The 65,405-nt window shown below is 32.3% G+C and overlaps 7 protein-coding genes and 3 pseudogenes across 14 annotated transcripts in view; 5 read left to right on the top strand and 5 right to left on the bottom strand.

The window, feature by feature from the left end:
- LOC129892822 (ribokinase) overlaps positions 1-1,005 on the top strand; it is a 4,452-nt gene extending 3,447 nt beyond the window's left edge. The window contains exons 5-6 of one of the 2 annotated variants that reach the window (XM_055968364.1): positions 486-535; positions 632-1,005. The gene's annotated coding sequence lies outside the window, so the exon portion shown is untranslated. Of the gene's footprint in view, positions 1-437; positions 536-631 lie in introns of both variants that reach the window. The other variant, XM_055968365.1, reaches the window with a different exon arrangement.
- Positions 1,006-11,125: 10,120 nt separating this feature from the next.
- Positions 11,126-16,471, top strand: LOC129891728 (mitogen-activated protein kinase 19-like). The gene is made up of 10 exons (XM_055967184.1): positions 11,126-11,632; positions 12,542-12,950; positions 13,059-13,186; positions 13,349-13,408; positions 14,138-14,287; positions 14,373-14,528; positions 14,644-14,855; positions 14,956-15,057; positions 15,232-15,374; positions 15,763-16,471. Exons 1-10 carry the CDS (start codon positions 11,609-11,611, stop codon positions 16,188-16,190), a joined length of 1,812 nt encoding a protein of 603 aa, XP_055823159.1. The 5' UTR covers positions 11,126-11,608; the 3' UTR covers positions 16,191-16,471.
- Positions 16,472-17,150: 679 nt separating this feature from the next.
- On the bottom strand, positions 17,151-18,326 carry LOC129891835 (uncharacterized; annotated as a pseudogene).
- Positions 18,327-18,380: 54 nt separating this feature from the next.
- Positions 18,381-19,115, top strand: LOC129891834 (BTB/POZ domain-containing protein At1g55760-like; annotated as a pseudogene).
- Positions 19,116-20,061: 946 nt separating this feature from the next.
- On the bottom strand, positions 20,062-21,950 carry LOC129892186 (uncharacterized). The gene is made up of 2 exons (XM_055967744.1): positions 20,916-21,950; positions 20,062-20,387 (listed from the first exon to the last, which is right to left on the bottom strand). The coding sequence occupies exons 1-2, from the start codon at positions 21,756-21,758 to the stop codon at positions 20,334-20,336; spliced, it is 897 nt and encodes a 298-aa protein (XP_055823719.1). The 5' UTR covers positions 21,759-21,950; the 3' UTR covers positions 20,062-20,333.
- A 1,352-nt stretch (positions 21,951-23,302) lies between these two features.
- LOC129892052 (protein FLX-like 1) lies at positions 23,303-30,091 on the bottom strand. Of its 3 annotated transcripts, none has more exons than XM_055967589.1 (7): positions 29,964-30,091; positions 28,675-29,295; positions 28,434-28,597; positions 27,723-27,823; positions 27,429-27,562; positions 24,619-24,674; positions 23,303-23,474 (listed from the first exon to the last, which is right to left on the bottom strand). In XM_055967589.1, the coding sequence occupies exons 2-5, from the start codon at positions 29,274-29,276 to the stop codon at positions 27,476-27,478; spliced, it is 954 nt and encodes a 317-aa protein (XP_055823564.1). In that variant the 5' UTR covers positions 29,277-29,295; positions 29,964-30,091; the 3' UTR covers positions 23,303-23,474; positions 24,619-24,674; positions 27,429-27,475. The 3 variants fall into 3 exon arrangements, with proteins under 3 accessions (XP_055823564.1, XP_055823562.1, XP_055823563.1); XM_055967587.1 differs by having other exon boundaries at positions 23,303-23,471; XM_055967588.1 differs by having other exon boundaries at positions 23,303-23,471; positions 28,675-29,290.
- Positions 30,092-37,713: 7,622 nt separating this feature from the next.
- LOC129892159 (uncharacterized) lies at positions 37,714-38,862 on the top strand. The gene has a single exon (XM_055967713.1). It carries the CDS (start codon positions 37,714-37,716, stop codon positions 38,245-38,247), a length of 534 nt encoding a protein of 177 aa, XP_055823688.1. The 3' UTR covers positions 38,248-38,862.
- On the bottom strand, positions 38,076-41,247 carry LOC129891833 (bidirectional sugar transporter SWEET2-like; annotated as a pseudogene).
- Positions 41,248-54,836: 13,589 nt separating this feature from the next.
- Positions 54,837-58,251, top strand: LOC129893336 (trifunctional UDP-glucose 4,6-dehydratase/UDP-4-keto-6-deoxy-D-glucose 3,5-epimerase/UDP-4-keto-L-rhamnose-reductase RHM1). Its single transcript, XM_055968846.1, has 3 exons — positions 54,837-55,056; positions 55,797-57,420; positions 57,502-58,251. The coding sequence occupies exons 2-3, from the start codon at positions 55,846-55,848 to the stop codon at positions 57,949-57,951; spliced, it is 2,025 nt and encodes a 674-aa protein (XP_055824821.1). The 5' UTR covers positions 54,837-55,056; positions 55,797-55,845; the 3' UTR covers positions 57,952-58,251.
- A 420-nt stretch (positions 58,252-58,671) lies between these two features.
- The window catches only part of LOC129893334 (alpha,alpha-trehalose-phosphate synthase [UDP-forming] 1), a 15,804-nt gene continuing 9,070 nt past the window's right edge, over positions 58,672-65,405 (bottom strand). For all 5 annotated transcript variants that reach the window (XM_055968843.1, XM_055968844.1, XM_055968840.1 and 2 more), the window contains 10 exons: positions 65,387-65,405; positions 64,284-64,384; positions 61,670-61,857; positions 61,136-61,253; positions 60,379-60,558; positions 60,177-60,299; positions 60,013-60,100; positions 59,701-59,831; positions 59,531-59,629; positions 58,672-59,240 (listed from right to left, as the gene is read on the bottom strand). The exon at positions 65,387-65,405 is cut by the window's right edge and continues 30 nt beyond it. In XM_055968843.1, the coding sequence (XP_055824818.1) occupies positions 58,860-59,240; positions 59,531-59,629; positions 59,701-59,831; positions 60,013-60,100; positions 60,177-60,299; positions 60,379-60,558; positions 61,136-61,253; positions 61,670-61,857; positions 64,284-64,384; positions 65,387-65,405 (1,428 nt within the window). In that variant the 3' untranslated portion in view covers positions 58,672-58,859. The remainder of the gene's footprint in view (positions 59,241-59,530; positions 59,630-59,700; positions 59,832-60,012; positions 60,101-60,176; positions 60,300-60,378; positions 60,559-61,135; positions 61,254-61,669; positions 61,858-64,283; positions 64,385-65,386) is intronic.

Below are 65,405 nucleotides of genomic sequence, written 5' to 3'. Positions count from 1 at the left end.
TTGTCTTACTTTACTTTTTAAGCCGTTTAAAAAAAATGACACTTTCTTGTTTTGGCAACTCTTTAATAACTTTCCACTTAGCATATTTAAGACCACAAGATTAAAGGACATTTCGGTAAATTCAACATATCTTTAATTTAAGACAAAAGTCTTATTAACTTTCTTAAACTCGGTATCAAGTCAAAACCAACCAAACAAATTGGAATGGACGGAGTAACTAATAAGATAATATGGTCTTCACTATGTCAGCTTATACATCAGTTGCCCAAGTATGTTGAAACCGAAAATTAGAATTTAGATGAAAGATGAACAACAAACCAAATCCGAATTGGTTATAAACTGTGATAGTAATGAAATTTGAAGGTCCCATTTCCGTCATGTATGCCTCTGTTGTATGTGGTTCAATCACAAGTTCCCATTTCTGCTTTTTGAAACAGTATTGCTTCACATTGGTGAAAAGACTTTCTTTATTTCTTGACATGAAGGTTCTCAGGTTGATGAGTTGAAGTTCCGCACTCTTGATTTTCATGAAGAGGTGAGCAATTACTATCTATTTGCTCTTTTCTTTTGGTAAACTTCTTCCACTTTCCTTCTTCTAAACCACCACACATGTGCATCTGATATAATTCAGGACTGCTGTGGAGCACTGGCTAACTTCAGGTAGCACTAATCTGCATATTTTGCAGCTGATGTGTTCCGCTAGTTAATATTTGGGATTGAAGATACAGCTCTGAAATGCTTACTCTATTTTTTTTTAAAGAGCTGCTGGTGTAGTATATTATTTTTTGTTGCGCTTCTGTCATCTGAGCTGATAAATAACTCCAGGCAGACGGTTAGCATAGCTGGTCCTGTATGCCAGGAAACTAACGATAAAGAGACACAGTATTTTATTCTTGAGCCTTTGTTAATCGTTACTGTTTGTTGCTTAGAATGCCAGCTTTGAAAATCTTGAATGACATTTGACTGTGTTTAAAGTGATCAAATAAGTCTCCTGTTCCTGACTAATTTACTTACTGGTTTTACTAGTATTCATATGCTTTCTTTTTTTTGTTTTGCTGTCTAGTTTTAAGTTTGATTTCATCAGGAGAGTTCAAATAATTTGTATACCTAGAAAAAGGAATATATATCTTCACAACAATTGGTTTGCTCATCTTGAACTTTCAGTCCTACTGATGGATATGTGATACAAGATATCGAGAGTAATCCCACAAATGGGGTTTGGGGAGGATAGAGAGTACACAGATTTGTCCTTACTTCGGAGGTAGGGAGGTTATTTTCAATAGACCGTCGGTTGTTGAGGGATATGTTATATGAGATGAAAAATAGAAGCATGCATAATAGATGTCAAACTATTGGTCATAGGACTCTAAGGTTAATTATGTAACTAAATTGTCTGATATTGTTTGTATTAGGTGCTAGTGAACTGACCAATTTTGCTTGAACCAATAATATATTAACTCCACCAACTCCACTTTGAACCAATAATATATTAACTTTAGCCATCAAAAATTAAAATTAGAAATATATATCACTTAATCACACGATTAAGTGGTTAATATGTATGTGACAAACATATATTGGTACATTCATTATTTTTGTACGGATAAGTTTTTATTGAACATCTTATATATTAATTGACTATGGTTAATTAATGGTTGTGTTAAATACATGTCAATTCTCATCTATTGATTTGACGTGCGGATTAATATTTAGAACATTAGGTGCAGATATTTTAAATTCAAACTATCTATATATCCACACGCTAGATGTACACTTTTTGGGCGTTGCTTCTGTTTTCATGCCATTCCATAGAAGGACAAATGCAAATGATTTGGCTAATAAAACACTTTTGCACAGAGTGAATAACGTCTTTCTTTGGTTTGTTCTCCTTTCTGAAATCCTATTAATGCAGGATGCTTTTTGCATTAAACTGTTTATTTGTTTTTAGTGACGGTGCAAAAAAATTGTTTTTAATGATGATGAAAAAAAAGAAGACAAATTTTAGAATTGGAATTCAACGACAAAAAAGAAAGTCCAAAATATCAGTCCCAAAGCTTTGGGGAAAGTCCAAAACTATAATAACTATTGCAAAGGATGGTGACCTTTTGGTTGGAATTATATGAACACTTATTTGGACTTAATAAACCAAATACGTAACGGGAAAATTCCGTTGAAAATCTCTCCATTTTTTAAATAAAAATTGTATTTTATTTCTCTATCTCATGTCTCTTTTGTTTATAAGAAAAGTTGTGCAAATACATTTTTCAAGTATTTCTGTTGTTCAAAGTAAGACAACTTTAAATCATGATTACAGTTTTAACTTATGTACTCCCTAGTCCTATTATCTTTTATGTGAATGTATTACCCATAAAGATAAAGGATCAAATCTCTATACATTTTATCCTTTTCAGATTTTACGAGATATATTGTTATTATTATTATGAAAGATTATATATTAATAGCACACAATCACATATCAGATGAATAAGTGCAAGAGAAAAATATTAACTAGGTATAACGTCCTCAGAATAAAAGCAGCGAGAATTTGTTCACATAGTTAAAAGGAATTGATATTTATATTCTTGAAGTATTTCTCACTCCTTAGAGAAAGTGATGCTATGATAAAAATTATATTAATTTTGTGTAAAACCATATTTATATTCTTAAAGTATTTCTCACTCCTTATAGAAATTGATGCTATGATAAAAATTATATTAATTTTTTGTAAATAACGAGAGCATGTGAATTTCTATTATTATCCTTTTTACTCAGCAAAATAGAGTTTCACATGCCTTATTCATTATTTCTCTCTCCTGATAAAAGAATGAACTTTTGTATCAAATTGATGCAACAAATCATACTGTTAAAGATTAATTTTATCTGATTAAATGATGATGTTAAGATAAAAAAAATTATTTATTCAATTTTCATAATAAAATACATGTGTGTCTTAAAAGCCTTGCAGTCGACTAGACGACAAAAAAACGCGTTTTTTTTAACAGTAAAGTAGTGGTCATCTTTTAGTCACGTTTTATGCAATTATGTTGTGGTAAATAAAACTAGAAAAAATATATATGCAAAGGCTGGCTACATAACAATGATTGAGTTAAAATCAATTTGCAGTTGAAACAAAAAATCAAGAATATTTAAGTGAATTTATTGATCTCAAAAAGTTGGTGCATAGTGCTTAGTGATATGGATAGTCAATTTATAGTTATTATCTTAGAAAGTTATATTATTTATTAAATAAAATTAAAATTAAAATTAAATTTTTTGAGATAATAACTAATTAAAAAAATTATATGAGAAATCAATTTGTGATGTTCAAGAAAGTCATTTATTATGAATTTCTTTCTTATGTAATGAATTTATGTTGTCAAGACTATAGCGAATGGTATATAAAATTGTTGTTAATGCTATAATAAACTATGTATGTAAAGATATTCTCAATCATTTTAGAATATTCCAAATTAATTATTGTTTGAAGTAAAATTAAACAAGAAAAATAAGTTAATTCAGATCTTATAGATAGAGATAATGAAGTTCTAACTAATAACGAATACCTGAAAGAAAATAAATGTGAACATACTAACAAATTGAAAGCGATTGAAACCTTAGGAAATACCAAAAATAAGGGGGATAACACAATTGAAAAGTTGTTATTGAACATTCCTAATCACACAAAATAACGTCTACAATGTTTAAATGGAAAAAGAAAGGTTTGTCAAGTTATTTTCTATGTGTACAAATAAATTTGAAGAAGCACGAACTGATTTATGAATTTGAAACTTTAACTTAGAAGTAAGTGAAAGGAAATATTTGAACTTTATCTAATAGCGACTTGTGTATTAATCGAGTCCACAAATAATGTTACACTTAATTAGTGGAAATGATCTTATTTATTATTTTTATTATAATACTACCCCCAAAAAAGCAACACCTTAGTATCAAAATGATAATGATTCATAAGGAAAAAAACAAAAAAGGACGGACCACATAGAGTAAGAACTAAATAAAAAGTTGTAATAGTGATAGGAAGCATCCAAGGCCATGCCATTGGAATATAAATAATAAAATTAGATACTCCCCCACAATTGACTCAACAGAAAATAAATAAAAACATATTCTAATTTTATACCTATTTTTTTGTGGTTGGTATAGTTTCTTGCAAGTTGTAACCACCAATGTCTATGAACAAGACTACATAACTAGTTCTTGTTCCTTGTTTTTTTTAATGGCGCATTCAAATTAGCTTACGTCTATTTTTATATTTTTTCAGAAGTAGATTTAAAATTTAATAACATTCAAATTAGCTTGCGTTTATATTCATACTTTTATAAGTGGATTCAAGATATGATGAAGTTTAAATTAGCTTGTGCTTATTTTTATATTCGCAGACGAAGATTCAAGATTTAAAAATTTATCGATTTTCATCAATTTTAATTTTTTTTTAAAAAGAAAAACTTTATTACTTGTGCTCAGAATCAAACCCTCATCATTCATCAAAGAGACAATAACATTAAAGCAAGTTCTATTTCTGCCGCTAAGACAAGAGACTACTTTGTTATTGGGTTCAAGATAAATATTTATTATATATTTAATAAAATTTTCAATATAAATACATGATTTGCACAAAAGCTATTAGGTTCACGAGAATCCGCACCTCACACCCTCTGCATATTTCTTGTTATTTAAAACATTTTTTTTTTTGGAAATTAGTACATTTAGTCCTTCAATATCCATAAATTTTTATTTCGATCCTTGTGATTTATGGTTACGTATATTTGAGCTTCAGTTAATTAATATAGGTAATTTTGATCCTCTGGTTGTGAATATTCACAACTCTAACGAATTATTAAACCATTTACTATCGATGTATTATGTTAAATTGTACGGTTATTTCATATTTGAGGATAATATAATTGTTAAATGTGTTGAACCAAATATTACAAATACTATAACAAGAATTCATCAATAACTTAGGTTTCAAAATAATTATCCAGTATCTTTTTAAATATGTTTCGAAAAAAACGTTGACCCTTTCTATATTTAGAAAATAATTTTATTTTTTTTCGTCTTCCCTTAATGCCGTGTTCCTATAGGCTATAAGAATGAATGTTATATATAATATATTCGGTATATTACTTATTGAATTCAACATGTCAAACGTTTTATTTTTATCTTAAAATAAAATTATGTACTTAGTCACGCACCGTCCAACGAATTCGATGAAATATTAAGGTCAATGAGTAGTAGTGTATTTTAAATACATTTGTGACTTTCTAATTTTTTAAGATGTGATGCAGATGAATCTTGATTAATACTTTAAAGAATTATTGATACTACTTTATATAAATGTAATTTTAAGTATCAACAAATTACATAAAATCTATTAATGTGATTTTGATAGAAGAAATTATATTCTTACCTCCTTAATTAGAGATTTTAATTTCAAATAAAAAAATCTATTTAAAAAAATTATTTTTTAATAAATTTGATACGAATTCGAATTAATAATAATAATAATAAAAAAATCAGATAGAATCGGTTGCAAATTGTTATTAGACACACATGACTTGTCTTTATCGACGTCATTCCCCCACGCCAACCACCCCATATTTCACCAACTTTGGGTAGTCTCTTTCCTACAAAAGAGGTACCATATATTAAAAAATGAACGGAAAAGAGTCAAAAATATTTTTGAATTATAGAAAAAGATTTAAAAATATTATTTATTTATTTATTGGTTTAAAAATATTTTTTTATTCATTTTTTGATCTAAAAATACCATTTTATTTATCTTTTTGGCTCACTATAACTCTTGAAACTAATAACTCTCTCTTTATTTTTTATTTTTTAAAAATATTTATCATATGTCATTTTCTTATTGGATGAAATAAAAATCCATCTCCACTAAAAAAAATTCATAATTTATTTAAGCCAAAAACAATATACCTCTTTAAGACCCCCCCCCCCCCTAATTTTTTGTTTTTTTTAAAAAAGTTATATTGATGAACAAGACTAGAATTTTTTTTATCCGGTTAATTAGAAAAAAAAATTAGATTTTTTTAAGTTCTTGACTTGATTTTTCTTTTCTGTTTAATAATTATTTTTTTTACAATACGTATAAACAAACATAAAAAACTATTTTTTTAAAAAAAAAAACTACAGCAAATAAAAAAGCTTTTTTTAATATTTTCCCTATAATTTATCAAAATCAAAACAATATCCTTGTTTATGATCCCAAAACAAACTTTAAAAAAATAAATTAAAAAGCTACAACAACAAAGAACTATTAGTTTTTTTTAAAAAAAAAGTGGGATCTTGAAGAGGTATATTCTTTTTTGCTTATATAAATTATGAAAAAAAAATTAGTGGAGTTGGAATTTCTATTTTATCCAATAAGAAAATGACATATGATAAATATTTTTTTTTTAAAAAAAAAGTGTTGTTAGTTTCAAGGGTTATAGTGAGCCAAAAAGGTGAATGGAAGGGTATTTTTAGACCAAAAGATGAGTAGAAAGGTATTTTTAGATCGAAAAGGTGAATGAAAGGTATTTTTAAACCTTTTTCTATAGTTCGGGGATATTTTTTGCCCCTTTTCTGAAAAAAGAATATATTATTTCAAATTATTTATTACTACTATTAAGAATATCCTACTTTTCTAAAATTTATTTTATTTTCTTAAATAGTGAAGTATTAAAAAAATATATGATACATCTAATAGGCTTTTTTAGAATTATTGTTACTAGTGCATCAGTTTAGGTAAAGATGTTCGATTAGACACTGAGTTAAGAATAAAAATTGTCTTTTGAAAATATAAAATAAGTTATAAATATTTGTGTGATGGTAAATATTCTCGTCAAGGATAAGATGAAGAGGTTAAAATTAATTTAATTTTAAATATAAAAATGCATCATTTAGTTTGAATTGATTAAAAAATAAAGAGTGTTACACAAATTAGAATAAAAGAAAAATATTAATCACTCTCTCAGCCTCCAAAAAAGTGTCACCTTAGAAAGAAAAAGAGTCTCATAATAAGTATCACCTTAGAAATTCAAAACAAAAATTAGTATTTTTTTTCAACTATACCTGTATACTTCATTTTTCAATTTTCAAGACACATTTATTAAATAAGGAGAATTAATAAGTTATATTTATTAATTTTTAATAGACGTGATTTTTACTAAGTTAATACTATTATTTTGAAAAAGGCGAAGATTATCTCTTTGAAGAGTGTTTACAAAATTGTTTACACCCGATCAATCATTAATCATGATGATTGAGTTAGCTATTAAGGAGTAAATACTTATCTACACCATGTTTAAACCCAATCAAATTCTTTTAACCTTAGTTAAGTAAAAAATAAACTAAGAGCCCGTTTGAATGGGCTTAAAAAAAGTAGTGCTTTTAGAACTTTGAAGCGCTGAAAGTTATTTTTATAAATAAACAGTTGAGTGTTTGGATAAAAGTGCTTATGATGTGAATTTTAGGATTAAAATAATAAAAAAAGGTAATTTGGGAATTTAGTTAAAATATAAGGGATATAAAAATAATTTCTATGGTCAAAGAAAATGACTTTAAGTACTTTGGAAAAAAAAAGTTAGGAATCCTAACTTTTTATTTTTTACTGACTTTAAGAACTTTATGACTTAAAGTCAGCATTAGACAAACACGTCCAAAAGCTAAAAAGGGGCTTTAAGTTGGTTTTGACCAACTTAAAGCCAATCCAAACGGGCTCTAAGTATTACTCTCTCTGATTTTTTTGTCTAATTTTTCTTGTAGTATATTTGAAGAAGAATGTTTTTTCTCTTCTTTTTTTTAACTCCATAATTTCAACTCAAATGTCATATTTAAGACCGCAAATTTAAGAAATTTTTTTACTACATTTCATGTATCTTTAATTTATGATTATAAGATTTAAATATATATTTTTTATTTTTTAAACTTTATATTAAATCAAAACTAGATAAATAAATTAAAACAAAAGAAATACATGCTATTTAATCATGATTATGTGCTATGATTTGTATCTGAAAAATATGTGTCTTGCATCATAAAGATATGACATTTGGGTCAAACTTAATCTCAAAAGATAGTTTATGAGGGAAGGATTGTCCAAGTCCATTTAAGGAGACCAATTTTCATCCCTCTATCAATGTGGATTTCTTAACACTCCCTCACACGTCCAGACCTCAACTTGGGCGTGATACTTATAAATGGGATCCCAACATCGGTGAATAATAAATTGGAATGAGTCTGACTCTGACTTTGATACTTTAAAAAGATATGACACATGAACCTAACTCAACTGCTAAAGTTAGCTCATAAAGACAGATTTGTCCAAGCCCCCATAAAAAGATTTACCAATTTGGGGTTTCTTAACATGCATTAATTGATTGGTTATTAATATTTGATGCAAATAAATTCTTACCATAATAATATTTTCTTGTGTCAAATTTAAAAAATAGGGAAAATAATATTTAATCAAATTGTTCTTTGACACCAACCCTACAACTCTCCCCATGGGTGGTTTGATAGGGCCACCTAACCTCAAGGGACCTCAAAATGTTATAAGCCACGTGATGTTCACTTTTTAATTAAAATTTAAAATATTAGGAAGGGTTTCAATCACCGACAGTCCCTCATCCTTTTTTTTATTCTTTTATTAAAGTTGATTTTTTCAATAGGAAAACAAAATTCATAATAATTGTGATAACACAAATATGGTCAATGAGCGATAAGACAATAACCTTATCTATATTAAAATGTGATAGGTTGTTAGTTTTTTTTTCTTTCTGTTATCTCTATTTTTTCAAGAAACTTTTATATTAATATTCGTCTATCAAAATAATAATATAATCAGTAGAATTTTCAAATATAATTTAGGTGAAAAGTGATATGATTAGCATTCTAAATTTCAAATTCATCATGGGGTTGAATGGTTACAGTTTAATTGACAAAAACAATAAAGCAGCTGGATTAGTTATGTTTTTAAAAATTACTATTAATTAAGAAGGAATTGACTTTCCATAATAGTGACAATTGACTTGCCATAATAGTGACAACACAACAATGATTTACACTATGGACTTGGATAATGCAAATAGTAAAAAAGAAAAAGAAACGGTGGTAAATAAATATTTGGTACTTAATTGGTAAGTGTGTTAATGAACTTGATTTTACTATAATCTTTATAGGATATTCAAAATCGTTATTTTGTGGATCGCAACATAATCTAACTTTTGTCCTTATAATTAGTGTATAAATCTTTATACCTAATTAAAGTTAAAATTCCATTAGTTCTTATGCAATGAAATAATATATTTGATGTAATTTAATAAATAACATTTGAAAAAAAATATGTATGTAGTTTTACTCTTATTTCGTTATTTTGTAAAAATTGATAAATTATTTTTGATATTTTCAATTTAAATAAAATATAAATGTATAACACAATAAAGTAACACTAAATACAAATGATGAGCTAAATATGATCTCATATTACACCAAGATCCGTTATTATCATGAGACCAATAGACGAGCAAAAACAAATCTAAAAATATAATTGACAAAGAAGTCACTTGTCATGAATTAAATTATTTAATAGAACCATTACTAAAGAGATTCAATTTTTTAATTTTTTTTTTTAAAATTAAATGTAATATTAAAATAATGCCTTTAGATTTAATATTTACTGACATTTTAGTGTATTTATGTAATATATAATTTATACTTCATATCGTAAATTATAAATTTTGATGAATCGATAGCCGATAAGTTACATACGTCCTTTCCACTTTCCATATGCCCAGTGTGTACCTACAAAACTCTTAAGGATCGTTTGGTGTAAGAGATAAACATAAATAGTCATAAGATAAAAAAATAATTCGGAAATAAAATTTTGGTAACTTGTTTGGTTTATAAGTTTGAGATAACTTATCCCACTATTTATAGCAAAATGATGAGATAAGTTATTCATATACATGATGGGATAAGTTGTCCCACCTTATTCCAGGATAACTAATCCTGAGACAACTTTTTCTCAACCAAACGACCCCTTAAGTAAATAAAATAAAATATAAAAGATTTTTTTAAACTAAATTCTAATTTGCACTGAATAATTTCATATTGGGAGCAAACAAAGACAATTATATATTATTTTGTTTATATTGAGTTTAATAAAAATTAAATTTGCATCCAATAGTTTTATATTAGGAGCACATTACTTTCCAACAAAGACAATTTTGTATGGAGAACAAAACTTGTATTAGATAATGAAAGGGTACTTATAATTAACTTAAACCCTAAAACGGAGACATTGATACAACAGCCTCGAGCCTCCGGATCCGAAATCTCTTTTAGTTCAAAATACAGCTCTATCATTTTCTTCTATTTATTTTGTAAATGTCCAAAGAAATTTTAATTTTTCGTTGACAAATGCTACATGGTCCAATCAATATTATTACGTTATATTAAAAAAGAAGAAGGAAAAAAAGCACAATATATAAATATGTTTTTTAACTTGACCTTAATTGACATTTATGCAAAATTCAACTTTGGATACGCCTAAATAGACACACACAATTCATACATGTAGAACGCGTGCATCTCACGTAGAAAACATTAGACGCCAAGTAAAATCAATTAAATAACCAATATGTGACATGTTATACTAAAATCAATTTTAATACTCCTTCTATTTCATATTAATTGATTTTTTAGAGTTTTTTTTCATTGTTCAAAATAGTTGAATTGTTCAAAGTTCAAGAGAAATGTTTGAAACTTTTTTTATGTTTATCCGGAGTTTTGTAATTTCCTAAGAGTAAACTACACTACTTACAAAGTTATACTCCAATAAAAAATTACTTATAATTATAATTTTATATTTAATCATCTTTATGATGCTGATTAAATAAAAAGGTAATAGAGAAAAATAAAGTTCAAATTTTATCCTTAAATATTTTCTTTAATATATGTGTATTACCTTAAAAATTCAACTAATATGTAACATAGAGAGTAACATGTCTATGTATTGTAACCGAATAAAACAAAGAAAAGTAATAGAAAAATATTGGAGAAAAACAACCGCAGAAACACGCAAAGCCACAATCTTTTCTTGCCTTTAAAAAGACCCAAAAGCTCAACAGTTTTCCTCTCCTTTCTTCATCCTCTTCAATTGCCCTCCTTGTTGCTCTCTCTCTCTTCGCCATCTTCCAAAACCCGTAAAAGGGTTACTTCTTTCTTGACCCTTCGTTCATATTCCATTTAAATTTTGTAGGATTTTGGGTTCAACTGATAGTATTTTTGTATATGTTAGTGTACAAGAGTCATAGTGGTTTCTTGAGAAGTGGATGAGTAAGTTGTGGTTGTCGGGTTCTGTGTTACTACGTTTGAATACGGTGTTGGCGTCGATGGGGCAAGTGCGGCTGATTTTCTGATTTATTCCATTTGGGGTTATTGAGATTTGTTTTTTCTTTTGGATATTTTGATCTGATCTTGTGTTTAAGATCAGGGGGGCCTAGAGAAGAAAAGGGTACCCTCAGATATCCCTCCTCTTCTTTTTTGAATTTATTCGTTTCCCAGATTGTTTAAAGTCTTCAAAAAGATGCAGCAAGATCAGCGCAAGAAGGTTTCTTTCTTTCTTTCTCTTCCTCTTTGAAATTTTCTACAAAGGGGAGATCTTGATTGAGATTTCTTATTTCTCGCTTTTAAGATTTGAGGGCCTCTGGTAGAGAACCCTAAAAGACGGGTTTTTTGGTAGTTAAGATTATAGACAAAGATGATTGATTGGGTCAGCTGCGAGGATTATATAGCTGTTTGTTTATTTCCGGAAGCATGAACTTGTTGACTAATTTTAGCTGCTATTTAATGTATTTTAGAATATCATTAAACAGAGATGGAGAATTTGCATATGAAGGACTAAAAGTAATTTGATTATCAGAAATTTTAGTAATCTCTAACCATATGAAGTTGTTGACTAATTTTAGCTGCTATGTAATGTATTTAGAAATGTAGGTAACTCATTAAACAGAGAAGATAATTTGCATATGGTGGACTAAGTTATTTTAGTTATCTCTAAGCATATTGCCAATTAACATACTTGTGAAAATGCCCTTATTACTTTTAAATGGTAACTTATTACTTTTCTTTCATAGTTTTGAAATGTTCTTTATTTTCCCTCTGCTTTTCTTCCTTTTCTAGATTCTGGACTTTTACTTCATGCTAACTGCTGTATTAGTTTGAAATGCAATCTGATGTTGTAGTCCTTGGCTTGGCCTCGTTTGTCTCTGAAATAGTATTTTTCATGATTGTCTAGTCCAATTTTCAAATTAGAACACATTGTCTATTCAAGTCACAAATTAATCCTTGTTTCTTTCCTTGTTGCTACAAAAGTCTGCTGATCTGAATATAATTGATATTGCATGAACATATACTTTGAGAATATCAAGTGACGTGCAGATTTTATCTTGTATTTAGATTGCCTATTAGTCAGTAGACTATGGTAAACAAGTCTGATTTTTTGTTACTGATTGTACAGAGTTCCAAAGAAGTGGAGTTCTTCACCGAGTACGGTGATGCTAATAGGTATAAAATTTTGGAAGTTATAGGCAAGGGAAGTTACGGAGTAGTTTGTGCTGCAATTGACACTCATACAGGAGAGAAAGTGGCTATAAAGAAAATAACTGATATTTTCGAGCACATCTCTGATGCAATTCGAATTCTGCGTGAAGTGAAATTGCTTAGACTTCTAAGACATCCCGATATTGTTGAAATTAAGCGAATCATTTTACCACCTTCAAGACGAGAGTTCAGAGATATTTATGTTGTTTTTGAGCTTATGGAGTCTGATCTGCACCATGTTATTAAGGCCAATGATGACTTGACACATGAGCACCACCGTTTTTTCCTCTATCAGATGCTGCGTGCATTGAAGTTCATGCACACAGGTAAAAGTCTTGTGAATTTCAATAACTATTGGTATTATGACATCTGCCATCAACTTCTACTATTTATTTTCAGCCCTATTTTGACTGATATATATATGTTTATTTCAGCTAATGTGTACCATCGAGATCTTAAGCCAAAAAATATATTGGCAAATGCAAATTGTAAACTCAAAATATGTGATTTTGGATTGGCAAGGGTTGCATTCAGTGATACACCAACCACAATATTTTGGACGGTGAGCTTTCATGTTAACGTTATGTCAAATGCCACCTATGAGATTTACTTGGATTTAAATTAAATAATAGAATGCTTTACTAAGATGGCGTTTTCATTCATTTCAATCTTTGATTTTGACCGACATTTTCTTAATTTTGTCTTCTTCTGGTACATCATGCAGGATTATGTTGCTACAAGGTGGTACCGCGCACCAGAGCTATGTGGGTCTTTCTTCTCCAAGGTAATTTATGTGAATAGTGTGCACAGCTTGTTTTGGCTTTCATATGAAAGCTACTTTTTGTTTTGAACCTTATCTATGAGTTCCATTCTAGAACTTCATCTTAGTGGTTCTTTTAACAGATCAAAAATTGTTTTTTGTCAAAAGATATGTCAAACTAGTTCTCAATTTTCCCAACACCCTCCCTTGGGAAGCCGTACCAGAAAAAGGAAAAGAAAAAAACAACTCAGTTGCAAAGGTGGTGTTGTAAATAAATAGGTATTTGACACAATAGTGTTTATGCTCCATTTATCTCTTAAACAAATGTAGGGTCACACATTTACAGTCATCTATTTGTACAGCCACTTTCTTGCTAGCCCATGCGCAGTCACAGAACATCTTCACGCCTGTTTTTTTCTGGATTCAGTTGTTAAGATGCTGTTTTCCGCATTATGTAAAGCCTCCCTTTTCCCATGCTTTAGAAAGGTGAAAAGATACTTGGATACTCTACTGATAGTGTTAAAAGGAAGGGCTTTCTTGTTAGAATAGAAGATTTTTGTTCAGTTCTGAGTGTATTAAATAGTGATGTGTAGGTTAAAATCATTCTTGTTCAGGGAGGACTATTGAATTCTCCTGGAAGTTGATTTTTCTATTCTTCAGGTAACTGTGTTAGGTCTTGCGTCAATTTCTCAGTAAGACCTTACTGAGGTTCTTGCTGATTTGTCTTCTAATTCATGTATGAATTCCCTGCAGTATACACCTGCTATTGATATCTGGAGTATCGGGTGTATTTTTGCGGAGGTTCTGACGGGGAAACCATTATTTCCGGGCAAAAGTGTTGTTCACCAGTTGGATTTGATTACTGATCTTCTGGGGACGCCATCAGTTGATATCGTATCTGGGGTAAGAGCTGTCAGTTGATTTGTTTTTGTTGTTGTTAGCATTGTCTGGCAGCATATTGATAGAAAAGTACTCCTCTTGAGTGCAGGTTCGTAATGAGAAGGCAAGGAAGTATTTGACAGATATGAAGAAAAAGAGCCCAGTTCCTTTTACTGAGAAATTTCGAAAAGCAGATCCTTTGGCACTTCGACTGTTGCAGAGGTTGTTAGCATTTGATCCAAAGGATCGCCCAACTGCTGAAGAGGTACACTCCCTCATATATTCCTGATGCTAAGATTATGTGAATGGCATCTCCACATGCTTGCCCCTTTCTAATTTCATTTTCATTTTTTTTTGTGCTTTTCCTTCTATCTTTTTAGGCTTTGGCTGATCCGTACTTCAAGGGACTGGCCAAGATTGAGAGGGAACCTTCTAGTCAACCAATCTCAAAGCTGGAGTTCGAGTTTGAGCGGCGAAGGGTCACAAAGGATGACATCCGCGAACTAATATTTAGGGAGATACTGGAGTATCATCCTCAACTGCTGAAGGACTACATGGCTGGAAATAGTGGTCCAAATTTTCTCTATCCTAGGTTGTAATATACTTCTCTACTATTTCTTGTCTCTATTTTCTTGTACCACTATATCTTATCTAAATTACTGACTGACAGTGCGACAATCATTGAATTGCAGTGCCATTGGTAATTTCAGAAGGCAATTTGCTTATCTAGAGGAAAATAGTGGTAAAAGTGCCCCAGTAATTCCTCCTAGTCGAAAGCACGTCTCTCTCCCACGGTATGAATCCACGAGTTGTTTGTCTTGTTGGTTGTGTCGATGAATATGTCCTTTTCCTTTTCTTTTGTGCTTCTCTTCACTTTATCTCCCCAAAAAAGCCCCTTTTGCTCTCTCCTCTCCTTTGCAGTCTGTTTATTTTAGGCTTCATCACATATGTCCTTAAATGTGTTGCAGATCTACTGTAAATTCCAGTACCATCCCCCCCAGAACACAGCAGAATCCTATGTTTGATCATAGGCAAGTAACAGAAAAGGCAACTGCTGGCGTCAGAGTCTCAGACCAGAAGGTTTTGCGACCACCACCTCGAGTACCCACAGGTATGGTTAACATTGTCTGTGCTGGCACTCATGGTAATAATGTACCTTTTTGTCTACATCTTCAAAGTGAACTCAAATAGTTTCACCACATGTAATAACATTGAACGAACTGGAACTCAGTACTCAGCTTAGGAGAAGGCAATTTAGGGCATCTTCTTAAGTTATCCCTCCTTGCCAGGGTGGGGAAGTGGGGGTGGAGGGGGAGCAAATAAGGATGAGGAGAGGTCATATTTAAAGGTACCCTAGTGAGTATATACGGAATGCTGAAACTTAAAGAAGTGTTGTATGCTTGTTGGGATCGCTTTTAATGTCCTTGTCAAATATTATTGACGGTGGATTGTGCATGTTTGTTGGATTCTTCTTTAATATTCGTTTCTATCATTTTCAGCCAAACCTGGAAGAGTTTTAGGGCCAGTTTTATCGTATGATGGTGACAGAAGCATCAAAGAAGTCACTGATGGAAGAGTATATCCCCAGAGCTCTGTCGTCCCACCTCATGGCATGTCTCCACATTATCTGTTCAGAAGTAACTCTACACATCTAGAGAAGTGCGGGACAGAAGCAGAGAAAGACTGCTCTCAAGTTAAACCGCAACATGGCCAGTGCATGGTTGCCAAGTCAACTGCTAGTATGAGTTTTGAGATGAACACTAACCCGTATTACCATACACAGGTAAGGGTAGCACAGTTGGGAGGTCAAATCGCCATAGATGCAAAACTACTACAGGCACAAACACAGTTTGGTGCAGTCGGTGCTGCAGCTGTCGCTGTTGCCGCTCACAGAGAGGTTGGCACCGTTCAGTATGGTCTAACCTAGCAGAGACTATCGTTTGATGGTTCCTTGGACACACCCACCTTGTAATTGAGACAGTTCAAGATCTGCATTTTCCTCAAACCAAGCAGCATGGGAAGATTTGAAGGGGGATCTGTTAACCTCGTAGAGAAAACAATTTATTAGTCGTCAGGGTCTCTAAATAGGCATTCTTTTGCTTTAGTTTGCCCTGTTGAGTTAGTATTTATGCCCCTTGTATATATATATATATATAAATATAGGTGCTGCATCATTGATATTAATGAAGAAAAAAATTGTTCTTCCGACTTCCTTTCATTTCATGTGTTCGACTCTTCGTATTTCATGCTTGTATAGATGAAAGATCCTAAAGAGAAAAGGAACTCATTTGACAATGAGCATCAAAAGAGGGCGAGAGATTGGTAATATAAATGAACTACTACTACAACATTGAAGACGGATCAAAAAAGTATATTTGTTTGCTCAAGACAAGATCAACAAAGAATATTTATACCTAAACTGATTGATGATTAATATTTCTTTGCTGGTGTAGAAATATTTGGATTGACAGTGGTGTCTCAGGCAAGTTTACTATGCACCTCGTCTCAATCATAAGCACAGTTAAGGCGTCAAAACGTTCAGGATCACACTGGTTGGTGTAGCTATAGAGATGCCATTCAAAACTACCAAGAATTTGACTCATCTTGCACTTAATGGTTGCTGCCAAGATATTTTTTTCCCCGTCTGTCTGCATATTGATCAAATTACTGGTTCCCCTCTGTCTCTGTGCTGCTCTTTTCTATTTAGGTGACTTAGGGTGTGATGATTAGCCGATGAAAACTCAGAATTTCACCTTTTCATTCATCATTTCTGAGGAAGAATTTTACTGCCTTATAACCTTATCACATAAATTAATGCATAGATGATATGAATCATATGATTGAATATAGTGGAATAAGAACATTTAATCATCAGTTTAGATTTTTTTCAGATTTTGGCACATTTGCTTGATAATTCTGCATGAGAAGTCAGTTTAGATCTGGAGTCAATCTCTTCATAGATGATCAAAGCTTTTGTTGGTACCTGAGTGATATTATGAACATGAATAAAAGAATATCCAAGCCTTGAGAGTTCTACTAATGTTTTAGTATACTCTGTTCCTAACAAAAAGTGAAACTTTTCATCTGTCACAATGATATCAAAGTCATCCTTCAGCAACTTGATTGCTGCTAACATATATCTCAGTTCCCAAATCAATAGATGGCCAATGCCTCTCAACTGGTTTAGTGCCTGGATCCTGCAATATCACCCAAGAAACAACGTTACGATTCATCTAAGGGTTAGTGCATTCTTATTTTTCAGGTAAGTTACGTGTAGTTATCTTTTAGATGATCTAATAGTGTGTGGAGAAGTTAAACACCTCAAAATATAATTAAGTACCTGATAGAAGTAAAGTGATTGTGAGAGTCTCCCAACATCAAGTTCCCAAGTTCTGGGATCACCTATCCATCCTTCCCCTTTCTTAGTTGGATATCCATATTCACCCCAAACAGGGTGAGGTAGAATTTGAAGTATTTCCTGAGCTTGAGGGTTGCTATATTCATCACAGGGATTGAATGGTTCCTCAAGATACTTTCCATTGCTTGGGGAGCAATGCATATGATAAGCATCATAGGGAAATCTTTCCTCATCAGTCCGATGAACACGAGTTCCATTTGCAAAAGTATGGTAAAGTGGTCACACCTTCAAATTCTTCTTGGGGTCGCACCCTGATTCAGTATCAGGATTGATGATCATTTCACTGTATCGTGTTACGTCTGTGGTGACATCCCATCACAAGGCTGACCATTGTTCTTCCAGCAGCTACCTATGTCCATTATATAGAATTGGCTGCTTGGACCACCTCCTTTCCTAACATCTAGTGTGAACCTCATTTTGAAATTTGGTGACTTTGGGACCTAATTCCTATTGTTCCGAGTCTTCACTGTTCTAATATCAGCATCCAATTCCCATTGTCCCATGACCCCCCCCCCCCCTTCAATTAAGCCATTTTTGGATGTTTTCTATGACTGTAATCATGGTATATTCTAGGCATATTCATGCAACCTTTCCCAAAACAGGGAAATCGCGATATTTGCAGAAATGGTTGAGATGGTTTGCCATTTCTGGGACAAATTGCTGCTGTTATGTCCATGTTACCACTCTTGAGCATGATCATTCAAAAATTCCATGGTTTTGGCTCATCTTGAACTTTGCATTTGTATCCTAAGAACAATTCTTTCCAGGCTGCATATGTATTCACATCTAAAACTTCTCTAACCATGTGAAATCTTATGCGTGGAAGATTACCACAGTTTTCCTCATTCATGTTCATTTGTGTTTTATGAGCCTGCAGAGTGGAGAGCTATGCCTAATCTGGGCTGAAGGATTTAGCGAGAAACAATCGAATGCAACTGCTCTGTCGTCACTTGGCCGAATGTTGTCTTACAACATACACACGAATATCATAATCAATGCTTCAAATGGAAGTATTGTGGCGCATTGTGCAGTTCTTGCTGCAAGGTCACCTGTCTTCCTAAGCATGTTCTCCCATGACCTCAAAGAGAGTGAATTATCCGTCATAAACATCTCCGACATGTCAACAGAAGTTTGCCAATGCTTTCTGAATCACATTTACGGGGACATACAAAATGAAGAATTTTTAATCCATCGACTAACTTTGCTTTGACATCTGATAAGTATGACCTCTCAGATTTAAAGGAGTCATTTCATGAAAGTCTAATAAAAAATATTGACGCCAAGAATGTTCTTGAGAGGCTCCAAACTGCTTAGCTTTATCAATTGCCGAAGTTGAAGGCTTGTTGTATGAGGTATCTCGTGAGGTATGGTAAATTATTCGATATAAAAGTAGTCAAAATAAAGTTTAGCATGTTTTCCAAGATGTTTTTATGATCAAAAGTATATTTTGATTGTTGCGATGATTATTAATCACTTTATATTATTTGTTCCATTTTGGAAAAATAGTTTCGACTATGAAGTCTTAATAAGATTTTTATCTTCAAAAAAATATGTGATGAGAATAGTATAAATTTATTTCTTTATAGTTACGGTTACAGTGTGTTTATTTTTACTTTGTTCAAAAGTTGCTACATAATGTGGACAAAACAAATTAATAGACATTTCATTTTTGTAGAATATTGATGTCTTCCACTCTAGAAATTCTGTCTCCAAAGTATATATTTCACTCTTTGATTCTGGCTTTCATTCTTGTCAATTGTCATTAAGTCACAAGATACTGATAAATTTTTCCATCCTATCAATGATGAATTATGGGGATAGCATGACATGCCCAAACTAAATGTTTGTCAAGGCTTTCAATACTACGACACAGTTGCTGAGTAGATTGTCTTTGTTTTATTTAATCCTATCCAGTTCTCAATCAGTAGAGAGTAGATGCACTCAACTAATAATAAGATTAATCATTTGTAATATGAAAACTTAAATGCAGAAAGAATCTGCACTCTTTTTACTGCTTTTTTGTTTTTTATTTAAAAAGTTTTAGTAGTGATAGATTTTATATCGAAATGATATTCCAAAGAACCACAAAAGTCAAAACTAACCACTACAAACGGTTAGTGATGGGCCGTGCTATCACGGAAAAAGACTAACCCCATTTTATATTGTGATTTGGATATGAAGTAAATTTGTAAGAGTGTTTATCCAAATTGAGATTTTGTAAATCTTGTCTTATTATCTCAATGTTAGAATCCTTATAGAGTCAAATATCAGTCTTTCTCTGGTATGAAAAAACCAATTATTAAATACTAGTAATAATAATAAATGGGAAATTTCAAATTATGATAAATACAAAAAAAGAAAATAATCATTGAGTACTATTGTCTATAAATTAGACTTTTTTCCATTCGCATTAGAGCCCTTAACTAAATCTAGATCACGCACGACAAGGCCTATTAAGAGGTAACGATCCTAACAAGATTTTCTCTATATCCAAGAAGAGAAGTAAAGACTTTTAATTAAAAATGAAGCAGTCTCACCACCGAACCAATACCTAGGTGTCCATCAACTACTCTACTAATGCTACTAAAAACTAGGATTCTCATTTATATTATCTGAAACTCTTCTGACTCATAATAATAGATGAGTATCTATCTATCTATCAACTTCTTCTCTTGGCACAATCTTGAACTTCCCAGTTTGTTGTTGCTGCAATACAAACCCAAAAATTATCATCAACACAAAAATTTAACTTCTATGACAATAAAACACGAGTACTAATTTTTAGTACGAGATTACATACATAAGCAGCTCCAAAATTTAAATTCTATGGGTTCAAAAATCAGGTTTCAACTACTTAACATCTTAACCCATCAGTTGTGGATTCATACATAAATATTTTCAGCAATTTCAGTGGATGTCACTCATATAAATACAAATCTAGGCTACATACATAGCAATGAGTTCATCTGAATCCAATATTTTCTGCAAGTAGCAAAAGTTTATGCGGAAAAATACCACTAAAATTGAAACTAGTAGTATATCTACACCTATAACTTTAGAAATATGAAGTTAAATATTGAATCCATGAAATTGCGGATTTAAATTTTGGATCCACCGTTGCACCTAAGATAATTATATGCAACTATAAGTAAAACGTAGACTAATAAAACAAGTTAATGTATATAAGTTGAATCCAAACACAATAAAATTGAAAAAATGTAAAAAGATTCAAACCTTTTTCCATAGTTCAGTATGGCTACTGCAAAAGCCAGCAACAATACCGCCATTTTTCCGTCCTTCTGTGTACTCAATGCAGAGATCATCTTTCAACCCACAGGTAACATGAAAAGACAAAGGACATTTCGGCTCAGAACAATCAATAGCACATCCTTTTTTGGATTTACAAATGTAACACTTTTTTTCCCATCTTCTTTTAGGAACTTTGCTGAAATCAATTCCTTCACGACCTTCTGAATCGACGAAGAAAACTTCTGGAACAAAAAGTGAACAAACAACATGAGCCCATTTACCTTCATTCACAGTGGATTTCAAGGCTCCACCAGATTCAGGACAGAGACAACAAGTGAAGGATTTTTGGTTTGGAGTCTCCGATTTTGAGGCTAAACATTGAGCACAAAACCAATCGCCTTCTGGGATTCCATGCGTAAAAGGATGACCGTAGCAAGTCGTATGAACCATCAAATCACAACCATCACATAAAACGATTGGATCTGATGGATCTCCGTCTGTGCTATTACAAATAACACAAATAATCCCATCATCCTCATCCTCATCCACATCAATATCATCATTTGTTGTTGCGTCACGTAATTTTTCCTCCTTGATGATTGGGTTATATTCCTCATTGAGGTCAAATGGATGAAAAGCCCAAACACGTTTCTTGGCGGGCAAACAGAGAAGAGTAACGGTGTTATTGGTAATAGGTGGGGGAATTTCTGGAGAGAATTTTCTCTTTTTAGCAGGAAGTTGTGACAATGAAGCAGACCCATTTTGATCTTGTTGGTGCATCAACATGAATCTTTTGGCTGGAGGTAAAAACTGAAGTTTGCCACCCATTGGATTATTTTTGTGTGTGGAAATTGAGAAGATTGTGTGAGAATGGGATGTGAAAGAAGTGGGAAAAGGGAAGGATGAAGTAGGGGAAATTGGGAAGAAAAAAACCCGGGAGGATTAGAAGCCAAATTTTTTTGAGTTTTTGTAAATTCTGGATTTCTGCAATTGATTTTGAACTTTTGCAGTTTCAGTTTAGCGGGAAGTTCAAAGGGAGTTGCGCCAAATTCTGCACATGACACGATGTCGTTTTTCTTGTAATTTTTTTGTTTGAATTTTACCAGATGAGTTAAGGTCCCGGGAATCTTACTAGACCTTTTTGAGTTTTTGGCATGAAAATTTGATTCTCCGCCTTATATTTTTTTTTCCTCGTTTCTTGAGAACACGGAAAATTTTAAAAGGTAGTTTGTTTTCAATAAAATTATGTATCTAGTATTTTCTTTATTTCATATTAGATAGACACTTTTAATTATACGTAATAATTAAGAAATTATTAATAAATTGATCAATTTTACTATTTTGCTATTTGTTCATATCAATGCACATAAAAATAATTTAGAAAAAATATATATAGAGTATAGAAATAGTTGGTATTGGGAATTGCTCAAATTCAAAAGGCCATATTAATTGTTGGGTAAAATGAGAAAATTTTAATTAATACTATCATGATTTAGTGAGTGATCAAATAATGTGAGACAACTATTTTTAGTAAGATACCCATTGAATATGGGACGGAAGGAATAGTAATATTAATCGTAGGAGTTATTTGACTAAATTATTTGTACAATTTATGATAAATGATTCATCTCTTTTCAAACTTTACAAAATTAGTTTAAAAAATTAGAAAATTACAGGGATCTAGAAAAAAGAATAATTATTGCCTTTCTGGTTTTCTAAAGTTGAGAACTGAGGGTATTTAAGTTTGTTAAATTTGTAAAAGATTAATAAGATATAGAAATACTGATTGATTAGTACGAAGTCAAACAACAAACATAGAACTGATTGCAAATCCATAGATTTATGTTGTAATGACTTCCACTCTTGCCAATCAAATTCCTAAAATGGAAATATGTAGCAAAAACATCTCAATTTCATTATATTCTTATCCCAATGTAACTTTTAAGTGTAGTGGCAAGAATTTTTTTTGTAACTCCCAGAAAACCCGCCACTGCGCTGTTCGGATGAGCACAACCCACTCTTGTGATACCACTTGTTACACCAACTCAGTCACCCTTACGAGTGACACAAAATTATTAGAACTTGGTTCTAATTACAATCTTGTCCCACAATTTTAAGGTTTCGTCGGAATAAGATCCTAGTGAACAGATAATCATATTCTCATCCCATTCAAGTGCTTTACATTGGATATTTGAAACCATGTTAGGAAAATACCAGCATGCGCATGTTATAGTGTAAATACTATGAAATTTCTTAGTCTAGTTTCATAATACAACACACAAAGAATATCTTGATAATCAGATTTCACTATTTTTGATTGCCAAAGTCAGGGTAGCACAATTAATTTGGGACAAAGGAGCCACAGAATAGCATCAGAATTCACAAGGAAATATAAATATTCCGAGCAATTTGTTCATAAAACTAGTAGTAGAAAATCCACACTGCTATTAACTGCTACACTTTCTAGCACAAGTTGCAAAATAACCGAAATAAATCAGTTGCCGCCAGACTGAATATAAGCAACACTTTAGCCCCTGGATTCTGCTGGTTGCATATAACAAATAAAACTTTATTAGATGATATGCAAAAACAAACAACTCTGTCCTCATGGAGGCGAAGAGTATGATATCTTGGATTCATAAGAAGATGACTCACTTAAAATCATATCGAAGGAAAAAATAAGATCGGAGAGAAGTAGCCTCAATTAACTTTTTTTGCAATACATATGAATCCATACAAAATAACTATATGAGCGACACAACTAGCTAGCATTGACTCAAAATAGTGTTAGTACGCTTACATTACATCCCATGTTTGCCAGGGATTTCTTAGTTTTTTTTTAGATTTGCATGTCAACAGGCATAAGTATGAGATGTTGAGAAACCCCTAGAGTTATAGAATCTCTAATTTTTATCTTAAAAGATAAATCATTGACTATAGGAATGAATGGGCTCAAATATAACGAAATACTAGATAAAGAGGATTCAAACAACCCACTCAAGCCAATTTGTGATAGAAGTTTAGTGTTGTTTTAATGGAAGAAAAATTACTACAACAATATTGATGAAACTTGGCGGTTCGACCAATTTTTTCAAGCTACAATTTTGCAACTGAGGACGAAGTTAGTACGACTTAATACATTCTCCTTCCAAGACACTTTTGTGGGATGTGTATACAAAAGAAAATATTTTCTCAAAGTTATCTTCCAGAGTTGTTGAATGCAAAGGTCACTGAATCACTAGCTCAAAATGATCGTGGGGATATGGCCTCCATAATGATGTTAGTTATGGTCATTTGTAGTAAAGAGTAAAGTAAAAACAATATTTACCCGTTAGGGGATCATTTTATGGAACAGGGGTACTAATATAGAAAGCAAAAATGACTTCCCCTCTTACATGGATCTCTTTCCCACATTTGTTGTCAAACTTTCCCATGAGAAAACCATTACGTAAAGTCCAAGACAACCAAAACTCAGAGTCACTTCTTCAATGAAAACATGTTATCTCAACAAATAGGGCCTAAATATTGCAATTTTCCGGTTGTTATATTAAAGGCTAAAGAGTTCCAAAAGGAAATCACAAAAATAGAGGCAAGAGAAAAGTAGTTTTAGAAAGTTGCCAAATTACTAAATAATCAAGTGGTCACCTGATAAAAGTGCTCATTTGTATTATTTTAAGTAAATACGCACCCGAAAATATCATGCTCATGTGTCATCGATGAACTCATTTAGGCATTGGTTATAACCTGGAAATAAAGAAGAGCATTAGAATATAAATTACAATGCATAGGGTCCTAAAAAGTAGCATATTTCATTATGTGAATCAAAGACACCTTTGGAAACCTAAAAATGAGTACACTGCCTTCAAACCATGAGACCAAATAAACAGTGGCTTGAACTACAAACTAGGTTTCACGGAGCAATAGAACGGAATAACAAATATATCAAGAAGTACTTGTACTACTTGAGCAAGAAAAACAATCTCGTAGCAACACTGCTGGATTATCTCCCAAAATGCAACACCATACAATTCTCCTTCTTTTTAGTTAATTTTTTCCTTTCCAACTCAGTTTAGCTTCAGCTTTCTGGTGTCTTTGTCATTGTTGGTCAGCGTCTTTACCTACTAATTAGGAATGAAAAGAATTCACCTTTGTTGAGCATGTAGATTGTTCAACCTTGTTTTTGAGATGGGGTGCAACAATGGGTTGAGCAGTACGGTTTCTAGGAGGAAAGTTATGGCGGTAAAGCTGCCACCCCAGAGCACACCCTTTGTGCACACATGAGTTTAGATGTACATGGTGTCCTTGGCCTGTGTCCTATAGGATATCACAATGTACCAACAGGTAATAGCACTTCAAATTGTTCACCTTTGCCCCAATTTAAGGTTCATAAGTTAAAACTCCATCTTGGGTTAGTGAATTATCATAAATCTCATATTTCCATCCACAAGTGCACGTTCGTGTAGTTTTTTGAATATCCAAAATGTAATTTTAAAATATTGAATAATTAATCATACAGAAACTGCAACTCCTCCCAACAAATATGAGGGAATGAGAACGGATCACAACAAACGCTACTAGAAAGTTACCATATACTGCATTTGATTGAAGTTATTATGGGCACACAAAGCATAGCAGAATGGAACTCTGTACCTAGTCAACTTTGATACACCAACACAGTACAGGAATAAGTGCTTATTCACAAATTTGCAAACAGACTTTGAGCCAAATACTTGAATGCCCCATTTAAGTCAAAAGCCATCAAGATTTTACGACATAAGAAGGGTAAAAAAGGTAATAAGCTGATAAGATGGTAAAGGTAAAAACTAAAAGGCACATGGAAACTGCAATAAGCTACTGAACTAGCTCTAAGAAAAGTGTCTACCTTACCAGCTAAACTAATTTACCACATCTAATTATAACACATACATATACAGACAAAATCAATATCCTTTTGGCAGAAAGACGAGTATAATTTGTAATCTTTTAACGTCAAACATATCCTACCAGTTTAACACCTCCACCCCTTAATAGCAAGGTGAGATATACTGCGATTAAGTTTGGGATTAAATTTTATAGTTGTTTGGTTGAAGTTATAACTGGGATTTATACCTCAAACATGGTGTTATTTTATCCCACCCGGGGGCTAAATTAGTCCCAAGGTTGTAGGATTATAATCCTGGGATAACTTTGTCTGAGAAGTGCGAACCAAACAACCCCTATGCACAACTACATACTATACTGAGCATTCACATATTCTTTTAACAATGAAAAGAAAAAAAAAAGGAAAAATCACCTAAAAGCTTCCCAGAACTTTTTCTTATGAGGAAAACGTAATGCCTGCCCACTTCTAGGCGTGGTAAATGACCGAATCAATAAATGAACCTTTATACTTGATTACGTGACTTCATTTTCTTTCACGATGAAAGACAACTTTTCTTTACATTTTTTTTATCATCGAAAACAATCAAAAGCTAGAGCAATGGAGAAGCACTTATTAGAGTAAGGGATTTAGGAAGTAGAGTAAGACAAAATACACACATTGTGAGTCTAGCCAGGGAGATAGGAATGAAGTTGAGGTGAAATTAGATGGAACTGAGATACCTAATGTAGAAGGTTTAGAATCCAGTCTCAATATTCCAGAAAAGCAAAATGATAGATGTTACGCCTAGCAATTAGCATTATAGTAGGATGATCGAAATGGAATGGTGCCATAGTTATGTCGTAAGAGGATACCCAGGCAAAGTGAAAATCAAGTTCTACGGTACGACGGGTAAGTTCAGTTAAGCAAGACGAAAATTGAGTATCTAGAGTGCAAGACTCACTAAGTGGTAGCAACATAAGAAAAAAAACCCATTTAATGGTTAAGATCTGAATGATTAAGACTCGGAACTAAAAAACAGATTTAATAACTGAGATCTGAATGATTCAAATTAAGACCTTTATTAAGTGCAAACAAATGATGCCTTGGTATACTAGAAGATACAATTACTAATGTATATTCAGAGAACCTCTACTGTTTGATAATCCTATTTTGTATTTTTCATTCAGCCAACCCCAACTAGCTTGAGATTGAGGCCTAGTTGTTGCTGTAAGAATAAAAGAAATTTGTATATTTTAATGCATTCAGGATCTGACAGAAACTAGATATTCTTTCTCCAGAGGTTTCCCGTAATTTAAAATCTGATAGAAGATCAACTCTACGCAAGCTTTAATAGTGCAAGGTCATTAAAATAGGTAAATTTACTTTTCTTTATAAGTGAATACGGGGCTAAAGTTCAAGCGACTGCATATCAGAAAATGTAATTACTGATTTTGCAGACAACTATTTAGACTAGATACAGCAGACATTAATAAAAATCTAGCAGGCAGCTAAAACTTTTCTCACAAGAAGCAAGACAGTTACACCATTAAACAACAATATCAGCACGAAAACTATTTCTCAAGAAGATCATTCAGTATAACACTTCAAATCTAATTCTAAGATCCATTTTGACGTACCGGAAAGTAGCAGGCACAACACCATGTGAGAGCCTACATGAACTAGTTTATCTGGGTCCTTGAGCTCGCTGCATATCATAACCACCCCAAGCACCAGGTCCATGTCCATACTGAGAATAACCTTCAGCTCCAGCCTGCACCAAAAGTATAAAAGAACAACTAAACTTAGAAAATCAAATACTAAAAGGAAAAGAAGTCACATTTCATCTAAAGGAACAAGAGCAAAATACTGCTATCCTTCTGCACACTTTTTAATCCCATCAAATGTCAAAACCACAACAGCGAATTACTTACAGGATGAGCAGGGTTCATAGGATTCATTCCGTAACTAGCAGGATAATAATTTCCTGGATAACCAGATTCCGGATTCCCATAATTTGCATTGTACCCTGCACCTGTGCAGGTAAAGATGAACTTCATGAAACTGATACAGTACTAATATTCTATGTCCAAAAAAATTTGAGAAATATTAAAGCAGCAACTTCGAAAGATTACGTGCGTCTCTTTCTGTCTGTATACAAATAAAAATTAAATGGGGCACCAATTGGAGCAATCATATCCTACTGAGCTTGTCAGAGATTTGAACCTCCAATAAAATATTCCAAACCCGTTTTTCGTTATTTGTTAAACAAACGAGGAGTTAAACAGTATTATGGAGCAACTTAAATACACTCCAAAGAAGCTTGTTGAGGACTTAACCCTAATGTAAGATTTGATAAATTCTATTATCCACTAAGAGTAAATATTATTAGAAAAACTCGAATTATGATATGAAGCAATAAATCAAATAGACACTTAGGTAACTACATGAACCATATAGCAGCTTAATACGTTAAAATAACATCACTATTCAATCATGCTTAAAAGTGCTTGTATCAAGCAAAGACAATTCCACTGAGAAACACAAAAGCAAGGAAAATTTGTCCTCTTCAGAAGATGGATCTTTCAACGTGCTTTTTCGTACCTGCATTTTACAGTTTTCTGAACTTGGATATGGAAAAGTACCTGGATTCCCAACAGCTGCTGCTGCTCGAGCTCTTTTTTCTGCATTAGCAACCTCAGCTCGAAGTTTTTCAAGCTCTCGAGCCATTGTTAGCAATTTTTTCTCCATAACCTGACCATGTTCATAGTTTTCTGCATATCCTTTCTTCTCATTCTCAATAGCTGCCCTGTAAGCCAAGAGTACAGTAAGAAACTATCAATTTGAAAATGTTCCACAGAGAGCAGAACTCTGGGAAAAAAATACCTTGCTCGCTGCAGCTCTTGTTTTAGACCTTCAATTTCAGCTTTTACTGCTGGAGTCTGATGTAAATGTGCAGTCATTCTGGTCAAATCATGAGTCATTCTTTGGACCTCAACAGTAAGCTCTTGTCTGGCAGCAGTAAATTCCTTAATATCCGAGCGCACTCGCATAAGCTCTGACCTCATACCATCAGCTACTTGGAGATCCATTTCCATCTTAGCAGACTTCTCATAAAGTTCTCTCATTTGCACATCAGTTTCCATATGCAAAGAATGGGCATAATGATCAGTTCGCTGAAGTTCGTATTGAGCAGCTTCTACTTCTTGTTTCAGTGCTACATGAGTTGCAGCCAACCGCTGGTTGTCAACTAATAATCCTTGAATCTCATCATGCTGATTAGCCAGGTGTTCCTCAAGGACAGCAGGGTGCGGAGGCATTGGTCTGGAGCCCATTCCAAACTGTGATTCTCTCATTTCTTCAAGCAATGCCGGATGAGGGACCGGCACGCGACCCCTAGAAAACGGGGGCTCGTGAATTGGCGGAGGAAGTCCACCATGAGGACCACCTTTCATTGGAAGTGGAGGCCCGCGATTTCGACCAGCCATCTTCTTTGTTTTATCTTGTCTTGGTTATGAAGAGATCAAAGATAGTTGTTAGAAGAAAACACCAATTCATATCAGTGACTTATGAAAACTATAATGGACAATGGGGTGTTAGCAAATGACTTCCATCCCCACCCCAAAACCCTGGGCCTAAAATCAATAGTGAGGGAGAGAGCATCAACAGAGCATAAAAAACTTCTACCCCTAAGCAACTAATCAATTTTTTTTTAACAGATAGCACCTAGGGGTGTGACCTAGTAGTCTATGAAGAGGGTGAGAACTATGAGTCTCAGGTTCAAATCACAGCCTTAGTGGCCAGAGTTACTTGCTACCTGTTGATGATGGGAGGTGGCAGATATGACATGGAATTAGTCGAGCATCACGGTTATCAAAAAGTAAAAAATAACAAATCAAGGGCGGCTCAACCCTAAAGCCCCTACAAAAATCCCCAAATTCAGTTCAAACAAACACTCAGCGATATGACATTATCATGCATGAGAAAAATGAAGCTCAAATACGAACATATATACATCCGAAGACGCCAAATCCCACAGAAACGAAATAAATTCGACTAAGAGGCCAGAAAAACGAAGAAACGCAACTCGAGATCAAACCATCACACCCTAAAGCAGAGCAAGCACCGATTAGAACACAAAGACCGTAAACCCAAAAGATGAAGGAGGTTCATACCTGGGAACAGATAACCTGAGCTGAACGAATCTGATGTAGGCGATGTTAATGGCGTTCCTATGTGATAAGCAATGTATTAAGCAATAGCAGAATGAACCCTTGCGCTTGGAACTTCTGGCCACTTATGCGAAGTAGAATATAAATAATTGAAATTTTCTTAATAGTTTGTTAGGCAATTTCTTACTAATTATTATGCATGTATTTTAAACTATTTTTTAAAAATATAATTGGTATAATTTTAATTAAAAGCAGTGTTTTCAAAAATATTTTTGGGGTACGAGGGGGTTTAAAAAATGTTTTTCAAGGCACAAATTGAAGGCGTAGATTCATACAGCGTAAGCCTTAGAATTTCGAGTGTTAGTATCGAACATAAAAACTTAAGTTTCTGACGTAAAAACATATTTCTTGAATGTTAATTTTGATTTTTATTGTTTTAAAAGTATTTTTGCTATAAATCATATTTTTTATTATTGGTGTAATAATAATTATACTTTATGTTGTCATATTTTTCAGGTTATAGGGATTTTTAAAAGTATATAAATTAATAAACATCTTATATAAAATGACACTATCATAATATTTTTTAGATAATCGTGCCTAAAACTGATAAAATATAGATTTCATACCGCTATATTTATCCATTTTTTATCGTTACTCTACACTTTTATCCTTTCCTTTTTTGAAATACAAAAACAATAATTATTGCAAATATTAGTTGAGGATGAGAAAGACTAATAGATATGAAGATAGATATTGATTTAAGTTTAAGGATTATCTCAATTATTATCATTTTTTATGTTGTTATCTTTCTCTAATAAGGTGATTTATTTAAATTTATTTGCAAAATTATTTAAGTTTTTGCTTTTGTTTATTATTTTAGTAATAAAATTCAAATTGAAGATACTTGAGATATATACGCCTCGCCCTGTGCTGCATAAAACATCTCGCTTCATGCCCTCGTATTTTAAAACATTGACTAAAAGTCGTAGGCAATTAAATTACGATTACTTTTGATTTCTTAATTTGTCTAATTTACTTTAATTCCAAATCAATCAGATTTTATAACTAACTTTTGTAAATTATCTTCAATTCTTTTAAGATATTTTTTAGACATTTCAAATTCAAACTAATTAAATTTTTTTAAAAAAATATTATCTTAACTTTGAATATCTTCTAAATCTAACAATCACTACAAACAACCCCTCCCAATTTTATCTTTTCCTTGGATGGTTTTTGTTGTTTTTTTCCCCTAGTTTGGCCCCCAAAAGTTAGTCAATATAGAGCCCGTTTGGATGGGCTTAAAAAATAACTTTTATGTATGAAGTGTTTTTAGAACTTTGAAGTGCTGAAAGTTATTTTTATAAATAAGCAGTTGAATATTTGGATAAAAATGCTTATGCCGAAGAAATGAGGAAAATAATGTGAATTTTAGGATTAAAAGAATAAAAAGGGTAGTTTGGGAATTTAGTTAAAATATAAGGGATATAAAAATAATTTTCATGGTCAAAGAAAATGGCTTTAAGCACTTAGAAAAAAAGTTAGGAATACTAACTTTTCATTTTTGACTGACTTTAAGAACTTTATGGCTTAAAGTTAACATTAGGCAAACACCACAATAAGCTAAAAAGGGTTTATAAGTTGGTTTGACCAACTTATAAGCTCATCCAAACGGGCTCATAATTTCTTCATTATTTAATTTGACCCCTGCCACTTTGGTGAGCCATGTGTATGAGAAAATCGGGTATAGTTAAAAGGACAATCAGATTAAATAGTCAATAGAATTTTTTTCAGAATAACAGTCTTTCAGATCAACATCATCATAATAATTTTCGAAGACTGATAAAATTCAATATTATTACAAAACTCCATATGCCAAATCAATATGATAAGACCTTATTATATTTTGAAATCAAATTTTCAAATTAAAGACGAAATCATATTCGAATATCATAAACAAATACGAATTTTAAATTAAAACTTTGAATTTGAGCTCCAAATTGCATAATCAAATGCCTAGTAAATTATATAAATCGGTTTGTACATTATAATATCTTCTTTATCCTATGTGTTAAAATTGAAAAGATAAATGACATTAATAATATTTGTCGTGAAATGATAATATATTGAAGTCAATTTATATGCACTTCCAAACCAACGGCAAAATTTAAAATGAATGTATATATATTTTAAGCTAATAAGACGTTATAAAGATAGCAAAAGAGTTGCTGGGGGAACATTATTGTGAATTGAAAAATGAAAGCTAAGAAGGATACGTTAGCATTAAGATATTTTAAATAATGACTTGACCTTCTATTTCAGGAAATAAGTTATAAACAAGTCAACAAGAAAAAGAGATAAATCAAGACAAGGAAGAAAGCTAATTAAATCAATTAGCATCTCGCAGATCAAGGAAGCATAATTAAACTTTCCACATATCTGCTCTCAGTCTCTCACGATAACAATTGAGTGAAAGAAGCTTTAATCCCTGTAAGTCTGTAACTTTTTCTTCCTTTTACTTTTTTGGTTACTTTTTGTATGTTCCCTACTCTTTGTTTGTGTAATTATTTTTGTGTCTTTGAAGTTTTACTTGATTGAATTGCTTCTCTAGTCTTTCATCTTGTATGTGTTTTTTTATTTTATTTCTCTGTTATTTTAGATTTTCTCCACTAATTTAGGTTTTTTCTGCTGATTTAGTTTTTATCAAATGATTTTGAATTTCTCTATTTATTTAGATTTTCGGATACTTTTTTTTCAGATGGAAACTACAACTACTCAAAAAGAGGTGAAGCTAGTGGAGGTAACCAACAAAGTATCTCCAACTACTTTGCTGGAACCTGAGCTTGGCGGTGATAAAACTCGTGATATTACTCTAAATCATGCTAAAAAAATGAAAATAAACAACTCTTTGCGACCTTAATCGTATCCTTGTGAGTAGTGACAGAAGAACATCCAGCGTTTGAAAATACTATACTGAATATCTTGATAAATGGGGTAAGAAAAAGGCGAAATGTAACTACTGTACTAGTAACTTTGCTTCTGAAAGTGCGAATGGGACCTCAACGCTATGGAGACATTTAAATGAGGTTTGTCCTAATTCCCCTCTTAGAATTATTGACAGAAATCAATCAAGAATCAAGGTGGTTAAAAAAGGAAAACAAGCATATAGTACATGTACTGTAGAAAAGGTTGTGATTAACGTCAATGAGATTAGGAGAGCCATTGGAGTTTGTCATTATTGACGAACAACCTTTTAAAGTTGTTGAAGGGGAAGGTTTTAAGAGATTAATGGAAGTTGCTTTGCCTAATTTTCAATTACCTTCTCGCTTCACTGTTGCTAGACAATGTTTGAAAAATATATCAAAAAGAGAAAAAAAAGCTTGAAAAGTTTATTCATTATCAACGTGTATGTGTTACTAGTGATACGTGGACATCACTTCAAAATCTAACTGATATGGTTGTCACTGCCCATTGAATCGATGATGAGTGAAATCTGAAAAAGAAAATTCTCAACTTTTTTCAAACATCAGATCATAAGGGTGAAACAATTGCTAAGGGGATTGAGGCGTGCTTATTTGATTGGAAAATTGATAACATATTTACGGTGACCTTAGATAATGCAACTACTAATGATTCTGCAATTAAACACTTGAAAAGAAGAATTGAGGATTGAAAATGAGGCATCTTAGGAAATGAGTTCTTACTTGTTAGATGTAATGCTCATATTCTAAATTTGATCGTGAAAGAGGACTCGATGAACAAAATGAGTCTATTTTTCGGGTAAGAAATGCTATCAAATATGTTAATTCTTCAGCTGGAAGGTTTGATTCCTTTAAGTCATTTGTCGAGAAGGTTAAGATTGAGAGTCCGTTTGGATGGGCTTAAAAAAGTAACTTTTATGTATGAAGTGCTTTTAGAACTTTGAAGTGCTGAAAGTTATTTTTATAAATAAGCAGTTGAGTGTTTGGATAAAAGTGCTTATGATGTGAATTTTAGGATTAAAAGAATAAAAAAAGGTAGTTTGGGAATTTAGTTAAAATATAAGGGATATAAAAGTAATTTCCATGGTCAAAGAAAATGACTTTAAGCACTTTGGAAAAAAAGTTAGGAATCCTAACTTTTCATTTTTTACTGACTTTAAGAACTTTATGGCTTAAAGTCAGCATTAGACAAACACGTCCAAAAGCTAAAAAGGGGCTTTAAGTTGGTTTTGACCAACTTAAAGCCAATCCAAACGGGCTCTGACTCTCATGGTCTTTTGACTTTAGATATTGAGACGAGGTGGAACTCCACATATATGATGCTAGATACAACTGTAAAATTTGAAAGGGCATTTTCAAGAATGTATGATGATGATCACAAGTACCTCAAGTATTATTTAGAAACAAATAATGTGGGAGGGCATCTATTGATAGATGATTGGAAGAATGTTAAAGTTTTCATTCATTAAGTTCCTTGAGATTTTCTACCAGGTAACTTTGAAATTCTCAGGAACTTCATATGTTACTTCCATGAGATCTTTAATCTTCAAAAGATAATTTGCAAATATTTTTGTAGTGAAGATTCTTTTTTGAGTGGCATGGCTAAAAAGATGGAGCTTAAATTTAACAAATACTGAGGTACTTTTGAAAGTATGAACAAGTTATTATTCATTGCTATTGTTTTGAATCCTCGATACAAGTTGAAATATGTGGAATATCTGTTTAAAAACTCTTATGGTTATTTGGTGGGAGCTAAAAAATCGAAAAAGATGATGGATACTTTGAGTAGCTTATATGATTATTACATGAGTTTTTTTGTGGGACTCAAACCGATAAAATTGACGGTCAAACAAGCTTGAATGATGAAATTGATAACATGCATAGTGACGAGATGTGGCAATCACAATGGGAGAAATATTTGATAGATGAAGACAATACTGAAAATAAATCAGAACTTGAGAAGTACTTGGTAGATGATTTGGAAAAACCAAAGAGTTAGATATTTTGTCTTGGTGAAAAGTTTCTTCGGCTAGATATCCAATTATTTCTAGGATGGCAAGAGATGTTCTTTCTATTCCTATTTCTACTGTTGCTTCTGAATCATCTTTTAGCATCGGTGGTCGGATTCTTGACTCTTATCGAAGTTCTTTATCTTCAAAGACAATAGAAGCTCTTATTTGCACTCAACAATGGTTAAGATCAACTTTCAAAGAATGCAACCTTGAAGATTTTTTAGAAGAAATTCAGAAACTTGAGATAGTTGAAAAAGGTAAATTTACACATTTAACTCTTTATGAATATGTCTTTTATGTTTTAAAAAGTTTTAACACCTACTTTGTTAAACTTTCTTCTTTCCTTTTTCAGAATATGCTGGCACAATCTTGAACATTGATTAGTTTGGATGTTGCAATTGAAATTCGTAGTGCAACTGTTTTGCTCTTTGGTAGTTAATTTTTTAAAAAAATTCGCTGCTTCACCTGAAGTACTTTTGAATTATGCTATTGACTTATTTTTTGTATTTAATCACATTTTTATGCAAGTAATTAAGTGATATTTCTCTAGTGACAGTTGGGTATATGGTTCTTTTGTGTTGAATGTTGATCATTCGGAGGACTGTTTAAAGACATTGTTATTTTTCTCAACTTGATTAATGAAAAAGTAATGTATATAATTAACCTTTTATGGGCTAGCCTTCTTAATTTTATTGTTGTGGAGGTTGTACTACTATGCAGTAGTTGCTATCTTTCTCGTGGTGAAAATTTGTAATTTCTTTCGAGGTTATTTTTGCTTCCGTGCTTTCAGTTTTCTTTCAAATAGTTTCATCTTGGAGAAAGGTAAAGTAACAAGTTTTCTATTGGTCACGGCTTGAATGCTTCAATTAGTTCATGCAATAGTGAAAAAAATGATGCTTCTTGAAGGACTTCTTTTTGTTCTAGTGGTTCATTTTCTCAGATTCGGTATCGAACTTAGACAGTCAAAACAGGCTGTCAATTCTTTATTTTTGAAGGCATTTCTTTCGTGGACCATAGGAGTTGAACAATCCACCAATTTATGGATTTATGTTGCTGATATTTTGCCCTTTTTAGAGTTTATCATTTTAGCTTATATACTTTACAAGAACATCTGACATAGTTCTAGTCAGGACATATTTAAGTTTGTTATTATTGGAACCATATTTGCTTCTCTGTTATAGCTCTAGCTTGGACTTTAGATGGTAACTTATTTAGCTTATATATTTTTCTTCTATCCTCACTATCTTTGAACGAGTTCAGATATCTTTGAAGATTAATGATAGTTGTTTTGAAATTCTATTGATTTGTAGTACGAATGTAGAAAATAAGGTTGTCAATTTTTTTGCATTATAAAATATATTATTTCAACCCGTAAAAAACGAACCAAATCGATAAAATCGACAAAATCGATAAAACCAAAACCGATAGAATTTATACTATAATGGTTTGGTTTGGTTTGAATATTAAAAAAATCGCCTTAATTGGTTTGGTTTAGTTTTAGCCAAAAACCGAGTCAAATAGGACCATGAACACCCCTTAGGCTAAGTCGACTATCACCTTTAGACAGTCGACTATTAAAATTTTTAAATCACCCCCGCCCCCCCTTAATCTTCAGGATATAGTAATATCTCTGAGATTTAAATCCTTAAAAAATAATAGTAAACGAACAAATATTTAATCATAATATAATTCATGTACTCGGATGTATAAATTTTCAATGTAAACTTATTATGTTTATCTCTTATCATAATTTGTCAAATGGAGAATACAAGTAATCCAACTAACATAATTTGTCCACATAAATTTTAATTAATTATCGAGGATTGTCTTCATGAATATAATTTTATTAACATTATTATACACTTTGTTGATAACGCAAAGACAAAAAAATAATAATCTCGAGTGCGCTTTTTTAATTCTTTCTTGAATATATTCTTTAATAGCTACACCCTAAGTTAAATTCTTTTTGTAACAACTCGAGCAACTTGCCTATAAAAGCAGCCCAACCCATTTTTTTCGAGGATAATTATAGTAGATGGTCATTTGGTCATTTTAATTATCAAAAAATGATCATTTGGTGTATATTCATATATATTTGGTGTATATTTCATGTATAGAATGTATCATAATATATATTCAGTGTATAACTCATGCTATAAGTAATCTATATCGTATAGTCGTTGTATATTTTCTATAACTTTTGGTAAGCTATATTGTATAGTCACTGTATATTTTCTATGATTTTGGTTATTTTTTATGTAAATAAAATATGACTATATTTGTTGTAAACAAATTAGTTCATGTGCCTTTTTTTCCACCGTTCACAAAATATTCTTTCGTGACTATACGTGTTTGAGAGAGTTGTGGAACATTTAGGGGCGATCGATCTCAACAATTTGCACCTAATCGAGCAAAAATGTCTTTCAAGATAGTTGCTCGCACAACAATATTTTGATACAATAAGTTAATACTACAATTTTTTTGGTTCAGTGTCAACATTGTAACATTTTTTCCAATAATTTTTTCCACTCTTAATTCAAGTTCTCGAATTGAGTGTCAAAAAAATATTGATAAGGAGCACTTATATAGTGCAAATTCGGATTAATCGAAGTTAGTAGTAACAAACGGCTAATGACAATTATTCAATGGGAAGATGACCCCACTTCATGGAATTTTCAAGTACCAAATTAAAGTGATCACAAAGGCGCCTAGAGATAGCAATAAAACAAACCAACGACTAGTTTTTTTCCTTCCAAATATATGAACATAATTCATTCTCTTAATCATCTCATCATATCAAGTTTTGAACTTTCATCCATTTTTTCTGATACTTACTTGATATACAACATGGAAGCAATATGGAATTTAGAAGATAAATGGAAAATATCGACACGAGGAGCTATCGCCTTACTGGTAATTTGCACCTGTTCCTTAGTTATTGGAACCTGCATCATTGCTGCTTTGAGGAGAAATGCAAGAAGGAGAGCAGAGGATCAAAAACCGCGTATTGATGATTCAACCAACATCGATTGTTCAGAGCCACGAGCAGAGTTGGGTCCGGTGAAGGAGGTGCTAAAAAGATCTGTGAGGTGGAGCCAAAAAGAGAAACGTCCTTCACCATTGCTCGTTAGCGGAGATCAACTAATTGAAGCTGATTTTGGATGTCAAAATCACGGTTCAGCTTCACCTGTGTGGAAAAGACCTATACTTATGGGTGAAAAGTGTGAGCTGCCAAAGTTCAGTGGTCTTATACTCTATGATCAGAGAGGTCACGCCACTTCATCAAGTCGATAAATGGATTCAAATACGATCAGGTAAAACATAAATTGGTTACGAGGCAAAAACATCAGAGAAACAACTACTAATGATTTTGAAGAATTTATATTTCTCTTTATAGTTCAGTTTTTACTATACTCCGAAAGCATACGTATAAGTTCAGGATGATTACTTTCAAAATAATGGATGCTGAAGAACACTGTATTTATTACCTATCAGATGAGAGGCAAAAACAATCTTAGACACACAAAAACTCCCTACCTCATTCATCAGGTCATTACCTAGGGGCAGATCTACTGTAAAGCAGACTTAGAAGTTCACGTGACTCAATAGATTTTGTCCAGATCTTTATATATATATATATATATATATATCAAAAACTCCACTAAATATCTATAATTATTTAGTGGCCCTCAATGTTGTTTCAACCCAGAAGAATCTATGCAGAAAACAGATATTCGACATTCAACGACTAGGGAACTGCTAGCACCTTGAACTTGGAATCCCCATCATTCTCCAGGCAATCTAGTGAGAACTTACTCTCACCTAGGACAAAATAAAGGGAGATGTACAAATGAAAAGGTATACTTGTTATTTAACAGTTTGAGAAAGAATGAAAGATGTATGTTCACAAAATGCACAAGTAGAGAATATAACTATTTAGATTCTTTTGGATGAAATAGATGATGAAAGGGATCAAGATTCGAGAATTTACCTTTCTTCCAAGGTGTTTTTTCACGCACAAGACATTACTTTCTTAAATTTCTAGCTCATGAATAAGACACTATAAAGCCTTGGGCAGAATCCACCCTTGAAGAATTTCTGTAATGTGCAAATAAAAGCAATTGTACAACTCCTAAAAGTGTTCCGATGCCATTTGGTGCCTGAAATTTAAGTAGAAACCCTTCGTGAGTCAGGCGAGAGGAAAAAATGATAAAACTTTAAAAATTTCTTAAGTGAGAGAAAGAAACTCACATATATAAACGGATCAAAACTGAAAATTCCATACAAAAAGAAAGAGGCACTCATTAGGAAGGTGGAGAGGGACAGGCAAAATGGCATGAATTCAACACTCCTGGTCCTGATCACCAGATTCTGGTATACAAGTTAGTCAGTGAATCTGCGGAGAAACATTAGAGAATGAGAACTTGATAGAAAATCTGAATGTCAATGGTCAGTCAGACATACAATAATTAACAGAGGGGAGGCAAACATTGATATCAAGGAAGCACAGCTCAGGGAACCAATGATGATGCATCGGAGTTCCAGATCAAGTATAAACAAGCTTCCAAGTACAATAATTGCAAATAGGCCAAAGACTGTGAGTATCCATCCAAGCATCCTGAACTACAAACAACATAGATGGGCATACAGATTAAAAGGTTATGCAATGAATGAGTACGAAACTGCTTTAGTAATTGAATAATACAACAGAGGATTATTAATCTTTTTCTGTTTCTCTGTATACATTACATAAAGTACAATGTAGGCAAGTTGAAAAAACAGCACCAACTGAATTGACCGATGTAACCAACAAATTGTCAGGAGATACGAGAGGGGTGCCACACCAGGCACAGATCAAGCAGTTCAAGAGACCATATATGTACGGCAACCCTGAGAACTTTTTGGTTGATTGATTCCTCATTATTCTCATGAATGTCCTCCTGAAAATAAAGATAAAATGATACTGGATTATGGAGAAAGAAGTAATTGGTCAAGGTGAACTTTGTTTTCTATATTACAGAAGTGCGATAAAACAAAATGAGGGATGAAAAGCATAAGACTCACATTGGAGACAGAAACAATCCAAAAGCAAAGATATTCCCTGCAACAAGCAGCTACGATGGTTAACTTTTTCCCTCGAGTTGCGATAAAGTCTCAACAATAAGTTTGCAAACCTCATTTAGGAAAAATGAGAAAATTGTTGCAAAGACAGTAGAAAGTAAGCTGAGAATTAAAGGGTATTATCTCATTTTTCCTCTACAATCTATTTCATTTCACGGCTAGGAATAATATGACTCCGATATGATTAAGCAAAAGGTGCTTTTAACATGAAAAACATTTCATCAAGAGTTTAATCTAGAAGTTAGTTTAGTTCAAATAGAGCTTCTAAAATTGCTTTAGGCCGAAAAGTTTGACACCATTTCAGACCAACTGTTGCCCACTCTCAAATTAATGTTAATACTTACGGGAAGTTAGTTTTGTAAAATACACCAAAAAGATTACTACTATTTTATTGTACTAATCACTTATTGAATAAGTTACATGTTCAAGTTATGCACACACATTTTAATTTACAGGCTTAACCTCGTATATGGGAAAGAAATTCACAGGCTTCGAGCTAAACAGAACACTGTACAAGTAAACAATTATATATGAATGTAACGGAAACTATAGGCAGAGATACTTTTCTCATGCCATTCACAAGCACGGGGATGATCAACCCATTTGAAACATCTGTTGGTGCAGCCGTGCAGTTAGTGATTAGAAATAGAGTAGAACGCCAGTTTAAATCAAAAGATGAATGTTCAGAAAATTACTGTTCTCTGTTTAAACGCTCATGTTTTAACAACATCTAAGGAGACGTATGTAGCCTTCTGGCTATAGGTTCATCTGAACCCATAATTCTTAAGCTGAGGGTCTATCAAGAAACAACCTCTCTACCCACAAAGGTAGGGTAAGCCCATCATCCCCGGACCCATCTATGAGACTATACCGAATATATTCTAGTTGATATTGTAAAAAACCTACTCAAATCTCAATAGAATCGAATGTTACAATGAGTTGAACACTAACAATCTTAATGATTGAACCCATTTATATTTAAATTTTGGATTCACATTTGATCTAATTAAGGTATTACTACTATAAATAAATGTCTTACACCTCCAACACATAAATATCTAATAGCCTACTTCTTTTTGTGGTTTACGTTCGGATAGGCACAAGATAAACCATACTCCACCATAATAGCCCGTAAAACAGACCTAAAAGGTTAATGGCACTAGGCAAGCCCATGCCACAAGGTCGATTCGAGTTCAAAGCCAAGAAATTTTCCTATTCCCCAATTCCCACAATATATTTTTTCCTCACAACTTCACCAATTCTATTAGCAAAAAAGCTGTTCACTTAGCTAGCTAGCTTGAATTTTCTTCCACAAAATAAAGATCATTTAATTTTTGCCAAAAAAAAGTTGCAAACTTGCAATGATTCTATATAGAATTCAGAATTGTTTTCCGAATATTTCTTTCACAAAGTAAAAAAAAATAGTTTGCAGAAACCACCATAAAGACCAATTTTTTATGACAAAAAAAGTATAGTAGTAATAGCTAATAATTACACAGAAAAACTTGAGACGAAGCCAACGAAACCATCAAATTTTGACACCCCAAAAAATTCAATCTTTAAAGAAAAAACTCTACTTTTTTTTATTACAACCAACAAACTATTTAAACTAAGCTAATCTTTGTAACATAAAAGTTACATTTTTTTATTTTTTATTTTGCAATATTAAAAGAACTGAAATTTTGTTTTTTTTAACACTAAAATTAGAAAATAGTTTTTGTAACGAAAATCACTAAACTATTTATTAATCATCAAAAAATAGAAATCATGAAGACGCCAAAAATAATGTGCCTTTTTATAACTTATATTTTAAACACATTAATATTGTTCATTTATAGGTCCCATTTGTCATTTTAAAGGCGAGAGGGACCAGATTGTGACATGTCTTTTAATGGGCAACGCTTGTGATAATTGCCAGACCGGACCCTTAATTTTCTCGTTTCATTCACATGCAACCTGTTGAACTTTATTTCTTTCAAAATTGTATTTCTTTTAAATTTACTTCTTTTTTTATACACTTATTAGGTGCCTAGGTGGTGTTTAATTTATTTGAAATTCTTTATCTCCTCAAAAAGGTATTAGTGAATCAATGGATTAAATTGGGTGTTTAAAAATTAACTTTTTTTGTCCCAAAATGTACGAACTCTGCATAAATATGATACTGAGGAATGTGAAATTGATTCTTTAACATTGAAAAAAAAAATCATAAATAGGATTTGGGAGGTTCCTTAGTGCATTTCTATGGAGGTGATGTTGGTAATGACTTTGTGAATAAATCTGCAAGGTTATCATTCGAACGAACTTGTTGTATATCAATATCACCACTCTTCTGGAGATCATGCGTGAAGAACAATTTTAGTGAAATATGTTTCGTTCTGTCTCCTTTTATGAGGTCATCTTTCAATTGAGCTATGCACACGGCATTGTCTTTGAATATAACTGAGGGTACTTTGACATCATTTTTCAAGCCCCATTTTTCTTTGATGAACTGTACCATCGATCTCAACCACACACATTCTCTACTTGCTTCATGAATTGTTATTATTTCGGCATGATTTGAAGAAGTAGCAACAATAGATTGCTTTGTAGATCGTCATGATATAGCAGTTCCTTTGTGTGTAAATAAATAGCTTGTTTGAGATCGAGTTTTATGTGGATCTGATAAATAACATGTATCTACATAACCAATAAGGTCTGCACAACCTTTGTTAGTATAAAATAAACTCATATCAATGGTACTCTTTAGGTATCGCAAAATATGTTTGATACCGTTCCAATGTCTTCGCATTGGGGATGAACTATACCTTGCCAGCAAATTAACAGAAAATGTTATATCAAGTCTGGTTGCGTTAACAAGATACATAAATGCACCAATAGCATTGAGATATGGTACTTCAGGACCAAGAAGTTCTTCATCCTCTTCTGAAGGTCGAAATAGATCTTTTTCCACTTCAAGAGATCAAACAACCATTGGAGTACTTAATGGATGTGCTTTGTCTATGTAAAATCGTTTTAAGATTTTCTCAGTATAGGCAGATTGATGAATGAAGACCCCATCTGCTAAATGTTCAATTTGCAGACCCAGATAAAGTTTTGTCTTTCCAAGATCTTTCATCTCAAATTCTTTCTTTAGATATTCAATCGCCTTTCGGACCTCTTCAGGGGTTCCAATGAGATTTATGTCATCAACATAAACGGCGAGTATAACAAACTCTGATTCCGTTTTCTTAATAAAAACACATGGATAAATGACATAATTTATATAACATTCATTTATCAATTACTCACTTAGGCGATTATACCACATTCTCCCTGATTGTTTCAGACCATATAATGATCTTTGCAATTTTATTGAGTACATCTCCCGAAACTTAGTATATGCTTCAGGCAATTTTAATCCTTCTAGATTTTCATGTAAATTTCATTATCAAGTGAACCATAAAGGTAAATTGTAAGTACATCCATTAGATGTATTGCAAGATTTTCTATAGGGGTCATGCTACTAATTGTAGGCGCTTAATAAATGACTTTGCAAGACCATTTTGAGTATGAACATGAGCAACAAGATGTTCAATTTTTATTTCAATTGATAAGCAATAATCATCAAAAACTTAGGATGTAAATTTACCAGCATTATCAAGGTGAATAGCCTTAATTGGATAATCTAGAAATTGCGCCCTTAATCTTATTATTTGTGCTAACTTCACAAACACCAGGTTGCGAGATGATAACATGCACACTTGAAATCATCTAGATGATGCATCTATTAGGACCATAAAATATCGAAACAATCCACTAGGTGGATGAATAGATCCACATATATCTCCATGTATACGCTCTAAAAATCCAGGGGATTTGATGCCAACCTTTAGGGTTGATGATCTAACAATTAATTCGTCTTGATAACAAGCAGCACATGAAAATTCATCATTCGTAAAAATCTTCAGGTTCTTTAACGGATGTCCAGTTGAATTTTCAAGAATCCGTCTCATCATTATTGATTCGGAATGACCTAATCGATCATGTCATAGCACAAATATATTTTAATCAGTAAATGTGCCCGATGACAAAGTTGCACTAATTTTTGCATTATATAGGCCAAATGACAAAGTTGGTAATTTTTTCAAAATATATTTCTGGCCTGAGACACTCTTGATTATTCCAAGGTATTCAATATTCATTTCATTTAGTGTCTCAACATAATATCAATTTCTACGAATATCTTTAAAACTTAACAAGCTTCTTGAGGATTTAGAAGAGAATAATGCATTTTCTATAACTTGAAATTTTGAATATAGACTCAAAAAATACTATGTTAAAGTTCACTATATCTATGCTCAAAATTTCAAGTGATTTGGAGTTGTGGCAAAAATTCTACCATTAAAGGAGGCTAAAGTTTTGAAATTTTGAAGAAATTTTAAATGTGTCTTATTGATTTAGGTTGAATTCGAGCTTAAAAGATTTTGAGTTTTGATATCTAGCTCGGAGGAATGCTACTATTAAAATTTGAGGTGATTTCGTAAAAATTTAAGAAGTTGGAAATTTGGAGGTGTTGGTGTTCTTCATATGTTTTTTGTGTTATTGAGAAGAAGAAGCAAAAATAGTACATTTGATTCAAAACTCCAATAGAAAAATGCTAAAAGTTGTTTGAGTGGTTTTGCAAAACGGAGTTAAAAAATAATGGCATAGATAAGTCTTTTCTCAAACGACAATGACATAGATGAGCCAAACTTTTAATAGATGGCATAAATGAGTCTTTTTTCAAAATTCAATGATATATTTAATTCTTTTCCCAAAATAAAATAGCAAAAAGCAAAATTTATACGTTCAAAACTTCAACTTAATCACTTGGACAAAAAGATTTAACCTATCAATTAAAAACCCGGGTACAAACAATATCAACTGTACACACCTCATAACCTTAAGAATTTATCATGATACATAATTAGCTTACACAATATTTGAATTGTGATTCCTAGTTAATTAGGAACAAAATACATTTTATTTATTTATTTATTTATTTTTGTCATTGATATTTGTACACGTTTTTCTTTTACTTTTTGTCTCTTTGTCTTTCTTTCCTTTAAGCACCCCTTAAAAAATAATTCCTATTATTGTGGAGGTAATCTAATTGAGGAAAATGGAAAAAGATTATAATAAGATCATTAGTTAATATTTGGCACACCACTACCTTTATTTATTCTTATACTCACGTGTATTATACTTGCCGCCTGCCGGATTGGCAGATTTGCATCCGTTCGATTGTTCACAAATTATGATTGCGAGTTATAAATTTGATATAATTTTGTTCTTTTACTATTAGATCGTGACAAGATTTTCAAACTTTTTATAAAGTGTGGATAATTTTTCTCTTTAAATTAGTTTTTGAAGTATGAAAATAAGTTTAAAATTTTATTTAACATGATGCTAGAGTTAGATTTAATATTGAGCCTCATGGAAAATCGTGCACAGTTGTGAATATACTCTCTGTTTGAATAGGATGCTTCAAACCAAACAGTGGAATCTCAAATAAAAAATATTTGGATTCGAGATATTTATAATCGAAATGAGATTTCTAAACTCCTTATAAAGCTTGATATATCCCCCTTCTTTTAAATAGCTTTTGGGGTATGAATCAGATTCAAGACCTAATTTGATTTTTATTACATTAATTGTTTTGCAAATCTTGTTGAATTGACAGAATTTCATATGTTCAATAATTTACAAGTTGATAGGTGGGTCATCGTTCTAGTAAAATAAATATTTTTTACTGTCCTATACTTATTTGCGACGTGTCATGATTTGATACAATCATTATTTTCCTATCTTATTAAAATATTCATAAGTATTGTTGGATTAACAAACTTACCTATGTAGTTCAGGAGTGGGAAAAGCTTATAATGTTTGTTTTGAAATAATAATATGAAAGTCGCTTTCCAACTAGGCATTTTTTATTCAAATTTTGAAAAAAATTACACATGTTTTCAAATATCTATTAAATAGTTAAGTTAATCATATAAATTATGTTACCTCTGTTAATTATACACATCAACTTTAATTGAAATTGGCCTGAAATTTTATGACTTGTTCAGATTAATGAATAAAGAAAGTAACATATTTTAGTAGTTAGTTTATCTACCCAAAACGTATTTGAGAACACAAACATAAATGTCTTTTAAAATGAGGTAAAAATATATAATACGAACACTTTATCATGTGTTCGTTCTCAATTAAAATATATCGTAATTCGAGTGTGTAAGTGGAATGCAATTCAAAAAATTGTGGTTATATTCCACTTACATATTTATCACATAATTATAATTAAATGATATATATTGCCACTTCCATTTTAAACTATCAAAATTATAATTATTTAATTTAATATAAATATCAAGTGAAGCAAATATTTGACGGTGGTGACATTAATATGATCATACTCTGTTTGAAACATCCACATGAAATACATGCAAATCTCCAGAAAGGACCTATTTCCAAAGGCATATACGACCAGACAGACAGGGAGACATAAATAAATAAATATTACTCCCTCTATTTTATATTAATTAAATTTTTAAGAGATTTTTTATTGTTCAAAATAATTGAATTGTTCAAAGTTTAATATGGATGTTTTGAAATTTTTTTAATATTTACCCTTTTATTTTATTGAAGTTTTATATTTTCTAGGAGATAAATCACACTACTTACAACGTTATATTTATGATTTTATAAAGGGTAATAGTGGAAAGTATGGTTCAAATTACGTCCTTGAGTATTTTTTAATATATGTACGTTGTCTCATAAATTCAATTAATATGAAATAAAAGGAGTAATAAATAAACCAAAAAAAGGAAAAGAAAAAAAAGGGAACAATTTCTCGAGGCAGAGAACATGTTGATGCTACTTTCTCCGTTTACTTTTACTTGTTAACTTTAAATTTTACACGCCTCTTAAAAAATGTTCAATATGGATATTTTTATCACAATATATATCATATTAATTAATATATAATCTTAGATATTGAAAAATAAGTAATTAATGTTAAAAAAGTAAAAATGAACGTGAGGAAGAATTTTTAAATCGAAAGAGTGACAAATGATTAAACTAAATTAAATAAGTGTAATCATATCTGTGTTCCATAGTACTACCTCCGTTCCATATAAGATTGACACTTTCAATTTTATACCGTGAGTAAGAAATTATTAATAAATTGGAAGACTTTAGTATTTTGCCCTTTGTTTATATCAATGCAATATACATAGAGTATAAAAATAGCTATTATTGAGAATTGTTTATATTCAAAAGGCCATATTAATTGTAGGGGTAAAATAGAAAAAAATTAATTAATTCTATTTTGATTTAGTAAATGATCAAATAATACGGGACAAATATTTTTAGTAAAATGTTCATCTAATATGAGACGGAGAAAGTAATTATTCATCTTACTTTAAATAATTATTTCAAATCACTTATCAATTTACCCTATTAAGACAAAAATAATTTTTTTTAAAAAAATTATTTTACCTCTACATTCAATAATTTTTGAAAATCTAAACAAATTTATAAGTTCCAAAAAGTTTTTTTTCAAGTGAATAAAGGGTAAAGTAATAAAATTACTTATCTTATTTATAATTTTTTAATAAACATACAAATTAAATTTAAAATTAATAAATAAAAGTGAACGACGATAATATAAAATTATTCGAAACATGAGTACGTAACACTAGTTAATAATAATGAAAAGGTCCTCGAAAATCGTTAATAGTTGTACTCTTTGTTCTTCATGTGTCTCCTCACTCATATTTTTGTTCTCCACTTCAATAATAAACCCAAAAGTACTTCTCTATTTTTTATTCTCATATAACCAAAAAAATAAAATAATTATAACTCATCACATAAATAATTATGTACTATTAAACAAAACGTACGACCCCTCAAGTAGAAATTGCTTTCTTTGAAGAGGACGTGGCTTCTCCAAAAAAAGACTAAGGAAAAAGAGAGTAGTGGTTGTTACAATGGACGTTGTAGAAACGAAGTAAGAGTGTGTTAGGTAACATAAATGTTTTGAGCCTTTGTGTTAGGTAAGGCTTGTGGCAAGAACAAGAGTTTATAAATGAGACAAAGAAAGGAATTTTTTCTTTTCAATTGAGTTAGACGTATATTGTGAATTGTTATGAAGAAAAAGATGCGCATTTCAAATTGATATATAGTGTTACTTATCGAATTTACTGGATCATATGATATTTTTCTGTTCTGACCTCCTCCGATCAAGATATCCCTCGTTTCATCTGTTTCATCTGAATGAATGATATAACAGAAATAAAATTGGTAGGTGTTAAGTAAGACGTTGTTTTTGAGGTTTTGTGTTAGGTAAGGCTTATGGCAAGAACAAGAGTTTACAAATGATACAAAAGAAGGGGAAAAAATATTTTATTTTACTTTGTGTGGACAAGTAATGCTACTTGTTCTCAAGAGGAAGATGCATTTTGAGTTGATTTGGTTTTATATTTTTGAAAATCAATAATATTTGATTACGTCCAAAAAAAACTTGAGAAATAATTAAATCAAACTGACAAATTACATACACATATTTTTATAATTATATATTGTAATGACCCATTTGGCCATTTTGAGAATGAGTCATCTCTCTTCCATAAAATACTCTCTTCGAAAAAAATAAATAAATAAATAAATAAAAAATAATAATAATTATAAATTTGGACTATTCAATAACTACGGTTAATTAGTTAATTAGTTGAGGGGTAACTTTAGATAACTAATTTAATTGATGGACTAAAGTGTTAGTTTAGTTAATATGTTAAACCACTTTATTTATTAAAATAGGTTAGTAGGGTTTGTCACTTTTAGTATCTAATTACTTTTACAAAAAAAAAATAGAACAGAAACTCACCTGTCACCTGTTTTGAAAGACGAAGAGCAACCACGATTTCTCGAGGTAAAAATAAAATCCATTGATTTAGAGCATATCAATTAGTTTGCATAGTTTTATGTCTTCTGACTTTTCATCCACTATTATATTCTTTGTTAGTTCAAGTTTTTAAGAAGGAAAAAAAAAATGAGAAGAATTGAATTGCTGCACGAGTTATGTTGGAAAAATTTTAGAATATTAGTGGTAAACTATGGGTAATGATTGGACATTAATTGTGGGATAATTATTAGGCTAAGATGCTATAGAATGGATCATTGATTTATTGACAATAGTTTTTTTTTTATGTTTGTTTGTGGTCTAATTCGGTGGTTTAATATTCATTTACATGGTTAGATGTAGTCTTTGCGTACCTTAGCTTTGATTTTGGATTTTCTTATAGTTATCATTCTATGATTTAAGTATTGATATATGTAATTAAATATTAGGTGTATTGTATTAAATGAAGATCATTAGATTTTATATATTTAGAGAAATTGGGACTTAACCCTAAGCTTAAAATTTAAGGCTATGAGACTTGATATACTAATTGACATCAAAATTATGAAATTGACTATAGATTGGGTCTAAGTTAGACATATAGTAATATGGGGGTTGTTCTTCTCGAAATCTTATTGTGGTTATTTATTTGATTAGATTATACTTATTTGGAGGCCCAACGAAAAGGGAAGGCTCAAGTCCCGAAGTAATTTCTTGATTATTTGAGGCAAGTGAATTTCTAAACCTCAGTTTAAGCTTATAGATGCTTGTATTTCCATGTTAGGTGTACTGGAGAGTAATGAAAATTAGACTGGTTATTGATTGTATGATTGGCCTTAAAGATGGAGATGAGAGGTATAAAATGGTGATTTAATGACATATATTGGTGAAATTGATATGTTGTGATTATGGGTTTATCTTGGACTGTGAAATCACTATGCTGATGTGAGATAGGAAAAATTATTGTTGTTGTCATGTTATTATCGTGAATTATATGAACATGAATTGATTGCATTGGTTCTGACATATTGTGTTGAGACTGAAAATGATATGAAATAAAGGGGTCGGGCCACACGCTCCGTGGCAGGTATTATGAAATAAAGGGGTCGGGCCACACGCTCCGTGGCAAGATATATATATTGAGGGGACGGGCCACACGCTCCGTGGCAGGTTACATGGACAGAAATGTCCCCCATGGGTTCCGGACTGTGATTCAGCGGATGTGTACCGATAGGACAGACATGCATCATTTCATTGCATTGCATTGCACCTTTCTGACATTTGTGAATTTGTGTTTACCCCTATATTGCTCTGTGTATGTTGAACTTGACTTGGTATGATTCATTGATGAGAATTTATAGACTGTAATACTGTTGTTATTGTACAAGTGTAGAGTTGGGCTGATTTTATGCAGGTTGTAGTTAAGGAGGTTCGGTTGGGAGGACAGGAGTACTTGTATCTATTAAGCTTTGCTTAGTTTTAGTTATCCACTTGCTGAGTACCGTGTTGTTTGGTACTCACCCCTTGCTTCCACACTTGTGTAGGTTGTGAGCCCGGACCTGCTTGATCTTCTAGCATTTTCTACTACATCCGAGGCTATCATTCCGAGTGTCGAGGTAGCTGTCACATCTATCTAGCGGACACCTCTTGCTCTTTTCTTATGTTTTAGTCCTATTCTAGAGACAAAGACATTGTGACTGTATTTCTTTTCGTACTTCGATAATAAATTAGTGGCTTGTACACGTGACAACCAATCTTGGGGGATGTTGAGTTTCTTTTACGTGTTTTCGCTTAAGTTAAATTTTGATTCTTTTCTTTTTCTTCCGCATCTACTTTCGTTGGGTATTAGGCTGACTTATCTCGGTGGGTTGAGATGAGTGCCATCACACCCGAATTTGGGTCGTGACATATATACATAAAAATATATATTTAAAATATCTTATATATGTTCTCATCAAAATTTATTTATAATTTAAGGGGTGGAGTTTAATGAAATCAACTTGGGGGCATGATCCATGATGACTCTTTCGATTTTGATTTTATTTTTTTCAATGTCAGTGAAGACTCAACTTGAAAGGAAAAAAATACGTATGGTGAATTATGTAGATATATGTCTGTTTGCTAATTGATTTATTTTTATATTATCTCACATTGCCTTTTAATTTTGTTTTTGTATATAATCAATAGTCAAACAATTGAACTAAATCGAATCAAAATTAAATAAACAAATATATTTATTTAATTTAATTTCAATAATTTAAACATCAATTAAATTTAATTATTTTAATTTTGATCAATAACAGCTCTAATAGTGTAAATGAGTACGTTAAATTGGTTACTTTGGAGTTTGGTCCCCAAATGACAAACTAATGCATTAATGATGGTAAAAAAATAATTATATTATGTGTTTATACCAAATTAATTTACTTTATCATTGTTAAATATGGAAGCAAAGTTAAAATTTGAAACTTATAGTGGTTTGAGAGTATAGTCCATTTAATTTATGGGATTCTAAATTAGTAAGTATACATATTCAATATATTTTCTCAGACAAATATAAGATTCATAATCCGTATTCTAGTTACATATCTCTGATTAATTAGTACTAGATGAGGTAAATAAGACATATATCATGTGAACATTTGTTTTGACGTAAACATTAAATACGAATAAATAATTATACTTGAATGTGTATTCAGTTTATGCTCTCTCATAGAATGCAGAATTGCATGGTAACTTTTTTTTTTTTCATACAAAAATTTAGCTATTAAAAAAAATAATCAAAGGATTTATTCAAATTCAAATAGAGGAGGGGAAAACTATATTTGAACCCATTAAAGGTTAGAAAACAAACCCCTCCACATGTTCAGTGAAATTGATAATTCTTTTATGCAGTAATTTTCAGTAAGGCTCTTTTTTTTTACGTAAACATATATGACTCTTATTCATGACTTAAAATACGAAAATATGCACTAGCTCTTATTTATTATATATATATATACACACACTGTTCATATATTTTAATAAATATAAACACTAAGATACGATGTTGATTAATTTCATGTAGCCAAACATTTCTTTCATAAACCTTAATAGGACTTTCTAAACGATTCACAAATAATGAATTTCTAATACGGCCTTATTAATCATGAGTTTTGTTCAAGAAATAGTTTTTTTTCCCTTCATATTGCACCATAATAATGTTAGTTTACAAAGAACACAAAAAAAATAACAATATTTTGTATATTGGCAATTCTATCATCTAAGATACATTTTTAGCATTTCCTCATATAATTAATTATTTAAAAATATTTTTTTCTATTTTGAAAACACACTCAGATAAGTCGAGCAGATGACTTTTTTTTTGAAAAATCAATCTATTCTTCATCATATTTGGAATATTTTTTTTCTAATTATATTTATACAAACAATTTTTATGAGGAATGAGGATTATGAAAGAAATGCTTGGTATATGAAATTGTTTAACATCTTATTTGAATGATTATGTTTATGGAAATATATGAACAACTTATGTCTTATATTTAACATTTAATATAAATACTTAGAGTTATGTATTTTTGAATTTTATTTTTTAAAAATATCTTTATTCATAAAAAAAAAAGGAAAAGTCTCACAGAAAAATATTATATGAAAAATTATCTAAATACACAACTTATTGTACCATATTCTCTAAAATTTTCTACCATTTGAAAAAATTACAAAAATCGCTACTCTCTCCTATTCTTGGATACATCACTCTTTCGGTATTGGAACATGTGTGTCTTGTATCAACAAAGATAATATATCAGGACATTGAGTGAAATATTCGAAATTAGAACGCGATATATCAAGACATTAAGTGATATATCCGAAATTCTTAAATTTTAAAAGAATTTTTGTAATATAAAAAAATATAATTATCTGTTGGCACTATGAATTTGTGTGAATTATCATATTATACCAGGGGATTACCGTTACTATTCAACATATATATCTCCCCACCCTTAATTAAGGAGCCAGTAAAATTAAATATAGATTTTACGTATTTATTACTCCTAGTTGCTACTTATAAAATTAAGTTTGAATAAATATTTTCCTTGCTTGTTGACTACCTCCTCTTTTGGCAGTCAAAAAATAATTTAATTAAATTCATTTCACACTTTAATTAAAGATACACATCGCGACAAAAATGAAAACAGCTATCATATGTCTGTATAATTATGGAATATTAAAATTCACAGCAAAGAGTGTGATTATGACACTCATTATATGATTTCTTTATTAATTATCAGTAAATATAAAGTACAAACCAATAAAAAAATGCCACAATTAACTAGCAATCACTTGTAATCTTCATATTCAATCAAACACTTTCATATAAATTAAAATTAAGGAAGTATGTTAATGTACTTTTACTCCATTTGTTGAGAATAATAATAAATGTTTGATTATATATTTAGGATCATATTTTGAAAATTCGTCAACAAAGAATTTATATTTAAGTTGACCATTTTTAGAAGAAATTTTACTTTCACTCAGAGGACTTTAATTTTTTTCTAAGAAAAATATATGTCAAAACATAATTTCAACTTCAAAAACTCAATTTTCAAATTTCAACTTTAAAATCTATGCTCAAACCTAGAGCTGTCAATATCGATTGGCTCAGCCTATTTGGGCTAAATTCATACAGACTTTGAAACTTTACGGGGGAGGCCGGACATGCCCATTATTTTGACGGGTCACGCCGGACCAACCCACTTTTTGCAAAAGAATATTTTTTAATAGTTTTAATTTTAAAATGTTAATATAAATAAATGTTACATGGTGTTTACTGCTTGTTAATCAAGTTCAAATTATGAATAAAATAATTTTAATAATACTTATTAAGTTTGGCTTCAAATAAATATTTGGTTATATGATTTCAATCCGAAATCGTTCACTTTATGTAAATATTTTGGATACAACTACACAAGAAAATATTTTTAGTATTTATGTTTTTGAACTTTGTAATATTTATATGTATGGTTTAAGTCTTTCAGTTTAGATTCTTCTTGTTAGTTTTAATATTCTATTTTATTTTATTTTTAATTATTTTTTATTTGACTTAAGGGTCAGTCCAATCCACAATGCTCAAGCCCTACGGAATAGTGTACTTATCCGGATTAAGCTAAAAAACTCTATTCTTAAATGGGCTCTAAAAATCTTAAGTAAATTTTACCTAAATCCTGTAGTGTTTTTTTTCAATTATACTTTATTTCTACTCTTTTAAAAATTACATGAAATCGCTTCTTTTAGGTAGAATCTGGATACATCACGTACGTCCTAATATATCACGTAAAGTGATGTATCTGACGTTCTGATACATCATGTAAAGTGATGTATCCAATCAATTCATCACGTACAATGATGTATCAGATAATAGAAAATAGTAGGAATTTTTGTAATTTTTTTAAATGATAGAAAATTTTAAAGAATATGATAAAATAAATTTTCAAATCTTAAACCAATCGTATTAAATTACGAACTGAATCGAGCTGGCCCAACTGGCCTAGCCCTGACGGCTGTACTCAAATGGGAGCTAACTATACTTTATCAAATAAAAAAAAGATCAAAACTAGATTACTTCAATAACCGAGGGATTAAAGTGCAATTACCTAATTAAACATAAAAACAACTTAACGGTTTTACCAACCACCGTTCCCAATTTACAAGCCCACAAATAAATGTCCACAAAATCCGCGTGGTGTAATTCACCCACCATTCCAAGGGCAACAAAGTAATTTCCACCCTCCCCGCTGCAACTCATAATTACTCTGTTTCCATTTTAATTTTTCTGGTAAAAAATATGGAGAAGATGATTTGATTTTTGCATGAGATTTTTTCTTTTCTGTTGAGGGTAATTGCGTGTATAAATATACAAAGAGGAAGATACTTGACTACACGCTCTCTCTCTAAAAGTCTCTTCCGTTTCTCACTCATTGAGAATCTCAAAAAATCGTCTCCATTTTTTTAGTTCGGGGTGGATACTTATTGGGTTCTGAAACAAAAAAAAACAAACTGTAAGCGAATCTTAATCTTTTTTGGTTTATATTAATTCTTGTTTACGATTCATGATTTGGGTATTTTATTATTTTTTTAAAAAGTTCATGGTTTTAGCTAGATCTGCGTTTGAAATGCTCATATGCATTGATCCATCTTATTGTCATTGTAATAATCCAGATCTATAATTGATAATGGCAGTGTTGGGTTTTTAAGAGAACCATGTTGGATCTGATGATTTCTGTGCTGATATGTTTTTTAAAAAATCAATTTTTGGGTTTTTTTGGAATGCATATTGAGAAATCGTATGGTCTACTTGATTAATTGGTGATTTGTTACATAATTGGTTTGGTTGATATTTTTGCTGGTTTGTATTATATATCTATAGTTTATTTCATCCCTGATCTAGGGAAATTATTTATTGATGTTCCTGGAGTTTGTTTTTGGTTAATGTTTTTGTTGGTGTATGTTTGCTTATTCAACATTCATGAAGTGGTTTAATTGATCTTTGGTGCTCAGATTACCTGGTTATTTATTTTAAATAAAGAAGTCATTTTTATTTATGTTGCTCACACTCTCCAGAAATGTTGGCGCACCTTGTGTCTGATTCTCCAAAAACACACTTTTGAGAAATCCAACACCACCTGTCTACATTTTTAAGTGTCCGAGCAACACAGTTTTTTTTTCTTTCATGCTTTTCTTAAGCTTTAGGTTTGACAGTTGTTGATTAGATGAAGTTAATTCTTGTTTTGTTTTGCAGGGTTTGAGTTGCTATTAAACTCTGAATATATTTGAAATTCGACATCAAAATGTCTACCTACACCCCAAAGAATATACTTATTACTGGAGCTGCGGGGTTTATTGCATCTCATGTTGCCAACCGCCTTGTTCGGAGTTACCCTGAGTACAAGATTGTTGTCCTTGATAAGCTTGATTATTGCTCAAACCTGAAAAATCTTTCCCCTTCTCGATCTTCCCCTAATTTTAAGTTTGTTAAGGGAGACATTGGCAGTGCTGATCTTGTTAACTACCTTCTCATCACCGAGAACATTGACACTATAATGCACTTTGCAGCTCAGACCCATGTTGACAACTCCTTTGGTAATAGCTTTGAGTTCACCAAGAACAACATTTATGGCACACACGTGCTACTAGAGGCATGCAAAGTTACTGGTCAGATCAGAAGGTTTATCCATGTCAGCACTGATGAGGTTTACGGAGAGACTGATGAAGATGCCGTTGTAGGAAACCATGAAGCCTCACAACTCCTTCCCACAAACCCATATTCAGCCACGAAAGCTGGGGCTGAAATGCTTGTTATGGCATATGGAAGATCATATGGATTGCCTGTTATCACCACTAGAGGGAACAATGTGTATGGTCCCAATCAATTTCCTGAGAAGCTAATCCCAAAGTTCATACTTTTAGCTATGAATGGGAAGCCTCTTCCTATTCACGGAGATGGTTCAAATGTTAGAAGTTATCTCTATTGTGAGGATGTTGCTGAGGCTTTTGAAGTCATTCTTCACCGAGGAGATGTTGGTCATGTTTATAACATAGGGACTAAGAAAGAGAGGCGAGTGATTGATGTTGCCAAAGATATATCCAATCTTTTTAACAAGGATCCAGATGCAAGCATTCAGTACGTGGAGAATAGGCCCTTCAATGACCAGAGGTATTTTCTAGATGATCAGAAGTTGAAGAACTTGGGTTGGGCTGAGAGGACCACGTGGGCAGAGGGTCTCAAAAAAACCATGGATTGGTATATCAATAATCCTGATTGGTGGGGAGATGTCTCCGGGGCATTGCTTCCCCATCCTAGAATGCTGATGATGCCTGGTGGGGTAGAGAGAAATTTGGATGGAGCAGAAAAGGATGATACTGGATCATCTGAGTGCTTAGCAAACGCCAATCATACCGGAATGGTAGTTCCAGCTTCCAAGATCAGCAACTCCCCAAGTAAATCACCTTACAAGTTTTTGATTTATGGTAGGACTGGGTGGATTGGTGGTCTGCTAGGCAAACTATGTGAGAAACAGGGAATTCCTTACGAGTATGGAAGGGGACGTCTGGAGGATCGCTCACAACTTTTGACAGACATTCATACTGTGAAGCCCACACATGTATTCAACGCTGCTGGTGTCACTGGTAGGCCCAATGTTGATTGGTGTGAGAGTCATAAGACTGAAACAATTCGCACAAATGTTGCTGGAACTCTCAACTTGGCAGATGTTTGTAAAGAGAATGGTTTACTGATGATGAATTTTGCAACCGGTTGCATATTTGAATACAATGCTGCACACCCAGAAGGTTCTGGCATTGGATTCAAAGAGGAGGATACACCCAATTTCACCGGTTCTTTCTATTCAAAGACCAAGGCCATGGTAAGTACTCCTTAAGATTCTGTGTTGCATGTGGCCAATCTTTTACAAATATTAATATTTTTTGTTTGTTTCTTCCACCAGGTTGAAGAGTTGTTGAAAGAGTACCCCAATGTCTGCACCCTCAGAGTCCGGATGCCAATATCTTCAGACCTCAACAACCCCCGTAACTTCATTACCAAGATTAGCCGCTACAATAAAGTGGTTAACATTCCCAACAGCATGACAATTTTGGATGAGCTTCTTCCAATTTCAATCGAGATGGCAAAGCGTAATCTCACAGGCATATGGAATTTCACAAACCCTGGTGTTGTGAGCCATAACGAGATCTTGGAGATGTACAAGAAATACATAAACCCAGAATTTAAATGGTCCAACTTCACATTGGAAGAGCAGGCTAAGGTAATTGTTGCACCTCGCAGCAACAATGAAATGGACGCATCCAAGTTGAAAAAGGAGTTCCCTGAGTTGCTGTCTATTAAAGAATCACTGATCAAAAATGTGTTTGAACCAAATAGAAAAACTGATGCATAAGAAGAGCCTCAGGATTTGGAGAGCAGACTTCTGGTTTGGATCAATATGCTACTTGACTTTATATTCTAGTCTAGTCCTTATTCATCATTAGTAGCCATAATTTTAAAAATATTTAGGTTCGTACCAGTGTTTAGAATTCCTACACTAGGTTGTTGTTGTCAGTTTATCTATGAGTTAATAATGTTTAATGTGCTATGAGGAGGTTTGTGTAGGAGTTCCCAATGCATCTTTTGTCAGCACGGTATGCTAAGGGTCGATTTGTTGGATCTTAATATATTTGGAATTATGAATTGTTTCTTACTCCATTTGTGTTGTGTTGTTTTGATTGGGAAGTAGCTTTGTATTTTGCCAGTATTCTATAGGCAGAATACATGTATAGAAGCATTTTTGTTGAGCTCCAGCAGTAAACAATGCAAGGGTATGTTTAGTTTGGATTGTTTTTATTTAGTTTTGTGAACTTACAATACAACAACAAAGCTAGTGTAATCCTGAACGAAATCCATCCCTATGGGAAATCTGATAAAATAGTCCACCAAAAGACACTTTTGAAGTTAATGTGTGACTCCAAATATAATTGTTGTGACAAGGGCTTGTGATTTGAGTTGCTCGGTAGGTGTGTTTCAAAAAGTCTATTACTCTGCACGTTTTAATTTATTTGTCTTTCGTTCCTTTCTAGTCCGTTTTCAAAACTATGACAAAAAACTTGGAATGGATGGAGTATTAATAGCAAGCTTTAAGGTTATTTTCTTTACTTTGTTGACTTTTGAATTCAAACATCTATATCCAAAGCAAAGAAGGTATAAACGTTTATTCAATATCATCCCATACAAATCTCCCTCAATCGAAAACTTGGTACTGATCATTCATCACTTGATGCAACCAGCATCATCTATCCTTTTTTTTTTCTTTCATGATGGCCCACTTGAAATAGATGCTCCAGATAGTTCCCTTAGAAAAGCAACGACGTCGTCGGGCGTACTGAGCAGATACCGTGCATTTGTACGAGTCCTGCCAACTGCACAAGAGAAGTAATTCTCCTTCTTCAGATCCAGCACATTCCATGACACATTTTCAGGTGAGGGCCGTCGTCCATTGGATGTTTTCTTCTCTGAGTTTGAAACTGGCCTGTTCCTATTCTGAGATGACTTTGAACTAGTTCGACTAGAAGGGAGTTTTGGAACTGATCGCCTTTCCCCGGGCACCTTTGGTGCATCACTGACCTTACTTCTTGGAATACCAATGCAGTCAAAAGGAAGCTCTGGCTCAAAAAATGTATATACATCCTCATCCTATATTACAAAGGCAACAGACGTAAGTGTAGCAATACAATGGGCAGCGCTTACAACAACATCAAAATTCAAGATGCACACATGAAAACAAGAATGTAGTTGCAAATGATCAACCTACCCTACTTTGATTTCTCAATTTTTTTGAAAGATTAGTGGGACTACTTCATCAAAATCTGGAACTAGTTAAACGGACAGTGGGTATGTTGAAATTTGAATTCTAAAGCTTAAAGCTCACAGCAAAGCAATATTAACTTGAAGTGAGGACATTTTGAAGGCTTCAAAGAATTTACCTTCCCCAGAAAATGCCCTATGCATAAAACGTAATCAATTGGTGTTGCAATGGCTTTACTGTGTACTATCTCCCCCAGTATACGATCTATTGCTGCTCCCTGCATGTTTTTATATACATGAGTGTCCGAAGATTGGGAAAAATAATTGTCACATAAGAAACAATTGTCACCTTTGTAACACCAACTGCTCGAACCTCAACAGAGCGGAGTCCTTGTACAACATCAACAGATGCATTTGATATTGGACCTGTCCAGAGATGCTGAAGCATGTCTCTAGCTTGCAATCTTCCAAATTCAACATCTAAAAGGGCATGGAAGAACCCCCCAAAAGAAGAAATGTTATAAAAAAAAAAGGAAAAAAGGAAAAAAGGAAAAGAGAATTGACACAACACCCAAGGCAAGACTAAACTTTGAATAGCTACAAACAGGAAATGCATGACTGAATTATCTTGAAAGGAAATGGATGATGAAAGTAAGATCACCTGCATACTTGTAATTCCAAACAAGTGAAGTTTCACGTTGTTCAAAGTGAGATCTCGGTGTCCTTTCAGTGAAGTACTCGAAGACGTGCTGAATATTGTCAAGAGAACCAGAGAAGTTAGAGCTGAAAGATGCACTGCCAGAACCTAGCTACACATGATCATACCTTTACACTATCAACCCAGTCCATGTTTAGATGTTCTGGCATGGTCGTCATCCATACACCGTTTGTAGATCGCAAAAACATTCCATTTTCTGCTGCTAACCACATGTTGTACTCACTGAAGTTCTGCAAAAGTACAAATTTTACACGGGGAAACGTCCCTACAGATGAAGGAATTGAAATATTGCTAGTTGTAAGGCAGTACATCATCTAAGACACTTCTATCACTCCCACTGAGGACGACGACTGTTGTCTTTGGGTCGTTACAAATCGCGAGCAATGATTCTTTCAATTCAGGATGCAGTTTCAGTTCCATTTCTTTGATTTGATCTCCACCCCTTCTTCCAGGGTTATCCACCGATTCTGTCAGTGTAGAATTGAAACCCTGTTTTTGAGGACCACCATAATGAAGTCAAGAAATTGTCATTAACTTAGCTAGTTGCTGCATATACGGATCAAAGAACAGAAAATTGAATTCGAAATATATAACTATCCAACAAAATTAGGATTCCACAGAGAAAGCTCAAGTTCCCTCAGAAAGACAGGGGAGGCTGCATTCATCCTTCACCATACGTATAACTCCTTCACACAAATGTCTACCACTAACTGGACATGTTTCCTCCAAAACACCTTCCCAGAATCATCGAGGCCCCTAATCATGGTAGCGTCTTAGATCCCTCACTCAAATATGCAAACAAAAAGTAGCACCGACTTGGACTCAGGTGCATATGTCAAATTCAAACACATAGTTGGAATGCTATTCAAATTTGCATACGATTTTGCCACTAACATGATTCATCATCTAAAGCCATATAGATAGACTTTCTGCTATATATGAACTCTTCAACGCTCAAAAAATTATCATCAATGTCAGTCATTAAGGAAAGTACAGTAGTCAACTGTAGCTTCTGGATAAATAAAAAATTCAGGCAAATTTCTTTTGAAAGAGGAGCGAGTGATACCAATATTAGTAGACGATTATTGGAAAATGAATAGCGCTCAATTGCATCACTGATGTTAAGCCGGGGAGGAACTTTTCTTATCCTCTGCTGAGCTTCAATAACAGTATCATTTAGTTCACTGCAAAGAAGACGATTAGTTACTAATTAAGATACAAAGTTTATCGAAAAGAAGCCCCATTAAAAGCTTCAAGTATAATCTCAGTTAACAGGACAATTGTTAAACTGTGCCTATAGCATCTGTGCTGATGAGAGATTAGCACAGCTGATAAAAGAATCGTCCCATGAACTTGTACATGAGTAAGAAGTGACTTATCTACTATCTACCTTCTTCAAGAAGTCTTATTGCATAGCATCGTGTTTATGTCCAAAGTAAAACAGTTGGGGTCGCATTGTATGGTATTATACTATTATTACTCTTTCGCCGCCAGAAAGTGTTTTTACAGGAGGCTGAAGAATAATTCAAGAGGTTCTCTCATAAGTGGCTGTGATTAAGTGAAATTCCATGTTAGCTTTACGCTCTTAATGTCTACTTACCTCACAAAAGTTTCAGCCCATTCTTGAGCAGTATGGGTAGTCACATGCAGAAAGTTATGCCTGTGGCGTTTTTCTCTTTCTTCAGCTGACATATTTAAAGCCTGCCCAATTGACGCAGCAACTTCTGTTATATTCCATGGATTCACCAGAATTGCTCCAGCACCTAAGGACTGTGCAGCACCAGCAAACTACAAATATGGAGGCTCAATACAATAAGAGACCTAAAATCAAAACTTAATAAAGTATCATAATAATACTTTTAATGATAACATTTCATGTATCTTTTTTTTTGAAATTCAATCTTTTAACCTTTTTAAATGCAAAGCTCTAAAGTTATCCATTTAAGTATTTTAACTCATTCAACTATTTCTTTTCATGGATAAATAAAAACAGTTTATTCAAAAAATAGAGTTTAAAATGGTATATAGAACTATCATAAACAAAAAAGAAAAAAGAAAAAGAGAATGGATGTATGTGAATAAGGAAAAATCAGATCCAACAGGGTAGGTATATGTACTAATTAATGAGAGATAAAAACTTAACCTAATTTGTTAGCTTTTTGAACAACCCAAATTAAAATTTTAAAAAATAAAACCTTTTATTATGATAATTAGAATAATCATATATTACAAAAAATTAAAAATCATTTTCAAGTCATTTTACTATAAATATTTATAATTTTCTTTGTATATAGACATATGAATGCATTAGATCTTCTTCCATATTATCAAGTTTTTATTTTAAAATCTGAAGTCACAATTAATTATAATTTTTCAGCAAAACCCTTCTTATAATCCCGAGAAAAATTGCAACACACATACAAAGTTACAATTAATATTATAAAATTTTCATTATTTCCTTATATAATCAAATGACATTAGAAAAGTAAACAGTTTTTTTCAATTTTAAAGTTTTTAGTTAAATGATCGTAGAACTTAATTTGATATTTTAGAATTTTGAATTAATCTACTTAAATCTTTATACAACAACAACAACCCAGTGAAATCCCACAACGTGGGGTTTGGGGAGGGTAAAGTGTACGCAGACCTTACTCCTACCAAGGTAGGACGGCTATTTCCGAGAGACCATCGGCTCAAAAGAAGCATAAAAAGAGGTCAGATAAGGCTAAGAAGTTCAAAGCGTTATGGGAAAGCACATAACGAATAACGCAAATAACGAAAACGACACAGATAAAATAAAGTAATCAAAGTATAAAAAGTAATAGAAAGATAATAACAGAAGTCAGAGCACAAGAAATTATAGTGCGTTAATGCGTCTACTAATACGGCAGAATAACGAGACTATGTACTAGCCTTCTACCCTAATATGAGTCTTCCACACCCTCCTATCTAAGGTCATGTCCTCGGTAAGCTGTAATTGCGTCATGTCCTGTCTAATCACCTCTCCCCAATATTTCTTCGGCCTACCCCTACCTCTTCTGAAATCATTCATGGCCAACCTCTCACACCTCCGCACTGGGGCATCTGTGTCTCTCCTCTACACATGCTCAAACCATCTCAGTCGCATTTCCCGCATCTTATCTTCCACCGAGGCCACTCCTACCTTGTCCCGAATAGCCTCATTTCTAATCCTGTAATCCTGTCGCTCCTGGTATGCCCACACATCCATCTCAACATTCTCAACTGACCAACACTCCGCCCCATATAACATAGTCAGTCTAACCACCACTTTGTAGAACTTGCTCTTAAGTTGTGGTGGCACCTTCTTGTCACATAGCACACCGGAAGCGAGCCTCCATTTCATCCACCTTGCCCCAATACGATGTGTGACACCATCGTCAATCTCCCCACTGCCTTGCATGATAGACCCAAGGTACTTGAAACTACTTTTCTTTTGGATGGCCTGGTCACCAAGCCTAACTTCCATGCCAACCTCCTGAGGTGTCTCACTGAACTTGCACTCTAAATACTCTGTCTTGGTCCTACTCAGCTTAAACCCTTTAGACTCCAAGGTATGTCTCCAATCCTCCAGCTTAGCGTTAACTCCTCTACGAATCTCATCGATCAGGACTATATCGTCCGCAAAAAGCATATACCATGAATCTACTTAAATCTTTATATTTACCAAAAAGTTTTTTGACAATAAGAATGAAGGTATATATGGCAAGAAATGGCTAACATTTTCCTAACTTAAAAGATGTATGAGTATGTGCAAATGATTAGTTATATAATAATAACAATGTTTTTGGGTTAAAACAGATGCTTGAATGAACTTATCCTTTGAAGAAAGTTGTAGGTAATGATGTTTTGGTTACTTAGAAATTTGAATCACCTAATTTGGACCAACCTATAAGCACAACCAATAACAACAAATGCACGAGATGGAAGATTGGAAAATTTATATTTTAAAATTATGGACATAAAGAGAGCCGAGACAATTTCAAGGTTTTGGACAACATAACACTACAATTTCTTAAAAGTTGCTACAAAATTGATATGAATAACTCTAGTTTTTTCTATTTTACGATTATGCCAAGAAAATCTTTTCAACTTATCTCTTCACAATACTGGAAAACATAGAACACTTCTTAAAACAAAAAAACTAGTAATTATGGTATCATAAATAGAATTGCAATGAGTTATATGATTATTACTTCACTGAGAATAAGGACTCCTTTTTTCAACTCTTGACAAGCCACAAATTCATAGCTGACGAGGTTCATGCCATCCCTTAAGGAGGTAACCAACGCTACATCTGATAATAAGACATTACCAAAATGTCAAATACAACAGTAACTGTCATGCAACTACCATAAGGATTTAACTAATAATAAAAAGCAATTGAATTACCAATAAATAACATATAATATGTATTGCGATAATTATTTTATAGCATATGATTAATATATTTGAAATTATTTTACCATCATGTTAATCTTGAACCAACAAGAATATAACAAATAGGATAGAGAAAGTAATATTAGTAAAACCTTTGTTTCCTTAAAAAATCAATGAGGCAATAAGGAAAATCTGGACTTTGGCATGCATGTGTTTTCAAAATGTGACAAAATCATACTTATCCGGTTATCTCTCATTCTTATTCAAAGCTGGAGCACAACTTAAACATTCTCTAGCGAATAAAATTTTTGAACCAATTCCAGATCTGCAAGCTTGATATCCTTTTTATAGAAATCCGAATGATGCAGACTTATTAGAGAACATATAGAGGCCTCTATCAATCTATTTTATTGTCAAACTAATTTATAATGTCCAGAAGAGTAGTGAAACTACAAGAATTTTAAGCTTGTGAGAGTAATTATCTTAAATTCTGGAAAGTGAGTATACAAGAGAAAGAAATTAGCAAACTTGAAGGGAAAACAACTTTAAGAAAAACTATGTAGAGATATACCCTTCCTCTAATATGTATTAACAGAGAACTATGTTAACTAGGACGACATTCATTTATAAGCATCCACTGCTAACCTCATCTCATAGTTTATGCCAATTCCAGTATGACTCATACAAGGTGAGAGCACACGCATGTGCTAGTGCCTTCAAATGAATTGAAGAAAATAGGAAGACTAAACATAGATGAGCAGAAACAATACTATTACTATGCATGAGTACATGTCAAAATAGCATAGAGTACTGCAACTAAAGAGGGTTGGGGGTGGGGTGGGGTTGCAAATGGCGAGTGGAAGCTGCTAATAGAACCATACAAAAATTGCAGAACTAAATGCAAGATGAAAGGAATTACCAGTTACAGCATATAGTGC

The sequence above is a fragment of the Solanum dulcamara genome, chromosome 6, assembly GCF_947179165.1.
Source record: "Solanum dulcamara chromosome 6, daSolDulc1.2, whole genome shotgun sequence".
Taxonomy (NCBI): Eukaryota; Viridiplantae; Streptophyta; class Magnoliopsida; order Solanales; family Solanaceae; genus Solanum; species Solanum dulcamara.
Note: the sequence above shows the minus strand (reverse complement) of the source record. Positions and strands in the feature narration are given on the sequence as shown.

Coding starts and splice junctions, on each gene's coding strand:
- LOC129893336 (XM_055968846.1), top strand. CDS start 55,846: ATGTCTACCTACACCCCAAAGAATATACTTATTACTGGAGCTGCGGGG. Junction 57,421..57,501: donor ATTCAAAGACCAAGGCCATG/GTAAGTACTCCT, acceptor TTCTTCCACCAG/GTTGAAGAGTTGTTGAAAGA.
- LOC129892052 (XM_055967589.1), bottom strand. CDS start 29,276: ATGGCTGGTCGAAATCGCGGGCCTCCACTTCCAATGAAAGGTGGTCCT. Junction 28,598..28,674: donor CAAGAGCTGCAGCGAGCAAG/GTATTTTTTTCC, acceptor CTTGGCTTACAG/GGCAGCTATTGAGAATGAGA. Junction 27,824..28,433: donor AGCAGCTGTTGGGAATCCAG/GTACTTTTCCAT, acceptor TTACCTGCACAG/GTGCAGGGTACAATGCAAAT.
- LOC129892159 (XM_055967713.1), top strand. CDS start 37,714: ATGAACATAATTCATTCTCTTAATCATCTCATCATATCAAGTTTTGAA.
- LOC129891728 (XM_055967184.1), top strand. CDS start 11,609: ATGCAGCAAGATCAGCGCAAGAAG. Junction 12,951..13,058: donor ATTGAAGTTCATGCACACAG/GTAAAAGTCTTG, acceptor TGTTTATTTCAG/CTAATGTGTACCATCGAGAT. Junction 13,187..13,348: donor CAACCACAATATTTTGGACG/GTGAGCTTTCAT, acceptor TACATCATGCAG/GATTATGTTGCTACAAGGTG.
- LOC129892186 (XM_055967744.1), bottom strand. CDS start 21,758: ATGGGTGGCAAACTTCAGTTTTTACCTCCAGCCAAAAGATTCATGTTG. Junction 20,388..20,915: donor ATACTGAACTATGGAAAAAG/GTTTGAATCTTT, acceptor TTTGTATTGCAG/CAACAACAAACTGGGAAGTT.